The sequence below is a fragment of the Glycine soja genome, chromosome 10 (assembly GCF_004193775.1).
Source record: "Glycine soja cultivar W05 chromosome 10, ASM419377v2, whole genome shotgun sequence".
NCBI lineage: Eukaryota > Viridiplantae > Streptophyta > Magnoliopsida > Fabales > Fabaceae > Glycine > Glycine soja.
The window spans coordinates 7,787,900-7,859,988 of NC_041011.1; the positions used below are offsets into that span (position 1 = coordinate 7,787,900).

Here is a 72,089-nt window from a genome sequence, read left to right on the forward strand (position 1 = left end):
ACAACAAGGCTAGCACAAAAATATTGAAGGAATTTTATCAATGATTTAAGAGCAGACACAATTTAAAATAATGTTCATTTATCAAATATGATGCAGGAAAGGTGTTACTATATATCATGATTGTGTCAACATGGTGTGCCATATCAGAATATAAATAGTGTAGCCACTACAAAGAAAACAAGTTTGGTTGAAAGTACCAAAGCTGATTATATTAAAAATGAATAATCAAACTAGCAAGTACCAAAGCTGATCAAATCAAGTTTACTCACTCACAAACTTGTTTCTTTGAAACCAACAATCTATTTGGAAAACCAGTTACACAATCAAAGAATTTTCTGCATATTGTGATCCAACAAATCCAGGTTGTGACTCATGAAGGGGAAAATTGTTGTTGCAAATCCAGGTCATGACTCTTGAACTCAAATGCAGGACCAAATCATTTCTTCAAATCTGTTTTATGTATTTTCCCAACTAACATTATATTATGCTTGTTTTATTGGGATGATGCATAACTAAGCACAGTTCTATTTTTTGTGTTTCATTTACCAAGGTAAAGTTGAAATATGTTTTCTTGTCCCCATTGCAGAATGTCCAGTTGAGCTCTATTTGTGTTCAGTTTTTTTTCTTCTCATTTTGTCGTTAATACTTTTATTTATTCTATTCATTTTGCCCAAATTATTTTTTAAGGGAAGGTAATTCCAATCACATCAACATCTTCCCCTGTAAATTGTTTATTGCAAATAATTTTTTAAAAACTTTTCATATGCTTAATTTTTGTTTTTTGGGTTATTTATTCAGGGAAGCTGAAATGAGGACTGTGAGTGAAAAAACAAATGGCAAAGTGGCATGGCTTAGCATTATTTCCTTGGCTATGTGCATTGCAGTTTTCTGGTTTGCAATTGTGCAATTTGAAGCGGTACTTCCAGAAGAAGAAGCTTATATAGATTAGTTTATTTAATTTTATTTGTGATACAACAAACATATAATAACTTAGTCGAATTTTTATGAACACTATTTACAAGTGTAGACAGAATTTTTTTACACCACAAGTAGAGTTTCCAACAATTCTTTTCCACGACTGATTATTACATAGAAGGAACCTTACTATGGAGTACTGACTATGACATCTCTCATGGGGCCTTCATCTTATATTAACTTAACTCCTTTTCTTAGCTGTCACTTCATAAGGCATGACTTAATTGAAGAGGTAGTTCACCCCTTTATTAATGCAATGGGAAAAAAAACACAATACAAAATAGGAAGGGTGTTAGAAACAGAAACTTATACAGGAAGTGATGAGGACATGACCAAGAGCAAGGGCAAGGATCCACTTGAAGGACTTGGAGGACCTATGACAAGGGCTAGAGCAAGGAAAGCCAAGGAAGCTCTTCAACAAGGGTAGTCCATACTGTTTGAATACAAGCCCAAGTTTCAAGGAGAAAAGTCCAAGGTTGTGAGTTGTATCATGGCCCAAATGGAGGAGGACTAAATGACACCACTTTGTTTCAATTTTAGAGTGTTTAGTTTGTCTAAATAATGGCCCAATCCTTGTAAAGTTGGATGACCAAAAATATGTTTTGGGTTAATCAACTAAAAGGGCTTTAGTTAGGTTTAGTTCAAGTTGTAATAAGGGCCCAATTGGCAACCTAGGCATTAGCCTTTTGGGAGACCAAATGGTGGCTGACTTGTTGGCTGTTGGGGGTGACTTTTGGTTGCCACAATTTCAGTTACACTCAGCCATTAAGTTTTTTTTAATTCCCTAGGTTAATGGCATTAAGTTATTTTAATTCTTGGTTAGTGGGTCATTACTAAAATCTGCTGTAAAGCTTCTATATAAGCTGAACCATTTTATCAATAAACACAAGTTGAGTTTTATTCAGAAAATTAGAGTTTATCTCTTTTATCTTAGTGAGAGTGATTCTCCTAAATTCTTGAGTGATTCAAGAACACCTTGGCTGTATCAAAGGACTTTCACAACCTTTGTGTGTTGCCCTCACTGGAAAGAGTGATTCTTTCCTTCCTTTTATCTTCACCCTTGATCTTTCAAACCACAATTCTAGAAAATCCACCTCTGCCCAGAATTATCTCGTGGCCATAACTCCCATTTTACTCACTCAAATTAAGTGATTCTTGAGCCTAAATTGAATTTCAAAACGAGACCTTTCACCTCGTTTTGGAATCACCTCATTTGGAGCCCTGTAGCTTCAGTTATTGCCATTTCTATATTTCTGTTCAGCAACCACTTAACCTACGTTTTACCATCCCATTCATCCATTTTATGCCAAGAACCACCTTATTAAGACCCATGAAATTAACCACCTTATTTTCCATCCTTTCCTTAATCAATTTCCGCATTTTCCATCAAGGTTTAATCCTAGACGATCCTAAGTCAGCCCTTGTGCCATGAGGGTTCATATCATTTGGTATCAGAGCGAGGTTCTAGGATCAACACTTCCTTTGCTGGAAAATATTGGGTAACATCCTTCTTTATTCTCTTTGCCATTTATATTACCTTCTTATTCATATATATTTTTTTTTAGGCTGAACCATTGCAAAAGTTAAGCCTTTTGATCTCTTTGTTATAAAAAAAAAAAAGCAGAATTTCGTATAAGCAAAATTAAAAAAAAAAAAAAAATTGGGCTGAATGGTTCATGCTTGAAGAACTTTTAAAAAAAATCTCTTTAAGGTAATATATTGGTTGCATGAAGGATTGTTACTTGAATTCCTAAATTCTGAATTCTATTTCCTTCATTTGTGCCTAAAAACATTGTTAGCCTTTTTCTTGGTTAACCTTTTCCTTGTCTCTCTAGCCTTACCTTACACATATTGGTGAATTGTTCTTTGTTGTGGCCATAATCTCTTGAATTGCCTAAGAACTCAAGGGGAATTAGAGTGGTAAAAGGCAAGAGTGTTTCATTAGAGAAAAGCCATAATTGTGTGATACACTTGAGTGGGTGAGGTATTCAAACAGCAACTATAATTGTCTTGTTACGTTTGATTTGTTTGTTTGAGATGTCAGGTACTAATCCTAATGATGGAGTGGGGCTTTCGCAATTCCAAATGCAAGCTTTGATGCAACATTTGGAGAGGTTAATGAAACAACAAGATGATGCGCTCTATGAGAGGTTGGATCAAATGGAGAATAGAGATCATAATGAAGAAGAAAGGAAGAGAAGAGGGAATGATGGTGTTCCTAGACAAAACCGAATTGATGGTATTAAACTCAACATTCCTCCATTTAAAGGAAAGAATGATCCGGAGGCCTACTTGGAGTGGGAGATGAAAATAGAGCATGTTTTCTCATGCAACAACTATGAGGAGGACCAGGTGAAGCTTGTCGCCACAGAGTTTTCCGACTATGCTCTTGTGTGGTGGAACCAGCTACAAAAGGAGAGAGCAAGAAATGAAGAGCCAATGGTTGATACATGGACGGAGATGAAAAAGATCATGAGGAAGCGGTATGTGCCGGCTAGTTACTCAAGGGACTTGAAATTCAAGCTCCAAAAACTAACCCAAGGCAACAAGGGGGTTGAGGAGTATTTCAAGGAAATGGATGTGCTCATGATTCAAGCAAATATTGAAGAAGATGAGGAGGTAACTATGGCTCGATTTCTTAATGGTTTGACTAATGATATCCGTGATATTGTTGAGCTGCAGGAGTTTGTTGAAATGGATTATTTGCTTCACAAAGCAATCCAAGTGGAGCAACAATTAAAAAGGAAGGGAGTGGCTAAGAGGAGTTTTACCAACTTTGGTTCTTCTAGTTGGAAAGACAAAGGTAAGAAAGATGGGGCTGCTACTTCTAGTAGTTCCACACCTATCCCATCAAAAACTCGCTCAAAGTACCAAGAGGAACCCTCTAAAAAGAGTAGAGATGTGAAGTGTTTCAAGTGCCAAGGCCTAGGACACTATGCTTATGAGTGCCCTAACAAAAGGTCCATGGTTCTTAGAGATGGAGAATATATAAGTGAATCTGATGTTGAAGAGGAAGAGGAGAGTGAGTACGTAGAGGAAGAGGAGACTCCGGAGGGAGATTTGTTGATGATTAGGCGGTTACTTGGTGGTCAATTGAAGCATGAGGAGGAGAGCCAAAGAGAAAACATCTTTCACACTAGATGTTTAATCAATGGCAAGGTGTGCATGGTGATCATTGATGGAGGTAGTTGCACCAATGTGGCTAGTGCTAGATTAGTGTCAAAGCTAAATTTAGCTACTAAACCGCATCTTAGGCCATACAAACTTCAATGGCTTAGTAAGGATGGGGAGGTGCAAGTGAGGCAGCAAGTTGAAATGGACGTTTCCATTGGGAAATACAATGATAAGGTACTTTGTGATGTTGTTCCTATGGAGGCCAGTCACTTACTTTTGGGGAGACCATGGCAATTTGATAAAAGAGCCAATCATGACGGTTACACCAACAAGATCTCTTTCATGCACCAAGACAAAAAGATTGTGCTCAAGCCATTGAGTCCACAAGAAGTGTGTGAGGATCAAAAGAAAATGAGAGAAAAATTTCTTCAAGAGAAAAGAGAAAAAGAAAAAGTGAGCAAAACACTTGAGAGTGAGAAAAAGAGGGAAACACTTGAAAGGAAAAAGAGTGAACAAAAGAAGAGTGAAACACTTGAAGTGAGGGAGAGCTATTTAACCACAAAAAGTGAGGTCAAAAGGTTGTTTCGTGCTAAACAGTCACTATATATCTTGTGTTGCAAAAATCAGATTTTGACCACTAACACTTTTGATGATTTTGAAGTGCCTTCTAGTGTTAAAACTCTTTTGCAGGATTTTCAAGACATGTTTCCACCAAATGTGCCAAATGGACTACCACCTTTTAGGGGAATTGAGCATCAAATTGATCTCATTCCAGGAGCTTCTTTGCCCAATAGGCCAGCCTATAGAAGTAATCCACAAGAAACCAAAGAGATTCAAAGGCAAGTGGATGAAATCAATAACAAAGGTTGGGTAAGAGATAGTATGAGTCCTTGTGCTGTCCCAGTGATTTTGGTCCCTAAAAAGGATGGGACATGGCGCATGTGTTCTGATTGTAGAGCCCTTAATAACATCACCATTAAATATAGGCATCCTATACCTAGGCTTGATGATTTGCATTTTTGGAGGACTTTGTGGAGCAAGTTGGGCACTAAATTGTTATTTTCAACCACTTGTCACCCACAAACTGATGGGCAAACGGAAGTTGTTAATAGGACTTTGGGAACTTTGCTTAGAACAGTTTTGAGGAAGAACTTAAAAACTTGGGAAGCTTGTTTACCCCATGTTGAATTTGCTTACAATAGAGTTGTTCATAGCACCACTAATTGTTCTCCTTTTGAAGTTGTTTATGGTTTTAACCCACTAACTCTTCTTGATCTTTTGCCTATGCCTAATGCTTCTGTTTTTAAGCATAAAGAAGGTCAAGCAAAGGCGGACTATGTGAAGAAGCTTCATGAGAGAGTCAAAGATCAAATTGAGAGGAAAAATAAAAGCTATGCTAAACAAGCCAACAAAGGGAGAAAGAAGGTTGTCTTCGAACCCGGAGATTGGGTTTGGGTGCACATGAGAAAAGAAAGGTTTCCGGAACAAAGGAAATCAAAGCTTCAACCAAGGGGAGATGGACCATTTCAAGTGCTTGAAAGAATCAATGACAATGTTTACAAAGTTGAGCTGCCCGGTGAGTATAATGTTAGTTCCACCTTCAATGTCTATGATTTATCTCTTTTTGATGCAGAAGGAGAATCCGATTTGAGGATAAATCCTTCTCAAGAGGGAGAGAATGATGAGGACATGACCAAGAGCAAGGGCAAGGATCCACTTGAAGGACTTGGAGGACCTATGACAAGGGCTAGAGCAAGGAAAGCCAAGGAAGCTCTTCAACAAGGGTTGTCCATACTGTTTGAATACAAGCCCAAGTTTCAAGGAGAAAAGTCCAAGGTTGTGAGTTGTATCATGGCCCAAATGGAGGAGGACTAAATGACACCACTTTGTTTCAATTTTAGAGTGTTTATTTTGTCTAAATAATGGCCCAATCCTTGTAAAGTTGGCTGACCAAAAATATGTTTTGGGTTAATCAACTAAAAGGGCTTTAGTTAGGTTTAGTTCAAGTTGTAATAAGGGCCCAATTGGCAACCTAGGCATCAGTCTTTTAGGAGACCAAATGGTGGCTGACTTGTTGGCTGTTGGGGGTGACTTTTGGTTGCCACAATTTCAGTTACACTCAGCCATTAAGTTTTTTTAATTCCCTAGGTTAATGGCATTAAGTTATTTTAATTCTTGGTTAGTGGGTCATTACTAAAATCTGCTGTAAGGCTTCTATATAAGCTGAACCATTTTATCAATAAACACAAGTTGAGTTTTATTCAGAAAATTAGAGTTTATCTCTTTTATCTTAATGAGAGTGATTCTCCTAAATTCTTGAGTGATTCAAGAACACCTTGGCTGTATCAAAGGACTTTCACAACCTTTGTGTGTTGCCCTCGCTGGAAAGAGTGATTCTTTCCTTCCTTTCATCTTCACCCTTGATCTTTCAAACCACAATTCTAGAAAATCCACCTCTGCCCAGAATTATCTCGTGGCCATAACTCCAATTTTACGCACTCAAATTAAGTGATTCTTGAGCCTAAATTGAATTTCAAAACGAGACCTTTCACCTCGTTTTGGAATCACCTCATTTGGAGCCCTGTAGCTTCAGTTATTGCCATTTCTATATTTCTGTTCAGCAACCACTTAACCTACGTTTTACCATCCCATTCATCCATTTTATGCCAAGAACCACCTTATTAAGACTCATGAAATTAACCACCTTATTTTCCATCCTTTCCTTAATCAATTTCCGCATTTTCCATCAAGGTTTAATCCTAGACGATCTAAGTCAGCCCTTGTGCCATGAGGGTTCATATCAGGAAGGGTCTGTGGTCAGTAGAAGAAGATGAAAAACTTCTTAGGCATATTACTAAGTACGTTCATGGACATTGGAGCTGAGTTCATAAGCAAGAAGGTACACCAACACTCTATAGTCTATACCACCCCATTTAGCATAAAAATCAAGGGAAGAAAAATCTAGTTGGTTTTCCTGTCAATGTTCTTTATTGGCAGGTTTGCAAAGGTGCAGAAAATCTGTAGGTTGATGTGGATCATTTATTTAAGGCCGCATTTGAAGTCATAACTCAAACAAACCCTTTGAAAACATTATCTCATCTCAAACTGAAACTCAAACAACCTTTTTGAAAAGTGACAACCTCGCAATTCCAAGAGTGAGGTGCTACAGCTTAAATCCAAGGTAGTTCCAGTTAAGTTGGATTATTAACGATTTAAACATGCCAACATCAGGCTTGTATGAATGAAACCTCACAATGCTTAACAAAAAGGGATTTCTACTTACAACTAAGTAAATTTAGGGTTTAAACAAACAGAAACTCACAATGTCAACAAATTCATAATATGATGAACATCAAGCATGTATGAATGAAACCTATGAGGGAGCACAAACTACAAACAAATAAATTAAACTTATAGCACAACAGTTGGAGGCAGCTGGTTGTCGAGACCAAATCAAACAGACAATGACAATGGCAAACAACGACGAAGCTTGCACCACAATTCGAACCTCACGTCAGAGTGAAGGAGGTGACGACCAAGCTTGCGACAACGTTCAAGGCTAGGGTTTCCAGATAATGACTTTCCTATGTGAAGAGAACTTGTACGTACGTACACTAGCAGTGAGCTTAGAAAGTGAAAAATTGATTTAAAATATCAGCACTTCAAAGATGATGATAGCAAAAAACGTAGTGGTCTGCTTACATTCAAAAGCGGTTTTATTAAAAACCGTTGTTAACGCCTTAAAAAAATTGGTCAAAATTTCAAAAATGCCACCGCATGGTAATCTACATCGGTTTTTAAATAACTGATGTAGATTAAACGATGTTGATTCATTATTTTGTAGTAGTGGAAGAAACATCAACCTTCCAACTTGGTCTTAAGGAAAGGCAGGTCACTTAGTTGGGGAGCCAACTTTTCAATGACAACCAAAGTCGTATAAAAAAAACTATCGGGGAACACGTTGACTTATCCGCATGGTCCGCGACAAACATGCCCGAAATTGACCCAGACATTCATTGCCATAAGTTAGCTATACACAAAGATGCAAAGTCCATTGTGTAGAGGAAGAGAAAAATAGGGGAAGAGAGGTGTTAGGTAGTACGACAAAAGCTTGTCAAACTAATAACTGCTCAGTTCATCAGAGAAATTGACTATACCACTTGGTTTTTCAATGTGGTAATGGTGAAGAAATCAAATGAAAAATGAAAGATGTATACTGACTACATTGACCTGAGTCGAGAGGAATTTGAAAGGAATTTATTTATATATTCCAAAAAAAAATAGTTTTTCCTTTGTTTAAAATAAATAGTTGGAATTTAGTATTTTTAATTTATGTGCTTCTTATCTATATCGTGCGTGTGTGTGTTACTTTTCGCACACAATTATAGTGTAAAACTAACAAAATATTATTCAGCGGAGTGAGTTAAGATTAAGGTTATGTTTGATAAAATTAACTTAAAAAAATAGTTGGTAGAAAAGCTGAAAAATTATCTTATTAAATTATATATATTTGGTAAAATTATATGTTAAAGTAACTAAAAAATATAAAATTATATAAATGAATTTTTTTTAGCTTGAATAGAAAAGATTAAAAAAGAAATTCACTACATGTCCAAAAGATCGAACAAAAAATTAATATAAAAGTTACAAATTTAAAAATAATATTTTAAAATTACTATTTCAAGTAACTAATAGATTTTTTTATTTATTTTAGAAACTATTAAACTAAAACTCATTTATTAAACAGTCAAATAAAATTTTCAGCAACTAAAAAAAAATTAAAAACTAACGATAATATCTTCAAACATTCTGTCTAAGTATTTATACGGAAACTCTCATAAATTAACTATCAACTATTGCTACCTAACAAACTTGTAATGCAACAATGATATGTAGATTTAGGCATATTCAAATTACATTAATCTGCTTAATTAAAGTCAATTTTACTATAGTTAATTTTAAAACATACAAATTAAATCTCAATTACAAGACTAGAGGTTAATTTTGTTTTTCCCCCTTCAGTTCTGATCTAAAGTCAAATACGATACTAGAAACTAATTTTACAGCAATATGTTATTCATTAGGAAAAAAAACATGGGACTTACGCAGTATTTTGAATTTAAATCAGACGTCTGTCTTTGTAATAATTGATTGTCATTCGTCAAGTTCAAGTATCAGCAGCTAGGACTTACAAATATAATAACAACATTGCTTTTTCAATAATATTCAGTACGAATAGCACCAATTGAAGAAACTGCGTTGTGGACAGATATATCATATTTCTAAAGCATATATTAACTAGAAAAAAATCGCAAGTTTTGACATAAAACGCGATTCGTATGAATTTGATGAGAATATATAGTTTCGTCCTAATTAGCATTTTTCTTTATATAATAATAAGTCTGTAATGACGATAATCCAGATTAAATAAATTTTTCTAAGAATCTATAAATGAAAAGAAAAAGATGAAGTGAATTAATCTTTTTTCGTATATTAAAATTAACTTATACACGCAAACTTTTGAAAAAGTTAGTTGAACGTTATATAAGCTAATTTTAATTTATAAAAAAAGTTTAATTTATTTTACCAATTTATTTTCTTCTTTCTTAAATGTTTATAGAGAAATTTACCCAAGTTTCATTAATATGTTTCTCACTTGATCATTTCTTGCATGTCTTTGTAGCCTCGATGAGAATAACCTTCATTTTTTCAACAAACTCTATCATTTGCTCCCGTGAGTGCAAAGGCGTCGGATAGACACACAGACAATCCAAGCTTTCGTCTCTAATGGTGTCAAAAATGGCGATAGAGGGCCCCACCCCATGCACGGAGGCGCAACCCATGTAGTCCTCCACCCCAATCTCCCTTTGCTTCTTGCCACCATTGTCGAACACCGTGTCCTCGAACACCGACATGATCGACGTTCTCAACGATGACGATGGCGTCAAGCCCGGGTTCTCTATGGCCTTGCACATCAAGAAATTTAGGTCAGCCATGTCCGAGAAGTGCTTGTTGCATTTCTTTGAGTTTGCAAATGCTTCATATGTTCTCTTTGCCAAGTCCCATAGGGTTTCCCCTCCCTTCATCTCGTGGGAATTTAGAATGGCAGAGTGGTAAAATCCTGAACATGAGTATGAGTATTTTTGTCAGTGAGACCAATTTTTGCTTCAATTAATATGCTGCAGCGAAACTTTAACATCAATGCTAGTTTTGTCTTTGCTCTGTCGTATACGATTCAATGTTACCATTTATAGGGTATGCATACTATGAACTAAAAATTAAGGATATTTAGTTTATTGATTCAGCATGTGTGAGTATTATAAAATTTCAGTATTGTATTTAATTTTTATGGATAAAAAATAATACTGAAACAGTGATACCCGTATGTACTTACAGAATTACATATAAGCACCTTGCTCAGTTTTTAATGTAGAATCCACAATACGTAATGGAACATTTCAATCATAAAAAAAGTATTTTATCGAATAAATCATTAATTTTATTAGTCAAGTATTATTCTGTTTATAATTAAAATTTTATTTCAGTAAATTCTGTCAAATTTTAATGTTGATGTATTTAAAATATGAATTATTAAGAAGAAATTTAAATTTTAATTGTGTCGTTGTCAACCATCTACTTTCAATAAAAACATATTAACTAATGGTTATTTCATAGTAAGAAGGTCAGACGATGCTTGTACTAAAACGGTGCGATATATCAACTTCACAATTAATTCTTGCGAAGATCTATGTCATGATGTCGGAAAAGTACCTTTCAAAATGAAAATATTTTATGAAAATTAAAACAGGATACAAAAGTTTGTCTTCTTTAGTTTTGGAGTGTATTTTTAATATCATATAATAAATAATATATGCATTAATAATGTAAATATTTTTTTTTATATTATCAATCTCAAATAACAATATATGTTAGATTTATAAATTTTTATAATAGTTATCTTAAAAAGTTAAAAATAAGTTAGGAAGGGATTAGGACCCACATCATGAAATATTGAAATAAAAAAGCTAGTTTTGCTTGCTAGTTTGTCAGCTACTAAGTAATCAGATTTTTTTGTGAAACTTACTAGTTAGTACTAGGGGTCATTACGCTGTAAACTAATAATTAATTTGATCGTACAAGCTAATAAATAATAATTAGGTGCTCTACTTCTACATGTGATGACATAGTTTTAACATACAGGAGATAATATTGTTTAACTTAAATAACATCAGCGATAAAAATGTGACTTGTTCTTTCAAACTAGATATAAGGTTTGAGCTAAGTGCTAGCATGGTGTATTTTTTATTCATGATTCAATTGATATTAATGAGATAAGTTTTTTTTTTTCTCACATAATAATATCTCCAAACTCGATAATTAAGAAACAAATTTATCAGCATATATAATATTTTATAAAGGGAAAGTAATAATTAATGAGAAATCTGAACAACTAAAGTACACATACTAACCAAATTTGTCAGTGAGAGATGGTTCAAGACTGGATCGGCAATCAGTTAGGGTTACAACCCCATACTTCCTGGAGCTTCGTTTCGAGCAATGGACAGCCATTAATCCAGCTGCAACCAGTGCTCCACACAGTTTAATCCCACTCAACTTGCACCCCTGAAATACATTCACATGGTCGGTTAGTTACTGCAACTTCAAGTTTTTCACCAACTCACCAAAAGTAAATAGTCATCTACAATTGGTTATTAAATTCACCCTTTTCCCATCAAAACATGATCAGTACTGCTGGTTTGAAATCCTTGATTTCTTTTTTAATTCTCACATTTTTTATTTCATGGCAAAATATTCTTTTTCTATTTCATTAAGAGACACCATGTCATCAGGAGTTATAAAATTAAATTGACTTCATGATTGATTGAAGAGGGAATAGAATGATCATAAGATTAAATTTCTTTCACTAATAGTCTAACAAAACTAATAATTAATATTTATCAAAAAAAATAACCCAACATCAATATCATGCATATACTAAGAAGACATATATCACTTCAAAAAAAAAAGAAAAAGAAAATAAGGCATATTTATCCTTCTAATTAACCCGCATGGAGAACATAATCCAAGTTGTGATAACAAATTTACGGTTAAACAAGTATTTTTAAATTCTAACAAAATTAACAATAATATTTATCGAAAAAAAAAGCAACATTGATAGAAGACACATATCACTAAAAAAAAAGACATATATCCTTCTAACCCGCATGGAGAATATAATCCAAGCGGTGATTACAAATTTAAGGTTAAACAAATACTACTTTTAATTCTATATATAAAAATAAATGACAGATTTTTTTTTATTTCTAATTATAAGAAACATAAATCACATAGCATATTTTCCTCTAAAGAAAACCATAGTATAGAACTAATTAGTTTCCACATAAGGTTTAATTTCAACGAACCAAAGGGTGTTACTAGAAATTTAAAATAGTAATTATTTCCTGAAAAAGTAATTATATATAGGCAATAAATATATTCTAAATTCTAATTTTTGCACAAACTTACCAATGTTCTTTTGTTTTCCATCACATTAACAGTCAATAAACCAATCACATTTATTAAGTTCACTCTCTTCTCTTTATTTTTATTTGTTTTGTTTTTCTGGTCTCTCAACGGTGCATATTGATATAGTAGGTGTGAAAACATGAAAAAAATTATTTGAACAACGGTCCTTAACCTATCTAAACTGAGATAAAAATTAAAAAATAATATAAATATGATAAAATTTATAATATAATATAAAAAAAATATTTATATATTATTACTCTTAAAAAATGACTAAGAGAGCTTACTGCTAGAACTTCTTTGGTGTCGTTTTGGTTGAGTTCCAACCTAACCACTTGAGAAAACCTGGGATTCTTGGCGTCGACGAACTTCAAGTTGGTGAGCCTGAAGGAGTTGAGCGAGTACTTAAGCAATTCAAGCCCGCGCGTCCACATGGGCTTCTTGCCCTTACCACGGGGCAATAGATCTTCAATAGCTAAACTCGTTGCTTCCTGAGGATACTGATTAATGAGACTCTTATTATTATTCTCTTCCACGAGGGTAAATAACTCCCTGAGAAGAAGCAGCGCGGTGGTGCGGTCACACGCGGAGACATGGAGCCTCAGTGCGACCACCCAGGTGTTGGTGCTGGGGCCCGCGTAGAGGGTGGCGAAGAAGACGTTTTCTTCGGTGGTGGAGTCGTGCCACGTGTTGCGGTTGAGCTCGAGCTCGAGGATGTGGGTGAGGGGGTCGGTGACGTTAGTAGGGAGCGTTAGAGTTAAGATGTTGATGGAAGGGGTTGGGGAGGTGAGGAAGGAGAATGTTGTTGCGTTGGTTTGGAGTCGGGACCTGAGGATCGGGTGGGAGGTTTGGAGTGTTCGGAGGGAGGTTTGGAGCATGGAGATGTCGGGGGGGATTGAGGTTCGGAAGGCGAGGACCGCGATGCCGGTGCCGCCGCGGACGGCTCGGCACCAGCTTCGCTCGGTGTCGCCCACGGTTCGGGACTTTGGTTCGACCATGGCGATAGTGTAATGATGGGTGAGGTGGTGTGGGAGGACGTGGTCCCTGGTGGGTTTGTTTTTCTGATTTCTCTCTCTCTCTCTCTCTGTTGCGTTGGGGAGAGTAAATGAAGAATAGAATGGAGTATTTATAACGATGCCTTCAAAAGAAAGAAAGGGATGTGAGGGATCCATGTTTTGTTTCAATAAATAAATTAGGAAAATATTAGGATCCGAGAAGAGAGATTGAAAAAAATTATGAGTGTCGAGTAACACCCTGATAAGAAGAGCTTGGAGAAAATCCTAATGAAATGCTTTGTACTTTCCAATTGTAGAAATTTGTGTTTTTTCCTTCCTAGTTGGTGGGTTTAAATCTCCTAAAAGTCCTAACTGCCGCTGGTTCTTGGTATTTTTGCTGTTGATACAAACTCTTACCCTGTTTCTGCACCTTATCTTTGTATGTTGCAAGGCCGGGCTTCAGGCTCTATTTTGATGTATGTTTGGATTATTGACATTATGCAGCATGCCAACATGTATTGGGTATGTTATATGATGATAATATCATGATACACTGGGTAATTGCTAACAGAGGTTATAAAAAGTTAGTTAGTCAGTTAGGAATGGTTAATCCAATTAGCTCTAAATAAGAGTTCGTCGTATAATTCTCATCTTAACAATTTTCTTTAATATGATTCCTTTTGATAATTCTCAATGTTCAAGCTCTCAAGCTTCTTTTCCCTTCATCAATTCTCCCCCTCTTATTCCTAATAATTGCAACTTGCCATGCCTTTCGGGAATATTGACCTCTTAAAGTTATACTTGTTTTCGTCCTATTGGTGTCTTTTTTTTATATGTGTGAATCGAAGACTCTGTCAAAACTTATACAATAACTCACAGATCTTGTTCAACTAACTGAACTAGATTCTTTAGACAACTTTTCTCATATTGGTGTCTGTAATATCTCAATAGGTTTTCGTACTATTAAAATTTATCTTGCGTGTGGCTAAATCCGTAAGGACTGTGTCGTTAGACACTCCCAATCTTATTTTCTTCTATTTTTTTCCTTATTAGTCCAACATGTAGTGACTTAACCTCTTGTTTCATTCCTTAACCGGGTTCACACCAAAGAGATATCATGACTATTCGTGCGTGTAAAACATCAGTCCAACTGAAGTAGACGAGTAGTTATTAAAGGTATGTATGGATAAAAAATTGTTGTTGATATAATCTGCATGGAAGCTTGTTCTCTTACAATTAATTTTGGTCTCATCAGAAATATGAATGAGAAAGATGTTTCAATATCAAGAAAAGAGTTCTCAGATTGATCCTCTCCACAAGATTAATGTGCCAGCAGAATATGGTTCACTTAATGACTGCTTAATTATAACTCTTGAAGCTTAATTTCAAAATTTAGGCCACTGTATGAACTGTGACTGTTAGTGAAATTAGCTCTTAGTAATACAATTCAATATTGATGGCATATTTTGCAATGGAAGAAGTTCTCATCTCTTTCATGAACAAGGCATGGTTACTTATGCTCATTCTACCACTGCTTCGAGTATGACACAGATAAATTTGAGAAACATTCATAGGCAAGGATGAAATGATTATCACTACTGTGAAACCAAGTTTCGTATGTCAAAAGCTGATTCTCTTGTTTTCGAAAACCTGTGAATCAAATTGTTGCCAATCTGTTATTTTACCGCACCAATTTACTATTCGAGTATCCAATTTAGTGTAACTTTTGCAAATCATTGCTCAATTGATGTCTAGTTTATGCTGTCCGTTTCACATATCTTAGAATTAAATTAAGGGTCACAAATTACATAAAAGTATGGGTTTGTGTTCTGCACTGAGCCAAGAGCCCAAGTCCAATAATCCATATAGGGCTGTTACTTCATGCACTCCATAATATCCAAACAACACATAAAAAAGCCCAATGACATTACTTGCTCAGAACCGGACAATTTTGAACTCCACATATTAAGTTCATACTTCATACCCTCATGGCGCTCTAGCTAGTTAGGGATTAAGATCAAGAACAATTTCTTAGAATATGTTCAGATTGTTGAAAAAGGATGGAATGGAGTGATATTAGAAACTATTTTGGATCAACTTTCTTAACAAACAATTATAGAAGAAGAAAATAAAAAAATTAAGATAAAAAAGTTACATTTTTTGAATAAATTAAAAATTAACTTGTACCGTTTTAGCTTTTTCAAATGTTTTCTCTTTCTTCTATTTCCTCTATAAGTACAGTTAATAAAACTCGACATTCTTCCTTTGGAAATTAAAGTTTTAATGATAGGATTTTACAATTGAAAAATAAATCTTATTTTTTGAATTGTTTAAAAAAGATGAAAAACAAAATAGAACCTCGTGGAATGTATTCTATTCTTTTCCATCTAATACTAGAGTAACTTTTTCTTTTCTTCCAATTTGGGTGTGTGAGAAAGAATCAATTTATTTATTTTTTTATTTTCTATTTCACTATAAAAATATTCAAGTTATAAATAATTACTTTATTTCATTTTGCCCCATCTCATTTTAGATCCTTACACCCTTAAATATTTAAAAACAGACTTAGTTCAAGACAAGAAAAATCTTCCAAAATTATAGAAAAGGAAATAAGAGAATAAAATTGTCTAAATTAATGATACTATTACACTTGCTTCTTTATTATCAGCTATTACATAGAACGTTTAGTGACTTGTAGAATACTAATGGTCCCTTTAAGTTTTGTAACAAACCAATAACAATGCATGTGCATAAGCAAATCTCAATTATATTTGTGTTATTGAATGAGTCTGTCTTTAAAATATTTTTTATTTAATAAAACTAAAAAAGTTATGTTTCATATCAAGTTTCAATAAATTATAATTTAGAAAAAATATTAATTTTTTAATTGATAATAACATATTTAATAATAAGTATAAAATATTTTTTTTTATAATCAAAATCGAATCAGATGGAGTACACTGGTAATATTTAAAAAAAATCTAATAAAATCAACTGAATTAATTAATTATTTTTTATATAAGTGATGTTCAAAGTACCTTATAATGATTATAGTTATCATTTAGGTACTATCTGATCTCAGTTCAATGCTTAACAATAATTATTAATCAAATTTTATTTATTTTTCGATAACTTTATATTAATCAAAATTCATTTTCTCTAATAAATTGAAGGCTTAAGATAAAAACATAATTCATTTTTCTTTTGCACATATTGTTATAATGAAAATACAAACACCAACTATACCGTAATTAATCTTCCATTTCCTCTTCGGTGATGTTTAGATACAAGTTATCACCAACCTGTGCAATTCATACCAGATCGCTCGCCAAATACACATGAGTTGCATACCCGTCCACGTGTTTGCTGTGAACATAGATTCCATGAATGACAAAAAAACTCTTGGGGACTCAAAATTTGCGTGTAATGAAAGTTCATGTTTAGCCAAATATGGCTTACTTAAATTTTAATGTTTTCATTAAACAGAACACTACTAACCGTCGTTAAAAATGTTTTTTCTAGTAGTAAGCTTTATTGTGAAGTTGAATATGATGCTTGCTAAAATAAATTAAAGCAGTTTATTTTTTATAAAAAAAATTCATAAAATTTTATTAAAATAAGTTAATTAGTTCAATGAATTTTATTAAAAAATGATAAATTATCTTCACCGCTCCATATAAATCCTATTCAAATTTCCTAAAAAAATATCCTATTCAAATATGCATCTTATAAAATAAAAAAAATAAAAAATCCTATCCTTTTCGTATTATTGTTAAGTCATAAATATGTCATGCTTTGAGTTGGAATAATAGGATAATTTTTACTGTACTGCTGCTAGAACTTGATATATAAATAGCATGACACAATGTTAAAGCAGTGAAAAGGTGTCCAAAAAATGAATAAATTTAAATAGCTGTAAAACAACGTGTTTGGTATGGATTATAAATTAACCAGTGTTTTTATTAAAAATATATCTATAATCTTCTCTCTTTTTGGATAATAGTGGCAAAAATCATATTATAGTCTTAGATCATTATTATTACAGAATTTTTTTAAAATAAGTAAGATTTAAAAACTATGGTTAAAAGTTAACAATTTCCAAAAAAAATATATTTTATTTTTCATTGTATCCCCAATAATATAATGAATTAATTGTTTTAAATATGAAATACAAAATAATCTCAAACCCATTTTATAATTTATTACTATAAAAGAAAATATTATTTCTAAATAATCCAAGTGAAATAAATTATCATAAACCTACTTTTTATCAAATTCATCTAAATATAAAAGTTACTTCATAAAATCAATTATGACAACAATTAATTATATTTATAATCAGCTACTACGTACTATAAAATCTATTTTTCACAACTAATCCTAGCACATTAAATTCCGTAGAAGAAAAATATAGTAACAAAAATGAGACTAAAGTGAACTCAGATGCAAATACTCCTTCAATTTTGTTTCATAATAATCGTCGTCTAAAATAAAATTGGTACAAAATAATTATTATTTTATTTTTTAAATGTAGTATTAATTATTTTTTACTTATATTTCTTTTTATATTCCTTTATATATAATATTAATGATATGGATAATAAAAATTAAAAATAAATTAATAATAGTAAGATTAATTTTATAAAATTATAATTTTATTTATTTATTAGTTTTTCAATGTTAGACAATAATTATAATGAGACAAGAAGAATAAATGTTACTGAGTCATATTTAAATACTTATTTTTTACACATATTATTAAAATACCTACTTAGGTATACTCACAGCAATCATATTAAAATTCCCAATGTCGTTTTGAAACACACAGTTTTTGTTCACATTTCTATGTAAGTGGCACAGTTACAATGCATTTGAATAAAAGTCTCCAGTGAATCACTATCGAGTGATCACCAAAACTGATTAGATGCTAGATAATATATGTTTAAGTAAGAGAATGTGTGGATATATATATACATATACCTTTTTTTTACTTTTATCAATTGTACCGAACATCCATTGAGCACATAAGTCACTAAATTCTACATCTTGACGGCAATTGTATACTATTCTGAGCAATATATATGCGGGTTTTGCATGTACAATAAGTTCAAACACACTTATAATAGATTCTTTTTCAAAAAAAAAAGATATTTATAATATATTCGAATTGTGCTTAAATTAAAACAAGTATAATTACAGTTAAAAAAGGTGCTGTGTGTGGCATGCATGTGTTCAGAAAGCAATTCGGGCACGATGAGGTTGGTTCTTTATTTTCTGGGTTGAAAACTAACAATTTCACAGTACGCATGCATGTTGGTTAATGGTAAAAAGATTATGCGCAATTCATACTGTAGTGGGGGCACCGTCATAGAGCATATTCACTGCCATCCCACTTTCATTCCAACAACTACGAGTTTGTCATGTCTTTCAACCTTTTTACCACTGTGAATTGACATGCACTGCATCAATATAGTTATCGATGTAATATTTTTTTTATCGTTAAATATTAATTATTAATTTTTATTAATAAAAAAATTAAATTCATGAAATAAGATTGAGATCAACAGTTTGTGGATTAACTGAACTTATTCTAGTGCATATGCTTAACTTTATAAGACCTCTGGATGAATATGTGCTTTTGGATCATTACATTTTTCCTTCCATTGTTCATTAATTTACTTTAATTTTCAAGTTTTTTTAATGTGTTATATATGTTCATCTACCCCATCAACGTTCAAAATTTGAAGAACGGTTATTAATTGTGTCTTTGTAGGGTATGATTCAACTCAAAAGGGTTATCATGCTTATCATCTATCATAGAAAAAAAAAATCTTGATCATGTCTCATTTCATGAATATAAATATTTTGTATCACACCCTCCACCACGTGATACTTCATCACCTTTGTAAGAGAGAATCTTATAATTTAAAGGAGTAAAAATATCACTTAATTATATAATTGGTCCCTTATTTATTTATTAAAGTTCAATTGGATTCCTCAATCATTAAAAAATTTAATAAGATCTTATAGTTATTAAAAACACAACAATCATATTTTTTCCATCAACTTTATTAGTTTGATTGATGAGAGTTATATAAATAAATATTTTTACATCAGTTATCAATACAATGATATAAAATAAGTCATTTCTGTACAAGAATGTCGATTATATATCTTAACAAGAATATCATTTTTATATAGGTTGTATTGATAACTTGTAAAAATGTCTATTTATAAAACTAACAGAAACTAACAAAAAGGATATGATTATAGTATTTTTTATGATTATAGAATATGATTGAACTTTTTAATAATTAAGGAATATACATTGTATAATTAAGGGGAAAAAACAATTAATAGTTGTTAAATTGACTGTTGCAATATAGTTTGGAGGTATAACACCTGAAAGATGTGTGAATTGTTATGGATGAATTAGACTTGGGTTTTGAACCTTGAGAGGCTATGAGTTTGTATTGTGTGATAGTAATTACATAGCTTGTTCATTATCTAGTCTGACAATATCTAACAAATTTCATTGAATTATTAGACATTTCATCAAGAAAAAGCTTGAAGAAACAATTGTCTTTTTCTTTGTGATATCTAAACAATAGTTTGTTGATATTCTTAACAAAGTAATAGTAAACAAAGTATTTAATGAATCTATGATCAAGTTGGAATGTGTGACATTGAACAATACACCTTACTTGAGGGGTGTCGATATAAGTCAAATGTTTTATACGCATAATTATGTTGATAGAGATATTTTTGGTATTTGAAAATTTATATAATTGTGATTATTTTTTTTATTTAAACTTTTTTATGATCAAGAAGAGATTGAGTTAATCTAAAAAATGTCAAACTAACTCGATTGAGACTCAATTGATCTGTCAAGCTAATATGGTTAAGTCAAATCCAAAAAATATGTATTTTTTTAGGTTACCTTTTTTTAGTCCAATCTTATTTGTGGATTGTTCACTTGTCCACATACCTAAGAGATCAATCCAAATTATTAACTCTAATTAATACCACCCAATTAATATAAAATTAACCATATAAGACAAATATGAAAGAGAGAAGTTATACATTAACTCTCATTTTATTCTATCATTTTTATATTTATTAATTTGAGCATCAAAGTCCTTATCAGTTACCACATATAAGCTTGATAAAATCAAGTTACTCTAATTATATAACTCACCAAATTAAAGTTACATTTTTTAAAATTTGTATTATTAATTTTTATTAATCTAATTATTAAATATTTTATATTAACTCAACGACCATGCATACTGAATTTTTGATAAATCAATTATCTATAACTATGTAATGTTATGATCGACCTTTACTTATATTTTTAAAAACTAAGAATATATTATATGATAAATTAAATTTATTCAATAAAGCATTACCGTATATATTTTGTTCAACAAATACTACTAACAAATATTAATAGTGTATAAAGACTAAATGACAAAAACCACATCACATTATGTTGTTTTTTCCAAACTTGTATTACACAATATCTTGCTTTTGGCAAAGGCTGTTTCATCTCTTAAATGACAGTGACACACTGCAGCCACAGACTGATCAACACATATGGAATAGGGGATGCATAAATTCGTCAGATGAAAGAAGGAAACGAAAATCAAGTACGTGGTTAGTTTTACCAGAATGCCGTTTAGTCCTCCACCAGATGAAATGAATGTTGGCATGAAATCATATCGCTGAGAGATTTTTTTTTTTTATTGGTGTACAGATATTGTTAAAGTAATATCAAAATATTTAACGTTTAAATTAATGAAATTAACTATATATATATATATATATATATATATATATATATAATTATTGAACAGAGAAACTTATTTGTCAAGAATTATTTTTGAAGTAATTTAATTTGTTAATCTCTCACTATATATTACATTAACTTGATCTATCCTCATCAACAATTGAAACTATTTGTTTTACTCTCATTCCCTTCAAAAATAGCAAAATCATATATCCCTTCAACTTTGTCAATTTTATTTCTGAAGACAATTTACTATCGACACATACTACTTGTGAGGACTGTCTTTTCATGTGTGCGATTTTTATATTGGCATTTACATTCAAATAACAATGTTATCTTTTGATGTTCTCTATTAATTCTATTATCTTAAAAAAAAAAAACTAGCATGGCTAATATTGTCACCATTATCATCGTTTTATTTTGAAAATGAACTTGCGCTAATTATATTACCAATGATTTACGTATCTACGTAGTTTTAACTTTTAATTACTATTTAAAAAATAGACATTTACCATAAATTTTTTACTTTTAAAAATTGATCATTGCTTTGAGTAAAAATAAACTCAATTTTTTTAAGTGAATTCTCAAATTCAAATTTTGTGAATTAAAATGCGTAATAGAAAGAAAAAATACAACTAAAAGTGATTATGTTTTCCAACAAAATTAATTATCAATAAAACTATATAATGTTGTTAAAAAAAATAAAATCACTTAAATTTACAACGTTTTTAAACGTCACAAACAACTTTTAGTTGTTGAGGGACCTCTCTAATGTTAAGAAAGTGTTCATGAGAAGAAACAACCTTAGTGACCAATAAGAATAATCTCACAATTTTTTAAAAGAAAATATCTTTAAAAATAATAAATGAATATATGCTAGTTAACTTCTTAAATCTGATTTCTGTGGCATGAGATATTTAGCTTGATGGAGTCACTGACTTAATAACATAGTAGTAGATTTGTTTAATAAAACTTTCTCATAAGAACTAATTTCAAACCATATAAAAAAATTATTTTTAATAATACCAAATAATACGTATTAGTATTAATGAAGTCCTCATATGCATATGGCCTAATTTTTATCTACCTTTATCCTTTACCTTTTACATTCTATAAATAACAGCAATTGGTACCTCTCCCTTCACAATCTCTCGTTCCCTCTTCATATAATATTGCTTCTTGGTTCATTCTAGCTAATTTTGATGGCTCTTCCAATTTGTCTCACCGTTATTGCAATTTTCACCCTTTGTTGTGTCATTAATTGTAACAATGGCGTTGAAGCGTTTCATGACATATACCCGGATCTTCAATCCATTTCAGCACGTTCGGTGAGCAAACTTCAGAGAACTGGATACCATTTTCAACCTCGTAAGAATTGGATCAATGGTAACGTTTTCAGTTTCTTACTAATGCAATTTTTCCACCTCTGTTCCTAATGGTGGATCTAATTTTTTTTCTTAATGGGGTTAATAAATAATTTATAATATTTTCACAAAAATAAAATATCATAAGAAATTATAAAATATATAATATCATAATAAAAGAAACATAAAGTAATTAAACTTTTACAAATTATAATTATCTTTTACTCATTTTCATACTTTAAAATGTTTTATGATTTTTTCATTATATTGCTATAAGTAATTCAATTTCTTTCTTGTTTTTATCTCAATAAAATTTTCATGTTTTCTTTCTTTAGAGCAACTCACTGTCAAGAAAAATTGTTTATTTGTGTGATTCTAGAAAAATGAATAGTGTATTTTTATAGAAATATTTTACGTAATTTGAAATTATATCTTTTGAAATTTGTTTAATCAATATTTTGTTATCTCTTATTTTTATTATCTTTATCCAATCTAATATATTATTATACTAATATTTTTTTTAAAAAAAAATATAACAATCTAATATATTAAAATAATTTAATCTATTTTTTTTATTTACTAAAAAATATATTTAAATAATCTTTATTTAAATAATTATTAAATTATTTTTTGGATATTACATGAAACTATATGCTCTATGTAATATGGTGTATATTTTTTTTGTTATTATCATAATAGTAAGAATTGGACTAAATAATTTGAGTTTGAGTATATAATTTTTGTGTTGAATGTCTTATATTTGGTTGAGCTTTAGGTTAAAAAAATTCAATAGAAATAATATAATTTTTTTATAGGGACAAAAAAAAATTATATACATTAACGATAAAAAAAAAACCTGGTGTGGGAATTTACACCACAACACCTAAGGTGCATCCGCCAATGTTCATTCCAAACCCTAATAATAGTGCAATTAATTTTTCTCACTGTGATTCTTGTTCTCTATATATAGTTTGTTAATTATCGCTATTATACAACTATGCCTACAATATAACAGTATAATACACTGCCCAAGCAATATCGTTAGTACCTAATTAGTACTTTTTCATAGTATAATTAGGCTTATTAAGATCATTTTGCTTAGTGTTATGGGGATTACCCAGACAATAAGCACAATACGTACGATAAGAAGCCGACGTATGTATAACTAAAGGTGTAGGCTATATAACGCGAATAATAAGTGGCACGTGGCATAACAATTTATCTCACGGCTTTATAAGTACTGTAACAATATTCAAATAGGGACAACTTTGATTCATTATGAAAAAATCCACACTGTCTAAATTATTTCTGATCTCTCGCTCGATCATTAACACCATATATAACACTTAGTAATGAAGAAACACATAGTAGTATTGGATTAAAAATATGAGCCTAATCAGCTCTCGATATATAACTTTTGCATGAACTTCTAGTTGATTCCACAATCATGAAACGGAACTCTTATATATACATCAAGCTAACTTGTGTAGTTGTGTTTTAGTGCGGTGTGGATAAGTATCAGGGGACAATCTGTGTTTTTCATGAAATAGATTGTAGTGGCATCTCAGACTTTGTTGGAAAAACCATAGTGACACTGATATAGTAATTGAACTTTTTTGCACCTAGCTAATCAAGTGCTTGAAAAAAAATGAAAAAGTAAGGGTTATTGGGGCTACCTTTTTAATTGATGAATCATATATGGTTAGTCAGAAATTATTATGTAATCTTAAATTATCACATATTTATGATCTCAACTAATTTTTATAATATATGTAATTAATTTTTAAAGAAAAATTAATTAAATTCGATTATGTATCACATAAAAATTATTTAAGGACATAGTCATTAATTTAATACTATATAATAATTTCTCTTCTTTGGCCTTTGTTATGTTTTCATATTGCATGCACTTGGTGCACGTAACACCTTTTCCTATCTTGTACATTTTTGTGCTAAAATAGAAACCAACTTCTCAGTAATTATGAACCCCATAACACTAGGATGGAAGTGACCAAAATTCCAAAATGCAATATTTAATTAGAAATTAGAGTGACCTATTCCACCCTATTCCTCTCAAGTGGTTGTAACCTTCTTGTCTTTAGTTCCATAGCCTCCATGTTCCCAATTTTTTTTTGGAGTCATATTGGACCACTCACACATGGAGATGAAGGACTAACTTGCATTAATATGGAAAAATAACACCATGTGCTTTGTCATAACTTGCTTCACAAACAAATATTGGTCATTTGAAATGTTACCTCAGTCTTACCATTTGCGTTTGCGAACTTATCATTTTGTTCGAAACAACAAATGGAAGTGCATAAAACGTGTTGATTTTGGACGGTTCAGAGTACCCGCAGTGCCTTTTCTCAGTTAGAAACGCAAATAGTCCTGGTTCACAATTTATTCTCCTTTGACATAAACAAAATTCTTATTCAAATAACTTTAATTTGTTATTCTTATCATATTCTAAAAGATAACATCGTTGTCCACATAAATTAATTAAACTAAATCAATTAACAGATATGTGATCACTACTTAAACTGTAAAGTAATTATATGACCTAATTAAGGATGCGTGTAATTATTTATATAATACTAAGATTATTTTTTTTTTGCTGAATTATATATTTAATACTAAGATAATGGTATGAATTGTCAATTAGTTTTGTCTACTAATAATCTTTTTGGGTCTAGGTAACAAAGAATTTGCTTCCTTTAAATAATTAATGTCGGATATAAGTATTGTGAAAATGAAAAGAAAAGAGTCCGATCAGAAGAAGAAGAAAAACAATGAAGAGATATTAACAAATCTTTATTTCTTAAACGAGTTCGTTAATTTTATTTCATCTTAAATTAATTATTACGAAAGTAATTTTTAAATAGTTAAGAGCCTCAACTGAGGTATAAAAAAAAAGTCCACATAACGTGTAAACAAGTTCATACAGTAACTGACAAAATATTGAGATAAGTAATCGATAAGATATATTAAGCACCACCAATTAATCATCTCATAAGTGACAGGTTAGTTTCTTAAATTTTAAACAATTAAAAGTCACACAAATTGATAGCTGAACTTTGTGATAAAACGTACATATATATGATAAATAATTAAATTGTTCTCTATCCGACAATTTTCTAATTAACATAATAATAACTCAGTTTAATTTCTTATGTCAAATCCTCGTCTTAGGATTGAGTCTTTATTTCTGTTAAAATTCATATAACAAACCTTTTTCCTTCATGGTGGAGTTCTGATATTCTTTTCTTTATGATTCCTTCATGGTACTGTCCAATGGATCGGGTATCAATCATCGCCACATGCAGATCCAAATGGTGAGTGAGTTCTCCCTTGACTTTGATTTGTCTTTACTTTTGTATTTTATTTGAATCTTTAAATGATCAATATTCATTGAGTTTATTATTTATATATACAACAATTTTTCACATTAATTTTTTAATATTTCTTCTGGTTAATTGCACCTACCATTCTATTGATATTTTCCTCTCTTCTCTTTTTATCTCATATTTACTATATACAAATGTTTACATCAATCGAAATTGCATGTACAAATTTAATTTCTAATATTCTTCATGTCTTACTCTTGTACCATGCATGCATGCAATAACCCCTATCAATGCCAATACCACAGGGCCCATGTACTACAATGGAATCTACCATCTATTTTACCAATACAACCCAAAAGGAGCAGTTTGGGGCAACATAGTGTGGGGACACGCAGTATCAAAGGACCTCATCAATTGGAAAGAACTTGAACCTGCCCTATACCCATCAAAACCCTTTGACAAATACGGGGTTTGGTCCGGGTCAGCCACTGTACTCCCGGGTAAAGGACCCGTAATCCTTTATACTGGAGTCATTGACAAGCAAAGCAATGAGGTCCAATTGTATGCCATACCTGAAAACAAATCCGACCCATTTTTAAGAAAATGGGTCAAGCCTAAGGCCTTTAACCCGATTGTGGTCGCGGATCACAGCATGAATGCTAGTGTTTTCCGCGACCCAACCACCGCATGGTGGAGCAAAGATGGACATTGGAGGATGTTGATTGGTGGTAGAAGAAAAGATAGAGGAATGGCCTATTTATATAGAAGTAAGGATTTTGTGAAGTGGATCCAAGCCAAGCACCCGATCCATTCGGCTGCATCCACGGGCATGTGGGAGTGCCCGGATTTTTATCCCGTTTCTTTGAAAGGGAAAAACGGGTTAGACATATCCGTAGTTGGGAGTAGTAGTATTAAGCATGTTCTCAAGAATAGCCTTGACCTTACTAGGTATGAGTACTACACAATTGGAACATACTTCAAAAATAAGGATAAGTATATTCCGGATAACACTTCGGAAGATGGTTGGGGTGGACTTAGATATGATTATGGCAACTTTTATGCTTCCAAGTCATTCTTTGACCCAAGCAAGAATCGAAGGATCTTGTGGGCTTGGGCAAACGAATCAGATTCCAAAGAAGACGATGTTAAGAAAGGATGGGCAGGGATTCAGGTATTTTATGTACATGGAATTCAATTTATATGTTTCTGTTTTATATATTTTGATTTGATCTTTATCCTAGTAATTAATTACTTGTTACTTCACATTAACATCATAACTTGCATGCATGTGTACACAACACATTCTTTTTTAGGTATACTTATTTTTGTTATATATATATTAAAATTTCAGTCAATTCCTAGAACCGTGTGGCTTGATTATGGTGGGAAACAGTTGGTGCAATGGCCAGTTGAAGAATTAAATAGTCTTAGAAAGAAAGAAGTTAAAATAAGTCACCAAAAGCTTAAGAAGGGACAGCATGTTGAAGTTAAAGGGATTACTGCAGCTCAGGTCAGTTTCCTAATTAATTGATTATATTGAGTTTAATTTTTATGCACGGTTCTAATAAGAAAAAATAGACTTAACTAACCAGAAATTTTGATAAATATAACATTTAAGATAATCATAGTAAAAATATATTATATATGATAAATTATGATCAAATAACTATATATAATACAGATTATTTTTTCTTCATTATAAGTTATGATATGATAACATGCACATAATATATATTGCAGGCTGACGTGGAAGTTACCTTCTCATTCTCAAGCTTGGACAGGGCAGAGCCATTTGATTCTAGGTGGGTGAACGCACAGGATCTATGTTCACAAAAGGGTTCAAAGGTTCAAGGTGGGGTTGGGCCATTTGGGCTTTTGACTTTGGCTTCAGAAAAATTGGAGGAGTTTACTCCAGTGTTCTTCAGAATTTTTAAAGCTCCAAACAAGCACGTGATTCTCATGTGCTCCGATGCAAGAAGGTAATTTGTGGAGTAACTAAAATGGGGGTGAGGACTTCCATATTATTCCAATTGCTTTCTCAAAATTATGTGGCATGTTTTCTAATTAACTTTAATTTAATTTTGCACTTCTCGACAGTTCCTCTTTGAAGAGAGAATTGTACAAGCCATCATTTGCAGGCTTTGTGAATGTGGATTTAGCCAAAAATAAAAAGCTCTCTCTCAAGAGTTTGGTATGTGCAACCTCATTCTCCCATTTGCTGTTATATAATATAACTAGTATTTTTTTTAGTTTTATATTTTTCCCAACTTATTTTATCATTTTATACTTTTTATTTCACTAAATGGATCGTTAGTTAAAGTGAAAAATATTATCACTACAATTAAAATTGCAATAAATAGGTCTAAGTGCATGCCTGTTTGGTTACCATCTAAATTTAATTTCATATAGTGAAGCACATGTTCTAATATAAAATATGTGACCGAGATTAATTTAGTTATATATCCTAATTAATCACATTTAACAATTCAAAGTCAATTCTTTTGAAATTAATTCCTCTAAACTTTAAACTAGGTACAAACTAAAACCATATTGAAATTTAGAAAAGATAAAGAATTTTAGATTTTTCACTTGAACTCAAATTTCAAGAGGGTTTAGCTAGTGCTAAAACATTAGAAGGAAATAAGTTGAGAAAGTGTGAAATTATAAGGAAATATAGTGTAATATACCTTATAACTAATACATATTCATGAACTCCAAGAGCAACCATACAATATCTATATGATTAATTTCTTGATGTTTGATTTTAATGGCAGATTGATCACTCAGTAGTGGAGAGTTTTGGAGCCGGAGGAAGAACAAACATCTTGTCTAGGGTTTATCCTACCCTAGCAATAAAGAAAAAAGCTCATTTGTTTGTGTTCAATAACGGTACTGAGCATATCACCGTGGAATACCTAAAAGCATGGAGCATGAAATCTGCACGTCGAAACTAAAAAATAGTCAGCTAGAAATTAGTACAAATAAATGAATCAAGTAGAAACAATAATACCTCTTATTCTCTTGTTTTCTACAAAAAGAGGTCTAACTTTTAGCCTTCTGTCCATGGTGTTGTACTCACCTAGCACGATAAGCTACTACATTGACATATACTGGTTTTAATTTTACGTAAACGAAATTTAAATGTATGAGCTAGAAATTTTAATATTATATATATATATATATATATATATATATATATATATATATATATATATATATATATATATGCGCGCGCATTGCATTCACATCAAATTAATTTTGGTTGTTATATTAGTTCTAAGAAATAATTTGAACTCATACTGTTGTAATATAGTCGGAATACGTAAAACTGGTCTCGCATTTCAAGTAAGTTCTTTTATTAAAAAAAATGTAATATAAAAAAAAAAAAGAACAATGAGTTAACCGATCCAATCAGATTAACGGGCTTAAAATAATCTTGATCTAAAACCTTAAAATAACTAGTATACGCTTCTAATTGTCAGCTATATATTTTACATACATTAACCAATGTGCATGACACCATTCACTTAATACCAACCACAATTTACTTAATCTTCTACTTTGGCCTCAGCTTAAAAACGTATAAAATTTTCTGCGCTGTGTAGCTTTTAATCAATTCAAGTAAAAGTTCTTATAAAATAGATTAAATTTACAAAATTTTATAAATAAAAAAACTAATTAATACTTCACTGCATTATTTTATTTTAATAGAAAATATACTACTTAAAATATAAATAAATTTCCGTTACTAAATAATTCAATAGCATGAATTGATTAGTTTTATATTTTACAAAACATTATTAAGTAGTGTAAGTACAATTTGACAAAAATTGAAGTTTCAGCGTATACAGCACAAGTTGAATCACTGGATAATTTTTGCACGAAATTTTACTAAAATACACTTTATATCATGTACTACACATTTTGAGGATTAGTCCCTTATACTCCATGGACTCAGAATTAAAGTTTATCAAAATATCTTGAAATTTCATTAAGAAATCAAAAATCCTAATTATAATAATTAAAAAAATAGAAATGAGAAAACATGTATTATTGGTCCTTTTTTCCTTTTGTGCTATGAGCACATTTTTGGGTTGGACTTAATTTCTCGTAACAAAATGAGAAATGGGTCAACTGGGCTCACTGAATTTCAATAGAAATGGCATGGGATGGACTGTTGCTTCCTGCACTTCTAAGTTGCTTCTTTCACCCTTTCCGAAATGTTGTTGTTTTTTTGGATTGATCGTTTCAAAAGTCAAAAAAGAGGTGCAGGAAATACCCTAAAGGTGCAGAAAACAACAGCCCGATGGCATGGCACCTTTCTTCGTTTTGAATCTTGGGCTTCACATTTACGTCACTGCGTGTTGGGCTGGTTTCCCCTGGGTTGGGCCTATTCCTGCTTAGTCCAACAGTCTATCCGAATTTCTTTTTTGACAAAAAAAAAACTGATTAAAAACTGAGAAAACTTTGACAGCTGTGGGATTTGAACCCACGCCCTTTCGGACCAGAGCCTAAATCTGGCGCCTTAGACCACTCGGCCAAACTGTCATATGTTCATAGCACTCACAAAATATACTATATACAATAATTTATTTTTGCAGTTAGATGTAATGATGTGTATTTACGTGCACCAATGTAAAAGTCAAATGAAGTGGTAAAGAACTTTAGGAAGTGTGTTTCACTTTCATATATTCCAGTGGAATTTTATGAATGTTAGAGGAGTCCATGATCCTCACTTCCATTAGAATTGTCTGGTTAAGTGAAGTGATTGCACTGGCTTGTGAATCCCATCAAGAAGGCAATTAACAAGGAAAAACATTGCTTTTTACCAAGGTTTTAAAAAATTATTTGCGGTTGTAATTTTGACCTTAATATCAAAATTTATGGAGTAAGTACAATCGCATTCCAACATTAATCTACAATTTTTGCAACATCAGCGATCGTGATGAAACAAACTGCAATCTCAGCAATATTAAAACCTTGTTTGTTACCTAATAATGGTTTTCTTCATTTTCATTTGAATGGTAATTTCTATCAAATTACATTTTGTATTTTTTAATTAATATTTATTTTTTAAAAATTGACTTTTCATGTTAGTTTTTATCTTAATTCGTGTGGAGTCTATTTGTGCAAAGCAATAATGTTGGTTAACAAGATAGAAATTGAATGAGCTGTGTTTTGGTACTACATGGAACCACACTTTGTAAGATATTCAGAAATGTGCATTTAATTCAGACTACTTTGAAGAAATAATAAGTTCGTTTAACCAAATTTTGTAGAGTTTTTTTTAAAAAAAAATTATACCGGATAGATATTTGGCTAAGATAGCCAAATACCTATCCAACCCATTATTACGATCATAATCAAAGCAATCAAAGGTTTAGCCCCTTAATCACACTTAGAAACAGATTACCTAAATGGTAATCTACTCATGAGGGTCCAAGTCCAAAAATATTTGTATAAATAGATTTCAAACCCTCGAGGTACTCCCTGTCGAACAAACATCCTACTCAGCATTAGAGTAAGACAAATAGGAGCATGACTAAAGGAGTAGAATGTACGATCACTATTTGACAAGAATATTTTTGTCTTATAAAGGATTGGATAGGTATTCAGCTATCCGGTATACAAATGATTATTTCCTAAAATTTAAGTTATCCCAAACAAACATTAAATTACATTTCTATCAAGCATGATCAGTTGCAATACTATAAGATTGAAGTATAAACTTCGCCGTGGCACTGGCAATTTTGCATTTAAAAATTATATATAAATACTGAATGGGTGCTTTTTATTGTTAGATGAACCAAGGACTACTAATGACAAGAAGCAGTATTGATCTTATACAATATTTGCCGATCAATTTCACCTGGAGAAGACTAAAATGTTTATATAGCTTAATTGTTTATTTAACTTTTTTTTAATAATAATGCTAAAATTCATTAGAAAAGGGGAGTTTGTAGATGATGTTCATATTTTTTAAATACATTAGAGAAGCAAAAATCACAAGTCCTCAAATCATGTAAAGTATTAGTCAAATGGATCAATACGCAGGTCATGTTCACTTGCCATCATCATCCCAGTGCAAAGGCAGGTTGGACACATAACCTACAATACAGGTAAGATGATTAGTTAAAAGACTACTAATTATCATTAAAACTAATTGGTTGCAAAATTACATTTTCACATGCAGCAATATTTAGTATGTATCCAAATGAATACTACTTTTCTTTACCTAAAAGGGGGGGGGGGAGGTAGAAGGAGAGATGAGTATTAGCCATTAGGTCAATGTTTAATGTTAGTATGTTACACCTACAATTGGTGAATAAATTGGCAACCTAATATATTGCACAACCACATAGTTGTGTTAAAATAAAAAGTTGCACGTATTTATAAGGCTGAAATGAGTAAATCATGAATTAGAAGTGTCAACAGATTGTGTACCTTTCCTGCACCAGAGCAATTTGGACACCTTGTGGTTGTAGGAGCATGCAGAGGTCTGGCAGAAGCAGTAGATACTGAAATAGGATCAATGTTCAAGCATACACCACTTGCAGAACACCGAGCACAGGCCAAGTATCCTATGCATAGAATTTGGAACAAATTGTAAAGGACACAACTTTGACATAAGAATCAGACATAACAAAAAACTGAATATAATTCTTCTATTTGATGAAACATTGAAAAATATTTGAACAAATAATACACGTGTAAGTGTCTTTTACACTCATCCAATCACAAACCACCATGTATGTTAAGTTTGTTGATCTTTATAGTTTATAATAACTACCTTAAATCATAACAATGATGTTTTATGATTGATTGACAGTGTAAACAATGTGTGCCAGTTAAACTCAAAAATATTTCTGAATGCTTTCCGGTCATGTACAAGGTGCATTTATCCAAACTGAACAGCAAGCTTACTGCATATAAATCCTAATGATTAAAATTTAAGTGCAACCAAAATAATTTCTCACTATATCATAAAAGTGAAGAGTGCAATTAAACCTTCATTACAGCCACCAAAACTTTCACTCTATTTGAACAGTATAATTCTCAGAAACTATTGAAAGACATAATGTGTCTATAATGTGCATGACTGAGATATATTAAGAGAATGAAGATCTTCAAAGAGTAAGAACATACCAGTTCCATGGCAATACTTGCACCTTTTTTTCTCTTGTTGCTCAACATTATTAGCCTCAATCAACATCAGTACTGAAATCACACCAACAGCCCCACCAGAGAAGGACGCCACAATTGGGTCCACCTGACTGGATTCATGAAACAAACAAATTGTAATCAGGTATTGATCAAGCAAGTCTGCTACTCATCAAGAACAGTTTCTTTCCAATGGAAATTGATAATTAATAAAGCACACAATTCAAACACCAGCATACCTTAGCTGCAAAGGCAAATGCAAGCTTCTTATGAAATCTTCATATGAGGTGCCACCCAGACCTAATTTTAGCTCCAGCTGCCATAAACATAAGGGTTCAATATTTGAGATGAATATAGATTATTATCTTGATCTACCAATATACAGTTTTTTCACCCGTATCCACAATGCTAGAAAGCTAAAGGCAATATAAATACTACCAAAGTGACTAAAACTCTAAAAGCACTTTTATCATACCACTAAATAGTAAATGTGTGAATCAGGTGGTTAGATGTTTCTTATGCCTCCACCCTTAAGAGTGCTCCTTTCATGGATTATTTAATGAAAAGTTACAATTTCAAAAATCTAAGTCTTATGCTACATGAATAGATTCACCTTCCCATCTAATGAAGATCCTATACTTTATATACAAACTATAGCATAATGGGAAGCTGAGAGTCATTTATCTTTAATCATTTGCTCTTAGACAGCAAGTATCTTAAATTCAAGTTATCAGCATATTAAAACTTAACTTGCCCACAAAAATTCAAATTATCACAACAAAAGACTGTTTCAAAAGGTTTGATGATATTATTTATTGAATAGGAAACTTCCCCCCAAGCATTGACATAATTTTTATCCATTCCCAGAACTTCCTTGCCAATTAAGGTGAAAAGATAGAAGTATTTTTAGTTTAATTTTTAATACAATGCAAAGGTAGAAGTCATCACTTTCAAATTAAATTCAACATAGAAATGTAGTATTACAGTAGTATTATTTAAAACATGTACCAAACTATAATAGGGCAAACAATCCATAGAAGTATGTGTGGACATGGTAAAGGAAGAACAGAACTAAAAGATCAATTGTGCAGCCACAAGCAGAGCTAGTTTAAATTGAACATAGTGATCCCTTAAGGATAGGTAATAAAGGATGTAACTTGGCAGATCCCTATGACAGAGAATAAAAAGATCCACCAATAAACATTCAAGCAATTTAACAGGAAAATTTGATTATCTGCTATAGATTAAAAAAGAATCAAAACACATAATGTAATAAAATTACCGTCGGTGCAATAAGCCCACCAAATACAATTATTGCAGATATGAATGATATGCTAGTCAGATAGAGCTTCTTCAAAGTCTTGGGCGTCTACTTCAATAGGAAAAGCACACAGTTACTTGAAGATTAAAAAAAATGGCAAATGCACACCAGCTTTATTTCAATTGCTTCAAGCATTTGATAGAGAAACAAAAGCAATTTAATAAGGAAACTCAAACCACGATGTTTCACACAAGTGATTTTACAACAATTGTAAAAAACCTTGGTGTACAATCCTTTGCCAGGGGGAGTATTAAAATGTTCAATTATAAAATCAATAAGTTTCTTCAGTACTTCCAAACATTGGTATAATTTGTCACTTAACAGAATTACTTTGCTATATGATTAGTTTCTCTCCAAAGTCCACCTATCCATAAGGGATGATTCAGTCAATACCAACAGGCTACAGCCAAATCAAAGCAATGTGTTCTGAGACTCACCACATGAGGAAGAAAAGGAATTGACGAAGGAATATCCGGCATCTCATTTGGTTCCTCCTCTCCCTCTTCATTGACAACTTTTTTACCCCTTCTTGTGCGCTGCTGCACACGTAATCTCCTTACCTGCCATACTCAACACAATAACAATTCACAACAACAACGAAAGTCTTATCCCACTAGGTGAAGTCGGTTACATGAATCTCACGACACCATTCAGATCAGTTAAAGACATAAGCAAATTGGCACAATTCCAAAAGCTATAGTCACTAAAGAGTAATGGGGTGCCATTATTATTATAATTAGCTAACCTCTTCCATGAGAAGAAAGATCTTATTGCGCCTGCTCTTTATGTTGTCTTGAATTTCCTGCAGCTGCATCTGCATAAAATCCTCAACCGTCTCTGGCCCCTCAATAATGCAAAAGTTGCTGCCACATCAAAAATAATAATAATAATAATAATAAAGTGCTTTTTGCTCAAACCAATATCAAAATTCCACGAAAATATAAGGTTAGTCTAAGGGAGAAGGAAAAGGGAGAAAAATCGTAGGTTTGAATCTCCCGCTAATCAAACTAACAATACTAACAACTATTAACATTTGCCGATCAAAAAAATATCAAAAATCCACATTTCAAACAACCCATTTGCCAAAAAACAATACGTAAACAAAAAAAACCAATGAAAAATGCAAAGTCTTATGAGGTTGCAACAACCTCGGTGTGTTGTCACTGGAGCCTGCATCCTTTGAAGAAGAAAAGCAGACATTTAACCGTGGCTGCAACGGCAAGAGATTTGCGGCTTTGGAAAAAGTGAATTGCTTGGTGTTGTTGTTTCCTTTGAAGGGGGCATGGAAAATAGAGTTCTTGGAGGAAAGGAAATGAGAGTAGAGAGAAAAAGTGGTCATTGTTTTGAGTTTGAGTTCATAGAATAATGGAAAGTGTTTATGAATGAAGGGTGGCAAAGTGATAGAGAGTTCTTGCGGTTTTTACAGTGTTTGTTTGGATGAGTCTACACGGAGAGAAAAGCTATTGTGATTCTGTGATATTGGATGAAAAACTTACTAGCGTCGACGTGGGAGTGGGATAGTAGCTTCCTATTATAGAAGATATTGTAAAAAAAAAAAAAAAACAATATTCGATGAGAAATAGGAAGCAGATAAATATTTAATTGAATTTTTAATGATAAAATATATATTTTTTCCTTTATAAGTACTATTTTTAATGATAAAATGTTTCTTTCTTTTATAATTACTACTAAATTAAATTTTTAATTAAAAGTTATTGTTTACCTAACATTTTTTCCTATTTAGCCCATGGCTCAATATTTTATATACAAAATATAACATTGGTTTTTATGAGAAATGATAGAAATATCAAATATGAGATTATTGATGATAAATCATTATTGATGACTTTTGAATTTGTTACCATAAAATTAATAAATTTATTATATATTGTAAGTTATGATCAGATAATAATAAAAAATATTTTATAATATTAATGTATAACCTATTTTCTCTAAAATATATATTGTTTTATGCATATTCTTTTTCTTTTGTGTTATTTGAAAATTTTATTAAGAAATACCATGGCTGACTTTATCTCATTTATTTGCTACCAGTCTCAAAGCATGTTTTCTTAATCTTTTATGACAAAATACAAAGACTAAGGACATTTGATCTACACTTTCTTCAACATCCACCCATCGTAACTTTCACTTTTACATGTGTACCGGTGATCTTTCCAATTTGTAGGAAGAAGGTGAGGTAACACTCTTCGATATTTTTTTTATTAGGTTAAATTTTAATTTGATCACTCTTTAATTTCTGAAATTTATGATTTTGATGTATCTGATTTTTAATTGTAACATTTAGTCTTTCTAGTTTTATAATTTAATCATCTTGGTCCCTTAGTAGATTATTAACTAATAATTATAATTAATGAAGTTATAAAATTGATAATATATAAAAAAATTCACTAGATTTATTACATATTAATTAAAAACTATCAATTTTTAAAAACTTTAATAAAAGATCATTAATTATTAAAATTTTTATTGAAAGACTATTAATTATTAAAAACTTTAATAAAAAAACTATAAACTAAAAGCTTTAACAATTGTGATTAAAGATTATTAATTTTTATTAAAGTTTTTCTACTAATTAATTTAATATTTCTATTAATCACAAATATTAGTTAATAATTTATCATGAGGACCAAAATCAATCATTTGTAAAATTAAGGAGATCAAATATTATAATTAAAAATCTGAGAAACCAAAGTTGTGAATTTAAAAAATTATGGGAACCAAAATTAAAATTTAGCCTTTTATTAATACTACTTTTATCCTTAAATACAAAATTCTTTTGACTAATTCATATCTTTTAAGAAAGTGGATTAATATAGTTAGTAATATTAGATTTGTTGACAATTTTTTTTATTTTGCCAAAAATTATCCTTAACATTATTGGGACTCAATCTTTCTATTTCCTATTAATTACTTTCTCACCTAATTAATTAATGTGTGCTAGTTTTTTTATTGTATCATTATAAATTTATAATAGAGATAATGTATTTATCTTTTTAATATGTAACATTTATTATAAAGTAATTAAAGATATTTGGGTTTAAAATAATTAATGCAAAAGACAACTTAAAAAAAAGTTTTGTAAATAATATTTTCGTTCTTATTTATAAAATTCAAATTTTTAAATTTTTCTTTCATATAAGACTAATTCATATTATTTAATGCATTAATTAACTTTAGATTAAAAATACCCCTAATTAAATAAGAGACAAAAGAAAAAAAATCATTAATCACAATGGCATTTTTGGAAAAGTATATCAATTTAAGAAAAATTTATTATTATCAACTAAATTAACTATTTTTCTTAATTTTAATAAATTAAGTATTTGGCCTTATAAATAGGAAGGAAGTTAATAATAAAGTATTTAAAAAAGACAAATGTTAGTGGGTGTTTTAAAGATATTGATTAAGAAATTTAAAGTAAAAATATTTTTATTGAAAGACAAAAAATTATATTATCCAAATATTTTTTTTACGTTCTTCTATGATTTATATAATAAATATTTTTTCTTTTAATTCCTTAATCAATATTATAAGAGCACTAGTAAACAGAATCTTAAAAAAATGTATTTCATATATGTAATGTAAAAAAATAAATGTTATCGAGATTCTATAAAAAAAAAAAAACTCTCTATAATATATTAAAATTTATTAGAAATTACCAATTTTGATGCTTATTTATATGAATGATTTCTAACAAATTTGAAATTTCAACCTACCACGGAAAAAATTTTAAATTAAAAGTGTCGCCATCATTTAAAGATAGTTCTATCATTTATCATGAACAAAACACCCAAAGTGAAAACAAAACTCCAATTTGAAATTCCAAACATCTCTTGAAAAGGGGCGGAGGGAGGAGGAACCTAAAGGGCCACCCCAAAAAAAAATACTATGAATATGATAGTTAACATGATCTAATGTTTCTAAGAGAGATAAAAAGAACTATGAAAAAAGAGATAAAAAGAAATTATAAGTATTAATGAAATGTTGTAATGTTAAGGTACCTACCTATAATTATCTAAAATTAATTATTTTATCTATTTAATTTAATTCCTATAGTATCATCTATGCACTCAATGTAGTTATATATATTTTTTATTTATAAAATTATATTCGATATATAACAATAAATTAATTTTAATATTTTTTGGATGCAAAAATTAATATTTTTTTATAGAATTATATAATTTTTTTTCTTGACCCCCACAGAAATTTCTGGCTCCGCCCCTGCTCTTGACAGTTTAAAGTTTAAACGAACGTTGGTCTCTTCAGTGAGTAGACATAATATGGGATAAATAAATAGGAATAAATATATATACACCAAATTCAAACTTCAAGTTAAATTTTTTGGTTCAAAAGTCAAAACCTTACAAGAGTAAGTTAGAGACAAACAAAATATTCACAATCTGGCGATTTCAACGGACTTCTGAAGAGCTTGAAGAAGGCTTCTCATGATTCTGGGCTCACCTGGTGGTGCCTTATCCTTCAAGGGACCATTTCTAATGGCACGAAAAATTGGAGCAGAATTCTCAGTAGGTGGAAAAACCAAGCAATCAATATGCACAAGAACTTCAGTTTTCCCATCTCCAATGGTGATAAAACCCAGTCTAGCTCCACCAGGTATTTTGTCCACCTGTTTATTCAAAATCAGGATCATTACACACATTAAGAACAACTGAACCAACATCATCTTATCATAGTGGTTACTATCTGAGTCATAAATAACTTACAAGCAACTATAATTTAAAATCACTATGTTCTGATTCTGGGAGTTATAAGGTTGGCTTGATGGTTAAAGGAAGAAAGAGAAGGGAGAAATCGTGGGTTCGAATCTCTCACACTAACAAATTAATATCTAAAATTTTGTGATAAAAAAAAAAAAAAAAAAACTAGATTAGATCACTTTTTGTTGCTCAAAAAGTCATCAGCCATGAACAAGAGGGAATTCAAGCACAATTTATCAGAGTTGTGTTATACAAGTTGAGACTACCAAATCAAAAGCCAGAGCAACAGCTAGGACTAACAGTGAGAATGAACTACACATCTTTAGTTTATATACATTATCTGTGTAAAACATCTTTATACAAAACATACCTCATTGACCCATCATAATGAATAGAATGACGTGATAAAGTGATAAAAATCTAATTGGATGATTGTGTAAAGATGTTTTACAGTGGCAATATATATAAAATTAATCTCTTATCATTATTTTCCCAAGAGATTTCTAGCAAGAATGATGCAAAATTACATGACTGAGCATGTCCAACGGTGAATAATGAGACCAAAACACATAAATATGTAGATAGAAAGCAAGATTAGCTCCATAAATTGCACATCATCATAGAGCAACTTAGAGAAGAAGCAAATGATCAAATTGATTGTGCCGTGTCACCTTTTACTAGGCACGTACACCCCATTTACATAAAGTGATAAAACTGAGGCAGCAATTAAATGACACAATGCACCATAGGAACTAGGCAAATTTTACAGATTGAGAAGTGTATGCATATTCTAGGCCTCTCCTTGTGATAAGGGACATACACACCTAGTCATACTACACAGTAACACATGACAAAATAAATATTTATGGGATTATAGACAGCTCAGAAACATGATAGAAACATACGACATAGTTTATTGTAGAAGAATGCTTGTTGTACTGCTTAAGTTTAGCACATGACCACATAAGATGTGAGGGAAATGATTTAAAACATGAATTATGTTTCAAAAAAAATTTCCCCGAAAATATTAAAAAATTATCATTTTAAAATAGACCAATAATGAAATGCATTAAGAGCATAATACCTTGAGAGGCACGGGAAGGGGCAGATTGGCTCCCTGGCAAAGGCTGTTTGCCCACTGTCATAACATATCCAGTCAACCACGAGCCAAGGGAAGGAAATAAAACATGTAAACCAAACAATGATTACAACAAATTAAATACCAAAAAAAAAATCAATCATGATTCGTCCAACAATGCTACATTAAGTTAAGAGATCAGAATTTTGCACACAAAAAAATCAAATACAATTCTTCCCTTAAATAAAGTATTTTCCACATGTTAACATATCAGGTTTTAGACAACTGTGTCAACCATATGCTTTACATTAATATTCTTTTGAATTAATTGAAGGTTTAATATCTTTATTAATCCTTGTTACCAATTTTCATTTTAATTTTGAAAAAAAAATATTAGTCTCCCCTCTTAAAAATTTTTAAATTGAAAATAGTCTACAATATTATTTACTATATTTAATGATGTGATAAATATTTATTTTAGAATAAGCATATTTAGATAAAGGAACCGTTTTAAAAAAATAAATTCCTCAAAACTAAAACCAACAAAGAAAAATTGAAGGATTAAGTGCATGTTTAGATTAAAATTAGAAATTTTGTGGAAAAGTTCTAATGCAAATTTAATGGATAAAAATAAAATAAAAGCAAAAAATAAGATCCTGATGCTTTTGACAAAATTAGTTTTGTCTCAAAAATATTTTTTTCAGTGAAAACCAAACATTAAAACAAACATTGATCATATTTTTATTTTCTTTTTGTTGAAAAACATTGATCATATTTGCCTGTACTAAAAACGTATTTAAACCTACGTAAAATAAATACGTATTTAAACCTTATTAGAACAATGCTTGTGCCGAAAAAGATAACAAAGAAATGAAATTAATATAAAACACTGCTTCATTACGTTAATATTCAATTTTATTTTACATTATTGAACAAAAGAATGGAATCACGTGTGTTTTTTGTTTGATTAATTACCTGAAAGAGCAAGGAATCGAATCTCTGGAGGTCAGTGTCCAAAGGAAGCTTCATCGTCCCTAAAGACACTCCCTCGTCGGTGGGGCCGCCGTTCCCCGCAGAGGCTTTGGTTAACGGCGGCAATGGCACCGCCGCGAGATGAATTGAATTGCGTAGCTTTGAAAAGGAGAGGTTGTTGTTGTAAATAGGAACGAGAGAAGGGGAAGATAGCGGAACGTGGAAATTCGCTCCACTCACCCTCGGGTACACACTCTGCATTGTGCTACTACTGCATGCCATCATCGCTATGCTTCTTCCTCAAAACTCTCGGAAAGGTGAAATGAAATGAGTAGCTACTGCTAGCTAGTTTAGTAAGAGTACTATATTAATTATTATTATTATTATTATTATTTTTTATCCAGTGGTGGTGGTGGTGGATAATGCTTCGTTTCATTCATATTGTCCTCAGGTTTCAGCCACGAGATTTTTTTTTATTTTTAAGAAAAAATAAATTCGCCTAAGAATATTTTAGTTTTTAAAAATTATAGATAAATACTAGTTATACATTAATTTTGTATAGAAAATATTAGTTATACACTACTTCCAGAATGGTTAGCACTTAGCAATATATAATTAAAAAATCAGAAATTAATTTTCTAAACGGTGATTTTTTATTCCGAAAATCAATTTTCGGAATGTGTTTTGTAACAGTTGGTTGATGATATAGCTTAATAAAAGATAATGATGCCAAACAAAAATAAGGTAAAATTAAGAGCCAATGTCAAAGCTGAATGACAAATTAAGAATCTATAAAATAACTATGCGAGTGGACGAAATTGGTTACATCACTAACATGAAACGATTTTCTATTACAATTAAGAAAAAGTTTTGAAACTAAATAGATACAATTTGTAAATTTTTTACCTTGCTCACATAGGACAAGATTAAAACACTTACAAGATCACACATAAAAAGGAGTAAAAACGACATGACCATCTTTACTATAAAAAAATGTTAATAACACTCTAACACTACTATTATTAACTAAATTTAACGAAAGTTAATAGATTTTATAAATGATGCTTCATATTTAACAAGTCTCTCAGTTTTGTAGTAATTTTTTAGTAATCTTTAATAAATGTTAATTATTAATAAATGTGACCAAGTTTATCTGATAATTAATCTCATATCTAATCTTTTACTAAAACTTGTGAAGATCCCTTGAGGTATTACTAAAAAATCTAAGATCTAAATTATGATAACTAGAGAGTCGTCTGTGTCGATGCACGGGCTCATACTAATATTTGAGATTTCATAAATATAAATTATTATTACATATACACACTTATGTAATTTTGTTTATTTGGATAATAATAATATTTAAGTATTGGCAGAAAAAAATACATTAAATAAAATATGAATTTGAAATTAACCTCATCCAATTGTAGATCGTTTTGGATAGTATTGTTGGGATTATAGTTAGTAACTTGTTGTAGTGAATGAGAGGTTGCACGATGAACAAAAATGAATGAATTGATTGCATATATAGATAAGAGTAGTGAACATTTAAAAATCTCAAGCGGGACGTTGTTACTTTATACAACAATACTAACCTAAAAAGTGGTAAATTTATATAAATATGCTTTAGTGGGAGTAATGTAATACAATCGTACATGTGCCAAGGTCTGTCCCGTAGACTTGTTAATGGTCATTGCAAATGAAGTTGTGAATGAAAACTGTCTTCTAATTAGTTTGAATGACCATGGAGAATCAGAAGGAGACATATTCATTCTTGGTATAAACATTCACTTTTTTTTTATCAATAGTGTTAAAATTCATTATGAAATGGATGAAAATTTAGTTTATTTGGATGATAATAATGTTGTATTGGTAGAAAAAAAATACATTAAATAAAATATGAATTTGAAACTAACCTCATCCAATTGTAGATCATTTTGGATGGTATTGTTGTGATTATCATTAGTAACTTGTTGTTGTAGTGAATGAGAGGTTGCACGATGAACAAAAATGAATGAATTGATTGCATATATAGATAAGAGTAGTGAACATTTAAAAATCTCAAGCGGGACGTTGCTACTATATACAACAATACTAACCTAAAAAGTGGTAAATTTATATGAATATGCTTTAGTGGGAGTGATGTAATACAATCGTACATGTGCCAAGGTCTGTCCCGTAGACTTGTTAATGGTCATTGCAAATGAAGTCGTGAATGAAAACTGTCTTCCAATTAATTTGAATGGTCATGGAGAATCAGAAGGAGACATATTCATTCTTGGTATAAACATTCACTTTTTTTTATCAATAGTGTTAAAATTCATTATGAAATGGATGAAAATTTAGTTTATTTGGATGATAATAATGTTTAAGTATTGGCAGAAAAAAATACATTAAACAAAATATGAATTTGAAACTAACCTCATCCAATTGTAGATCATTTTAGATGGTATCGTTGTCATTATCGTTAGTAACTTGTTGTTGTAGTGAATGAAAGGTTGCACAATGAACAAAAATGAATGAATTGATTGCATATATAGATAAGAGTAGTGAACATTTAAAAATCTCAAGCGAGACATTGCAACTGTATACAACAATACTAACATAAAAAGTGGTAAATTTATATGAATATGTTTTAGTGGGAATGATGTAATATAATCCTACATGCGTCTGTCCCCGTAGACTTGTTCATGGTCACTGCAAATGAAGTCGTGAATGAAAATTGTCTTCTAATTAGTTTGAATGGTCATGGAGAATCAAAAGGAGACATATTCATTCTTGGTATAAACATTCACTTTTTTTTATCAATAGTGTTAAAATTCACTATGAAATGGATGTAAATTATAGGAATTTTATCAGTAGCAGTGTAACTTGCTTGTTTATACCATTTTTGTATGGCATTTTCTACTTTCCATGGGTTTTGTGTGATTTGTAATCATAACCCTTCACGTACAAAATATAGAAGTAGTTAATAATAAAAAGCATGTCATATCACATACAACTTGTCTTGGTCCATATGGAGTAACACGTTTATTGGCATATCCTTGATATCCTAAGTAGTCATTTGGGATCATGTTTAGTAGATTGAGATAAGGAAGGCTAAAAAAATGTCATGCAGAGGCATTATCACTCTTTGCTATTGGGTATGAATCATTATCACTCAATAATAAGTTGTCTAATAATATTTTATGTAGCATCACATGGAAATAAAATCATCATTTCTATACAATGGAAATAATAATATAATAATTAATAATTTTATCCCATATGAGCTTTTGAATTAATAATTTGTTTTACCATCAAATCAACAGAAGAAACTCATCAATGTGGATGCAGCTGTCTCAACATCGTTTCTATACAATGGAAATTATTAATAATTATTATTATTAATATATAATAAAATATATAAATAAGTAAAAGTTGATGGCATCATTCACTTCAATCTCATCGGAGCTGCATTTGCGTTTCTTGGAAAGGTACATTCATGGCAAAACGAAGCGCATTAAACACAAAGATAGATAAAGGTTTAGTGTAATTTTTTATTAATTTAATTATTGGTTTTATTTGAATAAATTAAATTTTAAAAGTTTAATTTTAATCTTTTATATATTTAAATTATATATATTTTTTATTTTTCGTTTGAAATATTAATCTTATGTTAACATTTAAATTTTAAAATAATTAATTTATTATAATGACGACTAAAACACCATGACAGAAAAGCGCATTGGAAAGGTAAATATCTTGGGAACAGAATACAAATAATTAATTATTACATATTTACATTTACAATGGAAATAAATTAATAAATGCATCGTAACCGGAGCAAAAGCAACGCAAAAGACAAAAAGTATTAAATGCACAATAAAATTAATAAAATTCACTAATATTAATTAATAAAAATAATAAATGCAGGTTGACAGTGACATTTTTGGGCGGGAATGAGAGCCCTTGACATTGCGACACGTAAGCCCTAACACGTCCACGTCAGCATCGTCAGGGCAAAGAAAACGAAGCTTTCTCCTGCAAAGAACGAAGCTAGTCATTGTTGTATTGAACAAATTTATGATACAAATTTGAATGTACTCAAACAATTTTAAAACATGGTGAAGAATGTTGAGGAACACCAAAGAGGTCAACATGGTTCAAGAACACCAAAAAATTAAATCTTTTTCACTGCGAAAACTAACAAAACAAAACAAAGGCAACACAAAAGAAACACAAAATGCAAAAGAAGAACAATACTCAACCACAGTCAAATAAGACTGAGGAAAAAAAAATTAAATATTTTGTACCGACAGAACCCAAAAATCAAAACAAAGTTCCTTTTTTTTTATTCATGCAACATTACAAATTTATAAAAAAATATATATATGCAAGAATCGAAGCCTCTTCAGTCTTGCCTAACACAATAATAAACCCAGATCAAACACCATTGTCACTAATGACTATCGCAACATTACAGATGGTAACTGAGAAAAGGCCACAAAAAAGTAAGTGGAAAGAATGAGGACGTCGGAGAAGACTGAGGAACACAAAAAAATTAAGCTTTTGTATTGTGAGAAACAAAGAAACAAAGAAAACGAACTTGTAGATAGAGAAACAAAGAAGACAAACTTGTTTGAGATAAAAATCGAAGCTTTTTCGAAATAAAAATCACAGCTTTAGTGTCTTCTTCCACCTTCTTTGCATACAATAGCGATTGTATTGTGAGAAGCCAGAAAACAAAATAAAAAAAATTAAGCTTTTGTATTGTGAGAAGTCAAAAAACAAAATAAAGACTTAAAAATGTGGGTATAGGAAAGAATGAGGGCGTCGGAGAAGACTGAGGAACACAAAAAAATTTAAGTTTTTGTATTGTGAAAAACAAAGAAACAAAGAAAACGAATCTGTAGACAGAGAAACAAAGAAAACAAACCTGTTTGAGATAAAAAAAAATCGAAGCTTTTTGGAGATAAAAATCGCAGCTTTAGTGTCTTCTTCCACCTTCTTTACATACAATAGCGATTGTATTGTGAGAAGTCAGAAAATAAAATAAAAAAATTTAAGCTTTTGTATTGTGAGAAGTCACAAAGAAAACGAACTTGGACTCATAGAGTTTTGAGATAAAAATCGCAGCTTTAGTGTCTTCTTCCACCTTCTTTACATACAATAGCGATTGTATTGTGAGAAGTCAGAAAATAAAATAAAAAAATTTAAGCTTTTGTATTGTGAGAAGTCACAAAGAAAACGAACTTGGACTCATAGAGTTTTGAGATAAAAATCGCAGCTTTAGTGTATTCTTCTACCAAGAACACGATATAGAAATGCAAACCTGGAGAGGAACGCAAATACGATATCGTTGTCATGGAATTTGAGATAAAAATCACAGTTTTTGTGTTAAAAATCGCAGCTTTAATGTGTTTTTCCACCAAGAACACGGTATAAAAATGCAAACCTGGAGAGGAACGCAAATACGATATCATTGGTGTTCCGGCCAACAAAAATGGAACCAAAACGAAAATAGAACTAAAACAGAATATGGAGAGGAACGAAAATAGAAGATGGAGAGGATGCAAATGTGAGTATATCACGAAAACCCTTCGAGTTCACTCAGTTCAGAAGCAAATTAAAAATACAAACGTATTTGAAAAATGCAAACGTCTTGGGAACAAAATTGGTGCATCGATAATGTTGTCACATTTAATTACAAAATGACAAACAATAAATGGAAATGAAAAAAAAATGAAAATGCGCAAAACAATTAATGCACATTGATAGCAATGTTTTTGGACGGGAATTTGGGGGCTGGAATGGACGACACGTGCGCACTGCGATGGATGTCAGGGCCTTGTTTGTATATTATAGATGATGATACCAAATAAATAAAAAATGTATTAAGAGAAGACGGTATTGCTGACTCATCTAAAAGACTAAAGAAAAGCCTTCCATATTGTCATGTAATTCCGTTGTGACTATATACAACAGAGGAAGACAAGAGATATCGCAACAACAGCAGCAAAATAAAAAATAAAAGTGCGGATAGGTAACCTTTTACTTTGTTTAAAATTTGTACAAAATCGGCCAGACAGAAAAAAACACATCTTTTACAACATAATCCGAAAGCTCTTTTACAAAACACGAGCTGCGATCTGCGTTTGCCATACCCTAGTAGCCCCTGTAATCAGCCATGAAAGAGTAATTTATCTATGCTCTGCAGAACTCATTGATTAATTCTTTCTCTACGAGGAGGAACATGCTTCCAGTTTGGGAAGCAAACTTCTCCACGCATCTGCAATACCATTTGCTAGACGTGCCTGCCCTTTGGCAAATTCATGGAAAGCAATCCCCATATCTAATGTTTTCTGTTCCTGAAAACGCCCCATCTCTTCATTCATTAGTTTCACAATCGTCTCAAATGTCTTCGTCGCCTGTTCACTCTCTGCCTTCAACTGCATGGCAAAATCATGTCAGTCAGTCCAGCCAAATAAATTGCAAATCTATAATTCTCATGAGGGAAGGTTAATATTTAGGCAAACTTGCCTCTTTATATTCATGTTCAGCTTCTGCAACTTTATCAGATCGAATCAGCATGAGCTTGTCACTGCATTGCAAACAAATTGCAAATAATAAAGAACATATATATCAGAATATATGACACCAAGAAGTCTTCTAGAAAGGCTTATTTGCATTTCACATATACAGACAAGAGTTTTTGTTCATGAAAGGGACCTTACACAACAGATCATGAATGTTAATTCAGCCAAGGAATGATATTATGTAAAAAGGAATTATTCTTCCATAAAAATTAAATTAGGCAAATGATAAAAACAGAGAACAGGAGTATACAGATTAATCTCCTTTAGCTTCATTGTTTCAGCCAGTTCACATTGTCTTCTGAAGGCATTGGCCCTCTCTGCTATTGTTGCCTGTTTCAGAATGTGAAACAAGAGCATTAAATTGAAAGGGGAAAAAAGAAAAAGTATAACGATCCATTTTAGCAGAAATGGTAGGGTTCCCATATCTGAACATTTATTTACAAAGGCAACTGGGATATATATTTCAAGTAAAAAACACATAATATTTTAATTAAGTTAGACAAATTAGATATTAAATAATGAGAAACAAGACCAGGACTACCTTAATAGATTGTACAGCATGGACATAATCTTTCAAAGGTTCTTCAAAATTCATCAAGAGCTGATGAGCCTGCTCGACATAGCCATAGTAGGATAGTTTGTTTTCAGCTTTCATCCCTCAATAAAATGTATATACCATCATGCAAGCACACATGAATAACCAGTGAAATAATGTGCAACAGCAAACACGTCAGAATTACCTCCTTTTGCAACTTGGCTGATAAAATCTCTGACTTCATCCCAAGTTCAGAGAACGCTTTCCCAAGAGCATTTCCTTCAGAAGCACCTAGAAGTTTTACTGCTTTTCCAAAATCAGACAGTGATTGCCCCAACTCTGCATGAACATTTTGAATTATGAATCGATCTTGCCAGAAGAGTGGACAAATAAAAAGAGCACATAACTGTAAAACAGAAAGGACAATAGATACAGAAGACAAAAATAAGAACTAAACAAAAATCTTAAATTCAATCATACCTCTGTGCCTCTTCACAAGACGGTATGCATGCTTTTGAGCTTCAGCCAAGTGGTTTTCAAGCTCAAAGATGTAATGTTTCATCTTTTCATACTCAGGATCTGATTCTTCTACTGGCTTCTCTTTCCCAAGGACAACATCGCTGACTTTAGATTGCACATCCTGTCAAAATTCACATAAACAACGAATAAGAAACCTGGATGGACAGCACACTCAACCAGATAGGTTAGCAAAAGCAAATGTCTACAATAGAGGAAAATTGCAATCTGAGAGATTGTTTACATTGAATGTATTCACATCCAAGGAAATGATCTGAGAGTGAAATACTGAAGTGGCAGAATTTCACAATGTAGCAAAATGGATCTATCAAGTACAGACAACAGAGTATATTTCAGAGGTGTTTCCAGGACAAAGCTAAAAAAAGGTAATCTCCAAGTTCATTGCTCTATTGTATGGGTCTACATATCATCCATGACAAGCTGATTTGTTAGAGAGCATATCAGCAACAGTTTCAAGTCAGCTAGCTATCTTTGTCTGAATTTATACTAAAAGAAGAAACTCAGTAGTGACTAGTAACATTCATTTATCCTTTTTGTGTACTTCATTCCAATAGCTTCCTCTTTTGATTCTAAAACAAAGATAGTTTTCTTAATGATTTTAAATTTGCAAAGTCTAATTCCACACTACTATTATCACACTTTCACAATCTTGTTTTCTTGAACTCGATAAAACAAATACTTTGAGCTTATTAATTAATGTGCAGGAATTTAAATTACATTATTTATTTTAATTATTTCCAATAAATTTTATGCGGGCCAATGTGTTTGTAGCTTCTAACAGGACAAAAAAACAAGGCCTGATTGCTAGGTTATTCAAGACAGGAAATTAATGCAATTCAAATTTTAAATTACTCATTTGACAGATTTCAACCAAGCAAATAAACCATCCACATTCCAAAACACCATTAGAACATGTCTTACCTTAAAAATCTGCATTAGATCGGCTGGTTTCTTCTTGAATATGCCAGTCTCGTGTGACCTTAATCGTTCCATTGTCTGCATAGTATATTTAATGAAATCAAGAATAATCCAAGTTTTTTTCCTTCTTAAAAGTCAAGTGTGAGAAAAAGAGCAGAAATTGAGCACTTACAAATACAATAGATACACCTACATTGTACATACAAGAGAAAGGGGGGGAAAACTAAAAGAAAAGAAACAATATTAATAACTCTTGCACATTCAATATCCCACACTCTCCAGCATGATCGGGGATTGTAAGGTACTTATGGAATCAGTGACCATAATGCCTTATTCGATTTTCTATATGTCAATCATTCAATCACTAATATAAGCTACAGAATATGATATCAAGCATTCAACAGTCAATTAAGGAGACTCCCCACCAAACTGAATAATTAACTTAGCCACAATGGTTAGTTTGAATAGAAGATTTGGACTTAAAAATAATGCAGTAACACAGCACAATGATAGAAATGGGAAAAAAAAAGTAGAAAGAGCAAAAACGTGAATCATATCTAGAATAGACACAGCTTCACAGAGGAATAAAGTCTACTGAGAATGAGGCATCACCTCTTCCTCTGCCTGCAAAAACAACCTCAGGTCCTCACTTTGTTTTAGTTCATGATGTGATGCTATCCTATTTACAAATACATCCAATGCTTGCCGCCTCATTTCAATAAATTCAGCACTGAAACGAAATTTCTCTGCAATGACAAACCAAAAGTGAAGCCCAAATAGAATTTTGGATGGCACAATGTTTCAAGTTTCCATTCAATAAATTAAAATATGCAACAGTTTATGACAGGAATTTTGGATGACTATCAACATGTCTACAATGAATATTTTATAAGCATAATGGATGGCTTCTCTAGGACCTCAATCAACTTAGACTGGCCATATCAGTGATGAAAGTCTCATTGTTAATTGAACCAACAACTAAGTGCACTGTTAATCGTGCCAAAGACATTCCAGATCACAACATATACAAATAAATTCAGAAAAAAAAGATTTTATTATAACATAGATCAAATAGGAGAATTAAGATACTCATTCAGGCTACTAAGCTCCACCAGAAACCTGAATGACCATGGAAAATAGACAAGAAATAAAGCAGATGACAAGATACCCCCAAAGTTAAAATTCTTAATGAAAAGCAAACTATGTTAATCTTTTATTGTTTGACAGTGTGAAAAGCAGTATGAAAAAATACAGCAGTTTTCCCCAGTCAAGATGTTTTTGTTTCAATAAATGAAAAGGCAACAAAACTTATGAAAATTAGCATAAGCAGGAAGATAGAGCATTGAACAAGTATCAAGGTAGCATCAGCATAAGAATTCCAATGACAGTAGCTACCTTCAAACTATTATTAAACATGCAAGAAAGGGTCCTGCTAGATGTTACCTACAGCACTTTTCTCTGGAAGAGGGGGAATGAAAATGCCTTTGTACTTCTCAAAAAGGCGATCACGTAACCAGACAAAGTCACTGTAACGTCGGATGACAATCTTCTCAGGTCCTTGGTATTCAGGAAAATTTGTCTGCCAAATTGTTTCAGGTGGTTAGATGAACATGGCAGATGTAAAGTGACACATTTCTCCCATGCATTATAGTGGTGGTAGAAAAAAACTAAAACTAATGAAAGAAAATATCTTTGCATTGAAAATAAGGGAGTAAATAAGAAAACACCTAGCTAACGAGTGCCCTTGGACACCAGTTTAGAAGTATACATCTCATTAAATGCTTTCAATTACTTAAAAGAGCAAGTATTCGTGTGCAAGGTTATCAAACTCAAGAGTTTACGTAAACTTCTGGAGATGCTGTAAACTCAAGTTGTTAACTCGTAAGAGTTTACTTAATATAAAAATAATATTAAAATACCTAAAATAAACTCCTAAATCCCAAAATTATACTGTAAACTTTGCAAGAATACTCTGAAATATACTACCAATTCCCAAAATTTTGCAAGATAACTCTGAAATATATTGAAACTTACTTCCAATTCCCAAAACTTACACGAAATATACAGCCAATTCCCAAAATTTTAAGTGCTGAAATTAATGCTCCCAATATTTCAGCATTTCTCAGACATGAAAATATACTTCAAGTCAACACAAATAACACCTTATAAAGTAAAGAGAGATGAAACAGACAAAAATCAGACTTGTGGTTTGCAGCTCCTAGTTGCTGCTCTGCTTGAACAGAGAGAAATCAGGAAACCATGAGAACAGAAGAGAGACAGCGAGAATAGAGACGAGAGATACAGAGAATAGACCTTCAATGGATGATGATCGGAAGACATGGAGGATGAATCAAAGGAGCCTTCACTGATACAGAGATGGAATCGCAAGAAATATTGAAGGCTGAAGCAATGCTTGGGTGTCGTGAACCAGATGGAAATTTCTAGAGAAAAGAACTAAGGTGCCCTAATATTTTCTGTCTAAACACGCCTCCGAATGGCCCCAAACGCATGTCGCTTTGGGTGAGTTTTTTTTTCTAAAAAAAGCACTTGACAACTTGCCCCTAAAATCGCGAGTTAGAGTGATTTCGCACGAGCTCACTAGAGTTTACCCAAGCCCGCCAGAAAAAAGTTTGTTTGAGAGTTGAACAGATTAATGGCTTCAAACTCATAAACTCGTCCAATTTTACATGTTCACTCGCAAATTTGACAACCTTGTTTGTGCGTGTTTCCCATGTAATAAATGCTTTATTTATAAAAGAAAAAACTTTATTCTTTTGTTTCCTTAATTACTATAGCATTGAAAGTTTATAAATACCTGCCTAATGAATTTCATACAGATCATTTAAAGTGATAGATAACATTTACAAAAGAGTAGACTCAAGCAAAATAAGAATCAAAGTGACATGGCATTTAGAATAATCAGATTTTGAGACATGGTTTCAACTAATTGAAAATTGTTCATCATCCTAAAGAATTAAACCTTCTCTACTTCCGGGTTGGGAATCGACTAAAGATAAGGTCAAGATAAAGTATATAAGTAAGGAGAAACCCTCACCCTATGAGTTAGTTTTTGGAGTTGAGTAAGACCCAAACTCACATTCTAAGATGATATCAAAGTCTATCCTAGATTCATTAAATGAGTCACACACCATATTATCCACGCACTTGGAAAAACCCAAGTGCCACATCGACTTAAAGATAAAGTCAAGATAGAATATATAAGTAAGGGATAACTCTCACCCTATGAACTAGCTTTTGGGATTGGATTAGGCTTAAACCCACATTCTAAGAAAATCCAAAAGCAATCTTTTTTTACCTAAAGGACTTTGTTCCATTCAGTTGGTAGAACAAGCAGTAACCAAACTCAAGCTCGCATCATCAACCAACAAACACATTCCATCTTAACTCATAATCCCAACTGATCTGTCCCTTTTCCTCAGGACCATGCATTTAGGAGCCATAACCAAGCCTTTGGAATGTTCTACCACACTCGTGATTTGGAATCTCAAATCACCGGCCGTTATTCACATTCCATGGATGGCCACGGCCGGTATTCGCACTTTATGGAAGGACACTTGCCAACACAGGTAATACGGGAGATGCTGATTAAAAAAAAAAAAAAAGGTAATACAGGAGAGCGAGAGAAGGATCCCTAATAAAGGTGGTATAGCACTATTAGCACATACCCCAGGCACGCAATTCTTTCATTCTCTCCTCCTATGGAAACTTACTATTAACTTGAACATCGAAATATCTTTTCCTAATTTCCACCCTACAACAACAACAACAACAACAACGCCTTATCCCACTAGGTGAGGTCGGCTACATGGATCAACTTCCGCCATAATGTTCTATCAAGTACCATACTTCTATCCAAATCATTAAGTTCGAGATCCTTCTTGATAACCTCTCTTATAGTCTTTTTGGGTCTTCCTCTGCCTCGAATTGTTTGCCTTCTCTCCATCTGGTCTACTCTCCTCACTACAGAGTCTACCGGTCTTCTCTCTACATGCCCAAACCACCTAAGTCTATTTTCCACCATCTTCTCTACAATAGGCGCTACTCCAACCCTCTCTCTAATAGCTCCGTTACTAATTTCCACCCTAATGCTAAAAAAAAGTCCAACACTCTCGGGAACTGCAATCAGTTATAGGGAGCAAAGGAGAAGCTTTACGAACTACCCTCAACAACAACAACAACAACCAATGCATAGAGGCACATCACTATTCACTAAACCCATCCAACAAATTTCAGCTCTGTAACTAATTTCTTTAAAATCACAATGCTCCAATTCCAATAATCACAATCCTTCCAAACCGGATCGCAACTTAACTACATTCACTGAAAACAAATCGATTACTCCCGAAAATCTAATCACAGCACGAATATCGATGCATTGATCATCGAAAAATCCCCCAAACTAAACCTCACTCATTCCTCAGCAAAAATCAATCACACAAAACCACGATCTCGTCTTCCACACTCTTCGAAATTAACAGCCGCGGTCGAAGTTGAGTTGAACCGAAACTCCAACGACCTCCGTCAACACGCAAAATCAAAACTCGACTTAGATTCAACGAGAAATTTCCAATCCAAAACTAAATAATAATGAATAAATAGAAAAGAAGTGTAAGGAGGTGAGTGATTGAAGTACTTTGGTGATGACGCGGTAGGAGATATAGGCTTGGACGCCATTGCCGAGCTTAACGGGATCGGTGACGGAGACGGAGAGAAAAGGTTGCGACGACGAAGACGGAGATCTAGGGCTCTGTGACGAACCGGAGAGAGTTCTCTGCTGTTGTTGTTGTTCCATAATACCGCAAAGTAACCGTCAACATGCAAACACAGAAAAAGAAAAAGGTTCGGAAGAAGGAAAAAAAAAAGGAGTGAGGGTGGTGCTAGGTATTTGTGAATTAGAGTGAGGGCAGAATTGTAATTACCGGGGGGTTCATGTTAATGATGGTCATTTTGGGGCCAGCGAGTGTCGCAGTGGCACCGCAGAGAAGAACGTGGTTTGTTTGTTTCAGAGAAGAGAAGAGAAGAGAGTGAAACTGGTTGCCGTTTGGGGGAGTTTGGCTTGGCCGGCTACACTATTCGATCGGGCCCATGGTGGGTGGCGGGGCGGGTCGACTTTTTGTCCTATTTTTACGCATACTCTTTCTATCTCCAAATAAAAATACTATTGGTGTTTTTATAAAAAAAATATTTAATTATCCATTTAATTCTTATCCTTTTTTATGTTTATTTTTCTTAGTTTACGTCGTTAATTAATAAGTAAATTTTTTTAATTTCTAAAGTTTATATTTTAAAAAATTTAATGATAATATTTTTTAAAAATTAAAATATAAGTTTTAAAAATTAAAAAATTCACTTATAAGAAATAAATTAAAAATTATAGAGACTAAATCTTATAAAAAAAAAATTGTAGGACCGGAAGTAATACTTGAATTAAAAATTAAAGATACTGCCATTTAATTTTAAGTGTTTCGAGTTATTTATTCAATAATAAAATATGTTTGCAAAAAAATATGTATAACATTATGGTTTATTTTTTATTTGTGTTCACTTGAAAATTCGAGTATTCTGGAATGGAATCACGTCCGAACTACTTCGTTTAAAGACTAGCATCCTGATCAGATCATTTATTGTTACACGATCAATTCATTCCTTCAAAGCATGGCTTCTCTATTTAGCATTACTTGATGTGAACGTCACTCTCATTGGCATGCATGTTGGATAGAAGGATTTCTTATCGTGATTTACAATTGATCTTCGGAATAGACATGATAAAGTGACGACGTTAAACTACAAAACACATTGTTCATTTCCCTTATAAAATCTTTTATAGTCACTCCTTAGCAGGGAAGGAAGCAAGAGCCTTGGCTCCCCCTCTCTTAGGACCCTTTTTATATAAATGAGAGAAAAAATTAAAATTTAAAAATATTAATAAATAAAAATATATTTTTAAGTTAATATTTTCTTAATTTTTTTCTACTAATAGATCATATCTAACTTTACCCATAAAATTAATAACATGTTTAAAAAAAACTTATTTTTTATTAAATAATTATTTATTAGAACTTTAAAATTTAAATAATTATATAAAACATTTCGGCCCCTTTGATACACTTATCGATCTGCCCCTACTCCTTAGGCAATATACATTATCTAGATTTGCATCTAGATTAATTTCTGAACCATAAGAAATAATGGAGTTTGATAATAATTAAGTTTTTGTGGAATCCAGGCATGTTGAAGTCAATTTGAGTACTGCTCAACTCTCATGATATGTCTGGTTTAGGAAGAAAATAAAAAAAGAAAAAAGAATGGAAGAAAAGTAGTAAAAATTAAAGTGAGATAAATTTTTAAGTTATTTAGTAAAAGAGAAAGTAAAAGAAAATAAATATGTTTTTTCCATTATTTAGTTGTGTAAAAAGTAAGAGAGATAAAATATAACATAAATTTTTTCAATAAAAAAATAAAACGTAATATAAAAACGGATATATAATCTCATTTCTGTACAAAAATTTACATATATTCATTTGATTGTTTTGCATTACTTTTTTTTTTCATCGTTGTTGACTGCAACCAAACAAAAGAACAATCAAATATTCTTTTACTTTTTCTTCCCTCGTAAATCAGTCCATCCAAAATCATATGAAACGAAAATCACCAAGCTCTAAATTATGAAAAGTGATACAGTTTGAAGGTAATGAAGAATTTGTTAAGCTCAAGTGTAATCGAAGTCAATCTAAGTATAATTTATTTTAGTTATTTGTGAACTAGTGTGTGTGTGTGTGTATATATATATATATATATATATATATATATATATATATATATATATATATATATATATATATATATATATATATAATAAAAAAATATTTATTTTTAATGAAAAATTATAATAAATATTTTTGTAATATAGAAATTAATTATTAATTAAAATGCATAATGAATTAATATGTTTTAATGTATAAACTATATTCTGGAATTTTAATGAATAACTTGTGATATTAATAATTTCTTTTAAAAACTATTGAAACTTAATTTAAAAATAATCTATAAAAGAGAGTATATTGAAAAGGATTAAAAAAAGTAAGAACATCAAGTATATATATTAAGACAAGATAAAAGTAATTTGATATTATTAAGAAATATTTTTTATAAAAAAAATAGAAAGAAATAACTCTTTTACTAACTGTGAGAATAGTTTTTTAAAACGTATATTTAAAGGAGTGATAAAAAAAACATTAAAAAGGTTTAGAACAAAAAAAGAAGTAAGACTTCCATTCTCTAAATTATTCTTATTTATAATGCTATAGTTACTTAATTATAACACTAAATAATTCTTTTACTTTTATCTAATACTGTTTTGAAGGGATAAATAATCATTTTTTCGTTTCAGATGACAATATTAAAAAAAATAGAAACAAATGAGATGAAATAAACCAGATAAGAACGAAAACTAATGGTAGTTTTTGTTTGTTGAATAAAACGGGTCGAAAAAACCCGCCCCATAGCGAACTGGGCAATACTCCGATCCGATAGCACTACGTGGGACTTTTCGACCAATAAGCTTTTATCTTTGACGTATTTGATGATCAGGTGTCACGGGCTCACACTTAGCATGCTGCATTCAATCTCTAATTATATAATTCTAAGTTTTTCAACAATATTTTTCTATTAATTCTCTTATTTTATATGGGAAATATTAAACATATTTTTTATGTTAAGATATTAAGTATATTTATTTTTTATTAACATTTTTATAAATAATAGAAATATGAATAAAAGAATTCAGATTAAATTATAATTTTAATTTCATATAATTTTTAAGTGATTTTGATTCTTCTAATAGACATTGAACTCATAACTCTTTATTCAAAGAAAATATAAAAAATGATTAATACACTTGTTTTATTTAATTAATTACATTAATATTATTTTCTATACATCATTAATCTAGAGTTATTAATTTATTTTAAAATTATCAAAATTTATAAATTAAAAATATTTAATATAAAAATATTTTTAATTTTACTTTATATCATTTTTTTATGTTTTTATTTTGAATAGTTTACATATTTTTATTTTTATTTTACTAATTTTTAATTAAATTTCATAAATTAATATCCAAATTATTTAAATGAATTTTTTTAAATTGATGTTAATATATAAATTATTTTTACTCTAATTATTTACATAAAATTATTCATAGAAAAACAATAAATAATTTTTTTAATTATACTTATTTTTTATGTATCATTAGTTAAGAATTATTTTTTTTTTAAATTATCAAAATTTATAAATTAAAAATATTTAATACAAATATTTTTAATTTTAAGTAAATAATTAGATTTAAAAAATCTGTATATTAAAATTAATTTATAAAAAAATTATATAAATAATTTAAATATTAATTTATGAATTTTAATTAAAAATTGATAAATAAATAAAAACATGTAAACTATTCAAAATAAAAACATATGGAATGATATAAAATAAAATTAAAAAGATTCATATACTAAATATTTATAAATTTTGATAATTTAAAAAAAATTCTTCACTAATGATACATAGAAAATAATGTTAATTTAGTTAATTAAACAAATAAAATGTGTTATTGACTTATTACCTTGTTTATGAATAAAATGATCATGAGTTCAATTTCTATTAAAATACTTTTTATTTTTCATTTTATTTAATATTTTTTCACATAAGCATCTTGTCAATAGGCTACATAAGCTCTATGTGACCATTAAAACAAATCAAAAATTATTTATTTTGAAAAATTGAAAGACTAAATGCCTTGATTTAAAAATATGGAACCAAAATCATGATTTTAAAATTAAAGGAAGATCAAAATTATAATTTAGCCCAAAATTTATTTAAAAAAAAAAACTTCTAACTATACAACAAGAGAATCAACTTAGTGGCAACTACCTCTTTCTAACTTGCTGCATTCTTCACGTGTTAGAAAGAGAGGGGGAAATATAAATAATGATATACTTTTTTATTAAAAGAAAAGAAAATAAATGAAATTAAATTTTAAGATTTTCTCCTTTTTACTTTTTTTTTTCTTCTAAAGCAAACAAAGAATGTACACTAGATTCAATAAATGTTTAATTTTCTACTTTTCAATGATAATTGCTATGATTATCTTATAAAACGAAATTAAAAAAGATTTTCAATACCAAAATTAAACTCAAACCCTAGGTTAGTTAAAGCATATAGGATATAAACAAAGATCAGACACAAGAAATCATATTAGTTCATCTTTGTTACTGAGACTACGTTTAGTTATCAGCAAACCACCAAATTCCACTAACTTATCACAAGTTATAAGTATTCTATCACAACCACTCAGGGTATTTACAAATCAAGTTTTACCCCAAGCTTGAATTAACTCAGTATTCTTTGTACCAAGTCACTACTAACTCTATACAAATAAAAAAGATTTGTTGTTTGTGTTTGCACAAAGACTAATTCTTTGAGTGTCTTACAAACGAATATACAATATCGACACTTAGTCCATTCTCTCAAGATAATCAAAGTGTTTTTGAGAATTTTTCTAAACTTTACAAGAATTTACAGATAACTTTTTACAGAAAGAGTTTGAATGAATGTGTGTAATGTTCATCACTTATTTCTTCAAAGCTTTTGGTATTTATAGACCTTCATCTCCAAGTGTTTGTTGTCTCATAGCGGATGAATTTCTTCACTTAAGCTTTGTCTGATGATTTTGGTCTTTGGAACATTTAATGTTTGCATTAAATGCATGTCCTTTCTCATGTAAGAAAAAACACTCTGATTGGTTTTCTTGTAAAACACTTCAATGAAAAACACTTCCCTTTGGTCACGACATGTCTGCATAATAAAGCTCGTCTTTTGATAGAGTTTGATAACTTTCAGATCTTGAGCTTCATTTATTCTTCACAAGATTCAAATCTCGAACACAAAGTATTAAATGAAGTCTTAAATGTCAATTCTTAAATGTTGTATCAAATCATGCCTTTAGCTTGCTATTGTCTGATGCTTCAGATGCATACTCGCGAATCATGTTATGATATCACATAAGATGTAACTTTTAACATTTGTATATATTTGCATTTAATCAAAATAATTAGGAGTCCTAATTTGTCTTAAGACACAACTGTCTTTTGACTTAACACCCTTCTTGTGCAATTAGGAATTTAGTTTAGGTTTAAATATCTTTTTAGTCTTTGTAATTTAGTATTTTTTTTTTGTTTTTCATCCTTGCAAAATATTGTTTTGTGTTTAGTCCTTACAAATTATGTTTGTTTTTCGTCCTTTTAGCACTTTATATAGTGTTTTGAACAGTGAAAAAAAGTGATATTTAAAGCACTAAAAGGAAGAAAAATAAAACAAACACAATATGCAATTACTGAAACAAAAACAAAAAAAATACTAAATTACAAGGACTAAAAAGGTATTTAAGCCTTTAGTTTAATTATTTTGTTAAGTTCATATGCGTAATGTTTTCTTTCTTTTAAAATTTCGATGCCAGCGTTGTACATATCTATATGTTTTGAATATTATTCTTGTGTTTGGATTTAAGAATATTATGGTTAGATTTGATATACATGTGTATGTTGTAGCTTGTGAACATTTCTATGAATGTTAAGATAATGTATATATGTATATGAAGTGGATCAAGTAATATCATGGTAATGTGTTATGATGACAACTATGTGGCTCAAGTCTATGTGGGACAGGGACCACCATGTTATGATGAATGTGAAAATGTCATGAATGTCTTGTATGTCTCATGCATCATATTATGTTATGTTTTTTGAGGGATGTTGTTGAGCTAACCAAGGAAGGCATGAATGAGTTGAAGAATAACTTTGTCCTTAGGGTTGTTATCTGGTTTGGAATCTCTATGTGGCTCATGTCGATCACATGCGTTGGAGTATCCTTGCGACATTAGATAACCTTGGCGTGCCACCGGTAGTCTCATCTTAGTGTAAGTGTGTTGTCAGGTTTCCCATGCTGTGAAAATTTGGCAATTGCATGCCCTTTTTTGGGATTTTTTCAAAATGTTTTTAATTGGTACAATATGCATATATAGTCATAAGTTAAAGTCACATCACAATGCATGCATGTCTATGGTTATGTGAAGATGGTACAAATGTTTGCCATGTGTCATGATACATAGTTTTTATTAAGTTTTTTAATCCTTACATTGTTATATGTGGTGAGATGTATCTTACCCTCTTATTTGTTTGTTTTGTTTGTGTTTGGACTGATTGTCATTTCTAGGTGAAACTCATTACTATCTTGAGGATGATTCTCGAGGAGAGGTTTAAACCTCAATTAGTAGCTTTTATTTTATGTTTTCTTTATAGATTGTAAGATTCTGATAGGTTGTGACATCGGGGCTAGACTTAGGTTTATAATTGTAAATGGCCTTTGGAGACTCAACACATTTTAAACTATTATTATTTGTCTATGCGATGACTTTGAAAATATTTAATTTATGTGATACTTTTTATCTTATAAGAAATTAAGAAAAATAAAAATCCATTAGTGTCATATTTCACTTGCACTGTTTTTATAAAATAAATCTAAGTGGGGGTAAAGGGTGTCATAGTCACGCACCAACAAAGGAGTGAAAAATATAGGAGATAAAGAGACTCACAAACTTAGAAGAATCTTCTAGAGACTAAGACAAAGTTGATCAACAAGGAAGATTGGAGGATGAATGTGGTTGCCCTTTGCTGATTTGGAATTTGCACTATGGAGAAGCACCAAAGTTTGGTCACAGCCTCATTGGGTCATTTGAGAACAAATTTAGAGAGACAATGTGAGTAAATCTATGTTTATGACTCTTAGGAATGTCTTTGTGGTAAAAAAAATAGTACATGATTCAAGTCTACAATTGAGTTTGAACTTTGGAGAATTTTTGTTGTAGAAGAAAATAACACAAGAAGGGGAGTTGAATTGTGTTTTTAGAAACTTAAAATTTTTTCTAAGACTAAAAACACGTTTATTGTCTAATACAGATAAACATATAACAAATAAAGAAGGTTTTGATACAGACTTTATCAGACGATGAGAAAAACAATTTTCTTGGTAGATCAAAACAAAATATAAGATCTAAAAACAAATTCAAATCCTTTGTCAGCTAAAGAAATAAAAATAAACACACAAAAAATTATATTGGTTCATGTCTAACTCAAGACTACGTTTAGTTCTTGACAACCCATCAAATTTCCACTAACTTATCAAAGTTATCAGTATTTTTCACTGTCACTTCTGCCTTTTACACATGCAAGTTCTACTTCAAGCTTGACTTTAACCCATTATTGTTTGTCCTATCAAGTCACCACTAGCTCTAAACAAATCAACAAGATTTGTTGCAAGTTTGTACAATAACTAATACGTGATCGTCTTATGGATGAATATATTACTTAGCACTTTAGTCTTTTCTCTCAAGGTTTACAAGGTGTTTTGAAAGTTTAGTATCTATACAAAGATTTACAAAAAGCTTTATAAGAAAGAATGAAAGAATATGTTCACGCAAGATAATTCGTATCTTGTTTCTTTAAAACTTCTTCTATTTATAGCTTCCATCTTCAAATATTTGTTGTCTCACAACGGTTGGATTCTTCACTATGTTCTTTGTCTGAAGTCTTGAGCTCGTTGGAGAATTTAACACGTCCATTCTTCATGAAGGTTCATGCTGGTAGGCAAGCGTGCCTTATACTTCAACAGAAAAAGTCAGGCAAATTTCCCCATTTGGGGCAGTTTTAAAAACTTTTTCCCCAAATGGGGTGGTTTTAAAAGTATTTACCCAAGGGGGCACTTTTGGACGTGATTGCATGCATGGTGCAAGCAAACCGCCAGTGGGACTGGCGGGTTTGCTGCTGCTGACTGGACTCGCCACTGGCAGCAGCGATATGCCCAAGTTTGACTGGAAATCGCCATTTCCAATGGCGACATGCGACAGCAACGGGAATCGCCAGTTTGACTGGCGAGTTCCTTGCACGTAGGCCTCAGGGCTAGGCTCGTCAGTGCACAGGCCATGCAGAGGCCATGCAAAGGGTGCAGCTGCAGCAGTGGACTCGCCAATCTGGATTGCGGGATCAGCTTCACCGGAATCGCCAAGCTGGCTGGCGATTTCCTTTGTTTCATTTGACCATTATATAAGGACTTGCTTCTTAATTTTAGTTAATATGTCAATATTATTTAAGTTAGATTTTTTAAATTATATATTATTAGTTGTGTTATATATATATAGTGTTAGGTTAGTTTTAGTTAATTTGATAATATAATTTTTTTAAAATTTTGTAAATTAATTATAGATATGCTAAGTTAGGTTAGGTTAGTTTTATTAATTGTTAGGTTAGGTTAGTTTTATTAATTGTTTTATATATAGATATGCTAAGTTTGTTGATGTTAGGTGAAACTTTTAAATTTTAAGTAGTATGTTTAAATATGATTTAGTTGGTATATTATTATTTGTACGTTAGTTATAGTTGATTTATTAATATAATTTTGTTAAGATTTTTAAAATTTGTATGTTATTATTTGTGATAAAATTAATTGTACGTTAATTTTAGTTGTTATGTTATTATTATTTGGTTTAGATTTATTAGGTTTGTATAATATTATTTGTATTATATATAGGGTATTTTAGGTTTAGTTAGAATGTGAATATTATTTAGTTTATTGAATTATAGTTTTTATTGAAATATATGATACTTTATTAATTTTATATATACGTTTTTTAAATTTTTTATTCCATGAATTTTTTTTGATTTAATACCATTTTTTATGTATAATATTTGTTATTTAATTTAAATTTTAATAATTGGAAAAAAAATATGGTCATTTAATTAAATTTATGTACGTATTTTAATATTTAATTTTGTTATGTATAGAGTATTTTAGTTAGTAAATAAAGTTTTTTTTGTGTAAATTTTATGTACGAGTAACAATTTTTAATTTTATTATGTATTTTAATTTGGTAATTTATTTAAATTTTTGTAGCTATTTAATTTTTAATTTTGTTATTTGTAGACTATTTTAGGTAGTATTTTAAGTTTATTTGTGTACAATTTATGTACGTGTTTAAATTTTTAATTTTGTTATGTATTTTAATTTGGTCATTTATTTAAATTTTTGTAGCTATTTAATTTTTAATTTTGTTATTTGTAGACTATTTTAGATAGTATTTTAAGTTTATTTGTGTACAATTTATGTACGTGTTTAAATTTTTAATTTTGTTATGTATTTTAATTTGGTCATTTATTTAAATTTTTGTAGTTATTTAATTTGTAATTTTGTTATTTGTAGACTATTTTAGGTAGTATTTTAAGTTTATTTGTGTAAAATTTATGTACGTGTTTAAATTTTTAATTTTGTTATGTATTTGAATTTGGTAATTTATTTAAATTTGTGTAGGTATGTAATTTTTAATTTTTTTATTTGTAGACTATTTTAGGTAGTATTTTATGTTTTTTTGTGTTAAATTTTTGTACGTGTAACAAATCTATGTATTTTAATTTGTTCATTTATTTTAATTTGTGTAGCTATTAAATTTGTAATTTTGTTTTTTGTAGAGTATTTTAGAACATTTATTTGAATTTGTGTAGCTATTAAATTTGATAATTTTTTTAATGTAAAATTTTTGTTGTCAATTTTTTGTATTATATTTAACTTTACAGCATCAATGGCATCTTCGTCATCATCTTCATCTAGTATACACATTAAGTCTGGTCCAATAGAAGGAGACGTCTTATGTCTGCAACCTAAACATGTTTCCGAACATGTTTGGAATGAGGAAGCAGACAAAAAACTACATATCAGACGAGTTGTACCCATCTATCAAGGACAAGAAGAAATACCAGAGGAAATTATTCCTCTGCTTCGCCAATCAGGATTCTATTGGATAATGAAAATGGGGTACCTGAAAATTAATTCTTCATTAATTACAGCCTTGATTGAAAGATGGAGGCCCGAGACACACACATTTCACTTGAGATGTGGAGAGGCTACGATTACTCTTCAAGATGTGTCAGTCTTGTTAGGTCTTCATACTGAGGGGGCACCATTAATTGGTCAGACTAATCTTGATTGGGCTGAATTGTGTGAAAAATTATTGGGAGTCAGACCACACGAAGGTGAACTTCAAGGCAGTGTGGTCAAATTAAGTTGGCTGGCTCACCATTTTTCAGAAATAAATATCCATAACGGTAACGTAGAACAATTACAAAGGTTTGCCCGTGCATGGATCCTCAGATTCACAGGAGGAGTTCTATTTGTTGACAAAAGCAGCAGTAAAGTTTCCCTAAGGTACCTCCAATTTTTACGGGACTTTGAACAGTGCAGCACGTATGCATGGGGACCTGCCGTGCTTGCTTATTTATACAGAGAGATGTGCAGCGCCACCGATTACAAAATAAAATCAATCGGAAGTATGTGCATCTTAATCCAAATGTGGGCATGGGAACACTGCACGACTTTGGCTCCAAAGAGAACTCCTCCTATAATAGAAAACAAACCACTGGGACACATGTTAGTTATTTTGAAAAAAAAATTCATTTGAAAATAATCAATAATGTAACGCGTCGGCACTAATTATTTCATATTTTTTTTGTAGGTGGCTGCGACGTGGAAACCAACATATTGGCAATGATGATCTAATAGTTTTCCGTTGCAAATTGGATATCATGAAACGACATGAGGTAACAAGATCATCATGTATTCGTTAAATAATAAATAAAATGTCATGGTTTAAGATAAATTAATAATTGTGTTATTGTATGCAGTTTTTGTGGGAGCCTTACACAGCAACTGTTATGTCGATGTTGCCTCCCATTTATTTGGTTGGCAGTATGGCATGGTGTGCAGTGGTGCCACTCATTTGTTTCCATGTTGTAGAGTGACACCAACCGGATAGAGTGTTGCGACAATTTGGAATGCAACAACCTATTCCGGAGTCTCCTTCGCAACCATGGAATGTCCACGGGCTAACACTGAAAGGCAAATAAGATGAAAATTGGTTCCAGCTGTTGGCCCCATTTATCAGTCAGTGGAATAATCGAGCTGAGTTTAGGGTCGACGTTTATGCTCGACAAGAGGGTCTATTGAGTTTTAACTCGGATTACATGGTGTGGTATAGGCGCAAAACAAAAATGTTTGTCGACCCAAACAATGCAAGCACGACTACATTGGTATTTATTTCTTTTTAATTATTTAACTTCAATTTATTTTTTAAAGCATCGACTTTAATTTCCTTACCCTAATAATTGCAAGGTGAAGTTACCGAGACATTGCAGTATATGGTGTCACCACAAGGGCGAAACACATGGACAATTGATGATCTCGTGCCATATGTGGAAAAGTTAGCGATTTTATCCCAAGAGCAAGAGAGGATCACTGAGCCTGTGGCACATAGTCCAGCATCAGAGCGTCAATTTCCCCCACAACAGTTTCACATGCTTTAGTCAAGTGTTGAAACTCGAGGTTTTGACAGACGAAGGGAGATTGTTCAAGCGGAAGATTTTTCCCAACATATGGAGCAGCGTGGCCATGGAATGTATTACACACCACCAACATTTTCTCAGTATCCTTCGCAGATGTATCAGTATCCTTTCGAAGGGCATGACACTGATATGTCTGCAAGCGAACATTCGTTTGGTGGTGTTGCGGAAACACAGCCTAATTTTTCATGGCCGACCATGACCCCTTCGTAGCAACATGATGCCCCAATGGCAACACCTAATGCCCCATTAGGTCAGCAATGGGATGTACCCGGAGCAATACCTGATATGGGTGACTTATTAGGTATCGATTTGCATCACGAGTTTTCTGCAGAGGCTGAGGAACAAGGGCGGAGACAACACGCAAGAAGAAATCCGGATCGTCAAGCCCGAAGGTGGGATCGACCATGTGGCACATCCTCGCGCCATCACGGACACCATAATGACTGATTTTGATGTCTCTATTTGAAATTTGTTTTGTATCTTTGTAATTTGAATTTCAGACTTAATTTATGGTATCTCATTGTACTTGTTATGGAATTGCGTTTTCAATCACCATTTGTTATTCAATCACCATCGCAGACACCATAATGACTATTTTTATGTCGCGCATTAAACTAGAATAATAAATAAAGTCATACAGCAAAATTAAAGTTGACAAATACAGAGTTAGGGTTAGGGATTATGAGTTAGTTTTAGGACTTAGGGTTTATGAGTTAGTGTTAGGGTTAGGGGTATGAGTTGGTGTTTAGGGTTTAGGGTTTAGGCGAAGGGTTAGGTTTAAGGTTTTGAGTTAGGGTTAGGGTTATGAGTTTGGGTTAGGGTTTATGAGTTAGTTGTAGGATGAGTTAGGTTTATGACTTAGGGTTTATGAGTTACGTTTAGGGGTTATGGGGTAGGGTTATGAGTTAGGGTTAGGTTTATGGGTTAGGGTTAGGTTTATGAGTTAAGTTTAGGGTTTATGAGTTAAGTTTAGGGTTTATTACTTAGGGTTATGAGTTACGGTTAGGTTTATGAGTTAATTTTAGGGTTTATTAGTTAGGGTTAGAGTTTATGAGTTAGTTTTAGGACGTAGGGGTTATGAGTTAGGTTTAGGGGTTATGGTTTAGGGTTATGAGTTAGGGTTAGGTTTATTCCATAGGGTTAGGGTTAGGGATATGGGTTAGTAATCATAATGACTATTTTTATGTCGCGCATCAAACTATAATAATAAATAAAGTCATAAAGAAAAAGTAAAGTACACAAATCAAATAAGTAACGGTAGTAATCATAATGACTATTTTTATGTCGCGCATCAAACTAAGTATATGGTTTAGGTTTAGGGTTAGTGGATAGGGTTTAAGGTTTGTGGTTAGGGGTTAGGGTTAATGGTTTATTTGTAGGATTAGTGGTTAGTGTTTAGGGTTAGTTGTTTAGGGTTAGGGTTAGTGGTTAATGTTTAGGGTTAGTTGTTAGTGTTTAGTGTTAGTGGTTAGGGTTTAGGGTTAGTTGTTGATGTTTAGGGTTAGTGGTTTATTTTTTGGGTTAGTAGTTTATTTTTAGGGTTAGTGGTTAGGGTTTAGGGTTAGTGGTTTATTTTTAGTGTTAGTGGTTAGGGTTTAGGGTTAGTTGTTGATGGTTAGGGTTAGTGGTGAGGGTTTAGGGTTAGTGGTTTATTTGTAGGGTTAGTGGTTAGTGTTTAGGGTTAGGGTTTATGGTTAGTTGTTAGTGGTTAGGGTTTAGGGTTAGTTGTTGATGTTTAGGGTTAGTGGTTAGGGTTTAGGGTTAGTGGTTTATTTTTAGGGTTAGTGGTTAGGGTTTAGGGTTAGTTGTTGATGTTTAGGGTTAGTGGTGAGGGTTTAGGGTTAGTGTTTAGGGTTAGTGGTTAGTGGTTAGGGTTTAGGGTTAGTGGTTTATTTTTGGGGTTAGTGGTTAGGGTTTAGGGTTTAGGTTTAGTGGTTTCTGTTTAGGGTTGGTGGTTATGGTTCAACGAATTCATTGAAGCCCACAAATAAGTAATGTACAAAAGGCAAAATGTGTTGAACTACTGAATTCATTGAACCCCAGAAATTCAATAGATTGAACAGAACGTAAACAAATACAAGTCACTCGACTAACATACATAAGTCAACGAGTTGAACAACTTCCACGCTCAGATTGCATTGGACAGCGACGCCTGTTATGCCCTTCGGCTCCACATCTACTACATTTAGATCGGTGTTCAGATGGTTCGACCCAATCCATCTCATTTCTTATCCTTGTTGATTTTGGCCGACCTTTCGCACGAATTGTAGTTGGGTCAGGGATAAGTGTTCATGCATCATCAGAAGGAGGAATAGCCGCTTCATTCCCAAGAGGCCACCATTGTGCGGAGTAAGCTTTTAAGATGTGCTCGTTTGTATAAACAACATCTATATATTGATAGTAGTTCATGCTCACATAACCACAAGCTGCAATTATGTGTGAACATGGATAGTGAAGCGCAGAATACCTTCCGCATTGACAATGATGACCATTCAAGTTAACTGCCCATTTTTGTCCGCCACGTTGCGTTATAGGGTTGAAGCTCTCCTTTACTTCAAACCTTGTGGAGTGGATATCATACACGCGAACGATGTGCGTACAAGCTTGTTCTTGATTTTTCCTCAGTTCTTTAACAAGCTTAGAACAGTATACTTGGCCTTCATTTAACTGTCTTTGGGCTTGGCGGCCACGCTCAACAAAGTACTTTCGACACCTACTGTACATTGATTTCACCAATGCTGTTATGGGAATGTTGCGACAATCCTTTAAAACCTTATTGATACATTCTGAGAGGTTCGTTGTCATGTGACCATATCGACGTCCTTCTCTATCGTAAGCCATCGTCCATTTTTCCTTTGAGATGCGATCAATCCATGTTGCTATGGCTGGACTCAGTTCACGAAATTTTTCTAAATTTTGATAAAAAATGTGCTTGCAAGGAGTGTAGGCTGCATAAAATTAGTTATGAATAACAATTTTAAGTATAAATGAAAGTAAAATAAACGTGACCATCAAATATGAAATCGTACCCAATTTCTTCAACATTTCTTTTTGTTTGGCATTATTGAATTTTTGATTGAAGTTGCTTGCTATGTGTCGCACGCAGTAGACATGATAATCGTGGGGAGGTTGCCAGCCAAGTGCTTCGTTAGCGACAGCGGACTTTATACTCGCGTGTCGATCAGATATCAGACAAATACCATTTTTATCTGTGACATGTTCACGCAAGTGTGCCAAAAACCATGACCACGCTGTCAACGTCTCACCTTTGACCACCGCGAATGCTAGTGGAAGGACACCACCATTTCCATCTTGTGATGTGGCCATTAAGAGGGTCCCTCGGTATTTGCCGTACAAATGTGTGCCGTCAACTTGTATGATTGGCTTACAGTACTTGAAAGCCTCTTTACATTGGCCAAAAGTCCAAAAAGCTCTATGAAATTGGCGGTGTTCGCGACTGACCATATTTCCAACAATAAAATCGTCATGTAGTATTTGAAAATACGATCTAGGAGAATGATTTTGCATGTGGGTTAGTCACGACGAAAGTTTCGAATATGACTCATCCCAATCGCCATATTCAATAGCAATGACTTTCTGTTTCGCCAACCAAGCTTTTTTGTACGACACCTTGTACGCAAATTGACTGTTAATCCTCTCTTGAATCAATGAAATTTTTATCGATGGATCTTCTCTGATCATGCCTGTCAATAGAATAACAAAATATAAATGACAATTAAGGCTAAACAATAACATAATATGAACATAACATACGTACCTACTACACAAGTCGCAATTAAATCTGAATCAAGTTTCTCGTGATCTTGGGTCATAGTCATATTGAGACATGTATGTGGTCCACCCCATTGAGTGACTTTCCATGAATCAATTTTTTTAGATAGAATTGCCCTCATGTAGAAAAGGCAAGGGCAATCTGCATTTCTATTCAAGCAACAAACCACATACTTGTCCCATTTGCTTTCAACCACTTTGAAACTTTGATGCACCCTCATAACATATTGTTTGACCGCATTCTTGACCGCATCTTTACTATCAAATTCCATGCCAACATATAATTCTTGGCCAACATTAAAAGTGGATGGCATCTCCAAACCGCAAATGTCCTCCTCATTAGGATGACTCCAGTTGATATTATTATAATGCAAAACATCATTCCAAAATGGATTATGAATTCCTTGTACACCTTATAGTCCAAAAAAAAAATTCAAATCATACTTATTTGGCATTAAATACAATTGTCGTGAACTAATAAATGTATTGACGTATTTTTTAAGAGGAAATTATACCTTCTGCTGGGTGAACAATTCTTACTGGTGGAATCATCTCGGGGACTTCATTGTCTGTATCAGATATATCATCAACACTATCATCTTCGTCTAAAGACTCTTCAACATATGAGTTAGACACAAAATAATAATAATAATAATCATCATCATCATCATCTTCGTGAAGATGTAAATTGCTCATATTTGTTGGCGGTTATGGCTCATCATTAGATAAATAATTTTCACATGATGTAAGCGAATTTACAGAATGAAACATTGAACCACCTGTCACATCCTTTTCTATGTACAATTCTAGAACTGACATTTCTTGTTGTTGTTTAAAACTTTCCAGCATCGTTTCAACGTCTTCATCATCGCAGATTTGCAAGACAATATATTTTCTCGACACTAAAAATCTACAACTGATAGCAGAAATAATTTCATTATTTTGTAACTTTACCTTGTCTCCAATTTTTTTCTTCAAAGCACTGAAACTAATTCCACGTTTAATCTGAATCGCTTTTTTACTGCCTTCAAATATTATACCATCATTATCTTCATATACCCTTCCATTGAAATACAACACTGTTATAACCGAATTCATTGTGTACCTACAAAAAAAATATTTTAATTAATTAATCATAATAAATTCAAAATAGTCAAATATAATCACAAAAAGTCTCTTTAACACAATTTTACATTAAAACATTATTCTATAAAAAAATTATTAACTTTAAATATTTTTCATGGTAAAAACTTAAAAAAATTAACGATTCCTAGGTACTAATTTTAAAGCCCAAATAAACCATAAATAAAGGTATTATTATTTATAAATAATTCATTCTCATAATAATAACTTCAACTTACGAAAAAAATTAATTTTAAATACCGCTCAAGTTAAATGCTCATAAAATAAATTTACTATAACTTTATATTAAAATAAATTTCCACACTAAAAATACTTATTTCGAATAATTATGATGTTACAATTTTTTTTACTTTCAAACACTTTTCACAAGCTCGATCAATTTTTAACACTAACAAAATATTAATACCAACCTAATCTAATTAAAAATATACTAAAATTTTCATATTTACCAATTTTTTTCGGGACTCAAATATTTTCTTTAGATAAATATCATCAAAAAAAATTTCTATTTTACAAACACAAAGAAGCATATCAAATATACGACTAATTTAATTAAAAAATTATTAAAAACAAAACATTCAAAATGCTCTAAAAAATTACTTAACAAATATTTTATAATACAAATTATTTGACTCAAAATTACTAACTTGATTCAGAAATTTATGCCTAAACAAATAAA

At 31.4% G+C, this 72,089-nt stretch overlaps 5 protein-coding genes and 1 non-coding gene across 11 annotated transcripts; 1 reads left to right on the forward strand and 5 right to left on the reverse strand.

Moving 5' to 3' along the window:
* Positions 1–9,688: 9,688 nt before the first annotated feature.
* LOC114369451 lies at positions 9,689–13,753 on the reverse strand. Its single transcript, XM_028326682.1, has 3 exons — positions 12,903–13,753; positions 11,559–11,712; positions 9,689–10,210 (listed from the first exon to the last, which is right to left on the reverse strand). Exons 1-3 carry the CDS (start codon positions 13,611–13,613, stop codon positions 9,750–9,752), a joined length of 1,326 nt encoding a protein of 441 aa, XP_028182483.1. The 5' UTR covers positions 13,614–13,753; the 3' UTR covers positions 9,689–9,749.
* An 8,810-nt stretch (positions 13,754–22,563) lies between these two features.
* Positions 22,564–29,256, forward strand: LOC114370844 (beta-fructofuranosidase, insoluble isoenzyme 1-like). Of its 2 annotated transcripts, none has more exons than XM_028328232.1 (7): positions 22,564–22,785; positions 26,090–26,098; positions 26,416–27,281; positions 27,462–27,620; positions 27,851–28,089; positions 28,208–28,301; positions 28,885–29,256. In XM_028328232.1, exons 1-7 carry the CDS (start codon positions 22,602–22,604, stop codon positions 29,062–29,064), a joined length of 1,731 nt encoding a protein of 576 aa, XP_028184033.1. In that variant the 5' UTR covers positions 22,564–22,601; the 3' UTR covers positions 29,065–29,256. The 2 variants fall into 2 exon arrangements, with proteins under 2 accessions (XP_028184033.1, XP_028184034.1); XM_028328233.1 differs by having other exon boundaries at positions 22,564–22,767.
* Positions 29,257–30,578: 1,322 nt separating this feature from the next.
* TRNAL-UAG lies at positions 30,579–30,658 on the reverse strand. The gene has a single exon. It is a non-coding gene; the product is annotated as a tRNA-Leu (tRNA).
* A 1,200-nt stretch (positions 30,659–31,858) lies between these two features.
* Positions 31,859–36,097, reverse strand: LOC114369899 (protein ORANGE-LIKE, chloroplastic-like). Its single transcript, XM_028327175.1, has 8 exons — positions 35,741–36,097; positions 35,338–35,455; positions 35,030–35,152; positions 34,554–34,640; positions 33,511–33,587; positions 33,257–33,384; positions 32,555–32,691; positions 31,859–32,218 (listed from the first exon to the last, which is right to left on the reverse strand). The coding sequence occupies exons 1-8, from the start codon at positions 35,929–35,931 to the stop codon at positions 32,141–32,143; spliced, it is 939 nt and encodes a 312-aa protein (XP_028182976.1). The 5' UTR covers positions 35,932–36,097; the 3' UTR covers positions 31,859–32,140.
* Positions 36,098–38,889: 2,792 nt separating this feature from the next.
* On the reverse strand, positions 38,890–41,732 carry LOC114370123. The gene is made up of 3 exons (XM_028327408.1): positions 41,391–41,732; positions 40,422–40,475; positions 38,890–39,246 (listed from the first exon to the last, which is right to left on the reverse strand). Exons 1-3 carry the CDS (start codon positions 41,670–41,672, stop codon positions 39,013–39,015), a joined length of 570 nt encoding a protein of 189 aa, XP_028183209.1. The 5' UTR covers positions 41,673–41,732; the 3' UTR covers positions 38,890–39,012.
* A 5,509-nt stretch (positions 41,733–47,241) lies between these two features.
* Positions 47,242–55,057, reverse strand: LOC114372028 (sorting nexin 1-like). 5 transcript variants are annotated; one of them, XM_028329402.1, is made up of 11 exons: positions 54,896–55,057; positions 54,610–54,750; positions 51,399–51,534; positions 50,568–50,701; positions 49,959–50,033; positions 48,981–49,140; positions 48,706–48,839; positions 48,507–48,575; positions 48,216–48,295; positions 47,910–47,970; positions 47,242–47,818 (listed from the first exon to the last, which is right to left on the reverse strand). In XM_028329402.1, exons 1-11 carry the CDS (start codon positions 54,920–54,922, stop codon positions 47,609–47,611), a joined length of 1,227 nt encoding a protein of 408 aa, XP_028185203.1. In that variant the 5' UTR covers positions 54,923–55,057; the 3' UTR covers positions 47,242–47,608. The 5 variants fall into 5 exon arrangements, with proteins under 5 accessions (XP_028185203.1, XP_028185204.1, XP_028185206.1 ...); XM_028329403.1 differs by having other exon boundaries at positions 54,610–54,747; positions 54,896–55,040; XM_028329405.1 differs by lacking the exon at positions 54,610–54,750 and having other exon boundaries at positions 54,896–55,044.
* Positions 55,058–72,089: the final 17,032 nt, after the last annotated feature.

Coding starts and splice junctions, on each gene's coding strand:
- LOC114370844 (XM_028328232.1), top strand. CDS start 22,602: ATGGCTCTTCCAATTTGTCTCACCGTTATTGCAATTTTCACCCTTTGT. Junction 27,621..27,850: donor AAGGGATTACTGCAGCTCAG/GTCAGTTTCCTA, acceptor TATATATTGCAG/GCTGACGTGGAAGTTACCTT. Junction 28,302..28,884: donor AGCTCTCTCTCAAGAGTTTG/GTATGTGCAACC, acceptor TTTTAATGGCAG/ATTGATCACTCAGTAGTGGA.
- LOC114369899 (XM_028327175.1), bottom strand. CDS start 35,931: ATGACCACTTTTTCTCTCTACTCTCATTTCCTTTCCTCCAAGAACTCT. Junction 35,456..35,740: donor TCCAGTGACAACACACCGAG/GTTGTTGCAACC, acceptor TTGATGTGGCAG/CAACTTTTGCATTATTGAGG. Junction 35,153..35,337: donor TCTTTCTTCTCATGGAAGAG/GTTAGCTAATTA, acceptor TGAGTATGGCAG/GTAAGGAGATTACGTGTGCA.
- LOC114370123 (XM_028327408.1), bottom strand. CDS start 41,672: ATGATGGCATGCAGTAGTAGCACAATGCAGAGTGTGTACCCGAGGGTG. Junction 40,476..41,390: donor TCGATTCCTTGCTCTTTCAG/GTAATTAATCAA, acceptor ATGTTATGACAG/TGGGCAAACAGCCTTTGCCA. Junction 39,247..40,421: donor CCCTTCCCGTGCCTCTCAAG/GTATTATGCTCT, acceptor TTGAATAAACAG/GTGGACAAAATACCTGGTGG.
- LOC114369451 (XM_028326682.1), bottom strand. CDS start 13,613: ATGGTCGAACCAAAGTCCCGAACCGTGGGCGACACCGAGCGAAGCTGG. Junction 11,713..12,902: donor ACACCAAAGAAGTTCTAGCA/GTAAGCTCTCTT, acceptor AATGTATTTCAG/GGGTGCAAGTTGAGTGGGAT. Junction 10,211..11,558: donor ATCTCTCACTGACAAATTTG/GTTAGTATGTGT, acceptor ACTCATGTTCAG/GATTTTACCACTCTGCCATT.
- LOC114372028 (XM_028329402.1), bottom strand. CDS start 54,922: ATGACCATCATTAACATGAACCCCCCG. Junction 48,576..48,705: donor CAGCCAAGTTGCAAAAGGAG/GTAATTCTGACG, acceptor TATGTCGAGCAG/GCTCATCAGCTCTTGATGAA. Junction 47,819..47,909: donor CTGAACATGAATATAAAGAG/GCAAGTTTGCCT, acceptor TTTGCCATGCAG/TTGAAGGCAGAGAGTGAACA.